At 43.2% G+C, this 72089-nt stretch overlaps 3 protein-coding genes and 1 long non-coding RNA gene across 12 annotated transcripts in view; 3 read left to right on the top strand and 1 right to left on the bottom strand.

Moving 5' to 3' along the window:
- Positions 1–13987: 13987 nt before the first annotated feature.
- On the bottom strand, positions 13988–15828 carry LOC110496948. Its single transcript, XR_002469633.2, has 3 exons — positions 15150–15828; positions 14726–14939; positions 13988–14525 (listed from the first exon to the last, which is right to left on the bottom strand). It is a non-coding gene; the product is annotated as an uncharacterized LOC110496948 (long non-coding RNA).
- Positions 15829–25263: 9435 nt separating this feature from the next.
- Positions 25264–27807, top strand: LOC110496947 (fer3-like protein). Its single transcript, XM_021572948.2, has one exon. The coding sequence runs from the start codon at positions 26131–26133 to the stop codon at positions 26668–26670; it is 540 nt and encodes a 179-aa protein (XP_021428623.2). The 5' UTR covers positions 25264–26130; the 3' UTR covers positions 26671–27807.
- A 7144-nt stretch (positions 27808–34951) lies between these two features.
- snx13 (sorting nexin 13) lies at positions 34952–62764 on the top strand. Of its 8 annotated transcripts, none has more exons than XM_036953245.1 (26): positions 34952–35128; positions 49953–50065; positions 50257–50359; positions 50469–50558; positions 51091–51212; positions 51295–51416; positions 51559–51663; positions 52341–52429; positions 52713–52796; positions 52953–53091; positions 54694–54782; positions 54912–55011; positions 56496–56686; positions 56830–56937; positions 57081–57213; positions 57525–57562; positions 57838–57907; positions 58725–58936; positions 59426–59533; positions 59884–59994; positions 60443–60604; positions 61248–61319; positions 61431–61591; positions 61674–61742; positions 61835–61947; positions 62028–62764. In XM_036953245.1, exons 1-26 carry the CDS (start codon positions 35117–35119, stop codon positions 62261–62263), a joined length of 2952 nt encoding a protein of 983 aa, XP_036809140.1. In that variant the 5' UTR covers positions 34952–35116; the 3' UTR covers positions 62264–62764. The 8 variants fall into 8 exon arrangements, with proteins under 8 accessions (XP_036809140.1, XP_021428148.2, XP_036809139.1 ...); XM_036953244.1 differs by lacking the exon at positions 34952–35128 and adding an exon at positions 35328–35476 and having other exon boundaries at positions 58725–58930; XM_021572467.2 differs by lacking the exon at positions 34952–35128 and adding an exon at positions 35328–35476.
- A 7281-nt stretch (positions 62765–70045) lies between these two features.
- The window catches only part of LOC110496518 (serine/threonine-protein phosphatase 6 regulatory ankyrin repeat subunit A), a 58035-nt gene continuing 55991 nt past the window's right edge, over positions 70046–72089 (top strand). The window contains exon 1 of one of the 2 annotated variants that reach the window (XM_036953241.1): positions 70046–70315. In XM_036953241.1, coding sequence (XP_036809136.1) covers positions 70292–70315 — 24 coding nt within the window. In that variant the 5' untranslated portion in view covers positions 70046–70291. The remainder of the gene's footprint in view (positions 70316–72089) is intronic. The other variant, XM_036953240.1, reaches the window with a different exon arrangement.

Genomic DNA, 72089 nt, shown 5'->3' with positions numbered 1-72089 from the left:
TACTACAGACTGGGGTAACACAGTAACCAGAGTACTTAGTTAACCCGGTTGATCTGTCACTATCTGCTACTCAGACAGGGGTAACACAGTAACCAGAGTACTGAGTTAACCCTGTTGATCTGTCACTATCTGCTACTCAGACTGGGGTAACACAGTAACCAGATTACTTAGTTAACCCTGTTGATCTGTCATTATCTGCTACTCAGACAGGGGTAACACAGTAACCAGGGGCAACACCTACCTTGGTTAGTTACAGTAACTAAACAAGGTAAGAGACATTAGGCTTCTTGACAGACTGCATGTCCATGGGTCCTTAACCTACAGGCACAGACACACACCCACCTGAGACCTGTGACCTCTCAGATAGATCTACAGCTACTCTGACTACATCAATGATGTTCAATAGCTCATTACGCTGTTTGCTTACATCAGACTACACCGTATCCATCGTGTGAGTGTGTTGACAGGGACTACGGCATCAAACTCAGCCAGGGGCTCTCTCGCTGACTAAGGAGCAGTGTCACTATTTATCACTGTGACAACGTCAGACATGCGACGCCAAGGAGAGTAGCAGGATCTGCTGTGTTGTGTGTGTGTGTGTGTGTCGTTGTTCTGAAGACAAGCGTCCAGAGCTGAATCAGACCCGGCCGACCTTACCTATCTAGTGCTGCCCTATCACAAAGTGGTAACACTAGAAGAGAGCTCTCCAGTAGTGTGTGTGTGTGTGTGTGTGTGTGTGTGTGTGTGTGTGTGTGTGTGTGTGTGTGTGTGTGTGTGTGTGTGTGTGTGTGTGTGTGTGTGTGTGTGTGTGTGTGTGTGTGTGTGTGTGTGTGTGTGTGTGTGTGTGTGTGTGTGTGTGTGTGTGTGTACTGTAATATCCTGTGTTTCACCGAGTAGTGGCTGAACAAGGAAATGGATAATATGCAGTTAGCTGGGTTTTCCGTGCATCGGGAAGGCCGAACAGCAGCCTCCGGTAAGAACAGGGTGGAGTGTCTGTGTGACTTTATTAACAACGTTTGGTGCACGATCTCTAATACGAAGAAAGTCTCAAGGTTTTGCTCGCCTGAGTTGGAAAACCTCATGATAAGCGTTAGACCACACTATTTACCAAAATAGTTGTCATCTATATTCTTCGTAGCTGTCTATTTACCACCACAAACCGATACTGGCACTAAGACTGCAATCAACAAGCTGTATAAGGCCGTAAGCAAACAAGAAAATGCTCATCAAGAGCCGGCACTTCTAGTGGCTGAGGACTTTAATGCAGGAAGACTGAAATCACCTTTACTCCACACAGAGATGCGTACAAAGCTCTCCCTCTCCCTCCATTTGGCTAATCTGACCCTAACTCTATCCTCCTGATTCCTGCTTACACGCAAACTTTCAAACAGATAGTACCAGTGACGCGCTCAATACGGAAGTGGTCTGATTAAGTGGATGCTAAGCTACAGGAATGTTTTGCTAGTACAGACTAGAATACTTCTGGGATTCATCCGATGGCATTGAGGAGTATACCACATCAGTCACCGGCTTCATTAATAAATGCATCGACATACGTCCTCTCTCCACTCCTCTCCCCCTGTGTTGGGGCAGCAGCCAATCAAAGAACTGCAGGTCATATTGCCCAGTCAATCACTGCCTTGACAAGCCAACGAGCCTAAGGTGGGCTCCAATCCGGGTGCTGGAAGGGCGTGGCAAGATTGAGAACTTGGCCCCTGGCGGCACCACTATCTCCAACGCACAGCAACCCCAGTTATCTAACTTTGCCAGTAAGACTTTAACAGACAATACAAAATACTCCTCCTGAACACAATTATACAGTGCCTTGCGAAAGTATTCGGCCCCCTTGAACTTTGCGACCTTTTGCCACATTTCAGGCTTCAAACATAAAGATATAAAACTGTATTTTTTTGTGAAGAATCAACAACAAGTGGGACACAATCATGAAGTGGAACGACATTTATTGGATATTTCAAACTTTTTTAACAAATCAAAAACTGAAAAATTGGGCGTGCAAAATTATTCAGCCCCTTTACTTTCAGTGCAGCAAACTCTCTCCAGAAGTTCAGTGAGGATCTCTGAATGATCCAATGTTGACCTAAATGACTAATGATGATAAATACAATCCACCTGTGTGTAATCAAGTCTCCGTATAAATGCACCTGCACTGTGATAGTCTCAGAGGTCCATTAAAAGCGCAGAGAGCATCATGAAGAACAAGGAACACACCAGGCAGGTCCGAGATACTGTTGTTAAGAAGTTTAAAGCCGGATTTGGATACAAAAAGATTTCCCAAGCTTTAAACATCCCAAGGAGCACTGTGCAAGCGATAATATTGAAATGGAAGGAGTATCAGACCACTGCAAATCTACCAAGACCTGGCCGTCCCTCTAAACTTTCAGCTCATACAAGGAGAAGACTGATCAGAGATGCAGCCAAGAGGCCCATGATCACTCTGGATGAACTGCAGAGATCTACAGCTGAGGTGGGAGACTCTGTCCATAGGACAACAATCAGTCGTATATTGCACAAATCTGGCCTTTATGGAAGAGTGGCAAGAAAGACATTTCTTAAAGATATCCATAAAAAGTGTTGTTTAAAGTTTGCCACAAGCCACCTGGGAGACACACCAAACATGTGGAAGAAGGTGCTCTGGTCAGATGAAACCAAAATTGAACTTTTTGGCAACAATGCAAAACGTTATGTTTGGCGTAAAAGCAACATAGCTGAACACACCATCCCCACTGTCAAACATGGTGGTGGCAGCATCATGGTTTGGGCCTGCTTTTCTTCAGCAGGGACAGGGAAGATGGTTAAAATTGATGGGAAGATGGATGGAGCCAAATACAGGACCATTCTGGAAGAAAACCTGATGGAGTCTGCAAAAGACCTGAGACTGGGACGGAGATTTGTCTTCCAACAAGACAATGATCCAAAACATAAAGCAAAATCTACAATGGAATGGTTCAAAAATAAACATATCCAGGTGTTAGAATGGCCAAGTCAAAGTCCAGACCTGAATCCAATCAAGAATCTGTGGAAAGAACTGAAAACTGCTGTTCACAAATGCTCTCCATCCAACCTCACTGAGCTCGAGCTGTTTTGCAAGGAGGAATGGGAAAAAATGTCAGTCTCTCGATGTGCAAAACTGATAGACATACCCCAAGCGACTTACAGCTGTAATCGCAGCAAAAGCTGGCGCTACAAAGTATTAACTTAAGGGGGCTGAATAATTTTGCACTCCCAATTTTTCAGTTTTTGATTTGTTAAAAAAGTTTGAAATATCCAATAAATGTCGTTCCACTTCATGATTGTGTCCCACTTGTTGTTGATTCTTCACAAAAAAATACAGTTTTATATCTTTATGTTTGAAGCCTGAAATGTGGCAAAAGGTCGCAAAGTTCAAGGGGGCCGAATACTTTCGCAAGGCACTGTAAAAGCCAGTTTGGGACTGCCTGAGTAGGCCTATTATGTCAAGAAAGACATCAACACACGCTGTACAATAATCAATCATCTTTATTGTAAGTTAACAGGATACAGAGAGCGGGAAAAGACCGTGATCATTAGACCAATAAGGAGAATATCAGTGTTTACTTTTTAACATGTATATGCTGATCTCTAGTGGTTAGAGTGGGACTTACACAACATAGAGGAGAAGGAATATCTGTATATCCAACAGCGGTTGAAAAACAGGTTTTAATGACTCCAACCTAAGTGTATGTAGACTTCAACTGTGGTACACTTTATAAGTTCCTTATAACAACATCATAGTATTTCTCCCTTCAGTGTCTCTAGTTTACAGTGTGGACTCCCCATTCCTGAATCCTGCAGGTCATTGTCACTCATGTCCAGTTCTCTTAGGTGTCAGGAGTTTGAGTTAAGAGCTGAGGCCAAACCTTCTCCTTGTGAGTTTACATTGATTCAGCCTAAACAAAAAATAAGATTGCCAAACAGTTGAAAGTTACTTGTCACCAATCCATATTTGTATAAATCAAGCATAATATGATTGATTATGGGGATTTGTTGTTATTGTGATCGAATACTAAGTACTCACAGAGCTGTTCTGGAGCCTTTGACCACTGGCAGCAGCCTCAGAAATTCTTCCTCTGATCTGGAGTATTTCTTCAGGTCAAATACAACTTTTCTGAAGTCAGTAAAACAAAGACCAGAGCTGACCACTGTGCAGGGGAGAGTTTGAATTCTGAGAGACAGGAAGCTTTGAGATCTCCTCCACTAGAGAATGGTCATTCAGCTCCTTCAGACAGTGGGACAGATTGATGCACCTCTCGGGAGAGGGATTCTCTCTGATTTTTCCTTGATGAACTCAACTGTTTCCTCATTGGTCTGTGAGCTGTTTCCTTTCTGAGTCCATAAACCTCCTGATTGGACTCCAGTGAGAGGTCCAGAAGGAAGCGGAGGAACAGGTTCAGGTGTCCATTCTCGCTCTGTAAGGCGTTGTCCACAGCTCTCTTGTGTAAGTTAATAATTCATTTGTGGCTGGATGATGAGGAACATTTCTAGGATTTGTTTTTGATGAGTGGATTTTTTCCACAGTTGATGAATGTGAAAAACATATAAAGCAGCCAGAAACTCCTGAATGCTCAGATGAACAAAGCAGCACACCTTACCCTGGATCAGCCTACATTCTTTTCTGAAGGTCTGTGTACACACTCCTGAATACACTGAAGCTTCTCATCCTCATAGAAGATAAGATTGCCCTTTTCCAACTGTTTGAAGGCCAGTTTTCCGAGTTACATAATCACATCTTCATCATTGTGTAGAACTTTAGAGGTTCTAAGGTACTTCTGATTCCTCTGTTGGGTCTGAAATACCATAAAGTGAGCGAACATTTAAGACCGTCTTGGACATCTCTCCACTCTGCTTCACTCAACAGTCTCTCTAGAACAGTGGCTGAAATCCAACAGAACACTGGTATGTGGCACATGATGTGGAGACTCCTTGATGTACACTGCTCAAAAAAATAAAGGGAACACTAAAATAACACATCCTGGATCTGAATGAATGAAATATTCTTATTAAAAACGTTTTTCTTGACATAGTTGAATGTGCTGACAACAAAATCACACAAAAATGATCAATGGAAATCAAATGTACAGTGGGGCAAAAAGTATTTAGTCAGCCACCAATTGTGCAAGTTCTCCCACTTAAAAAGATGAGAGAGGCCTGTAATTTTCATCATAGGTACACTTCAACTATGACAGACAAAATTAGAAGAAAAAAATCCATGAAATCACATTGTAGGATTTGTAATTAATTAATTAGCAAATTATGGTGGAAAATAAGTCTTTGGTCAATAACAAAAGTTTATCTCAATACTTTGTTATATACCCTTTGTTGGCAAATATACCCTTTGTTGGCAAACGTTTTCACACACTGTTGCTGGTATTTTGGCCCATTCCTCCATGCAGATCTCCTCTAGAGCAGTGATGTTTTGGGGCTGTTGCTGGACAACACGGACTTTCAACTCCCTCTACAGATTTTCTATGGGGTTGAGATCTGGAGACTGGCTAGGCCACTCCAGGACCTTGAAATGCTTCTTACGAAGCCACTCCTTTGTTGCCCGGGCGGTGTGTTCGGGATCATTGTCATGCTGAAAGACCCAGCCACGTTTCATCTTCAATGCCCTTGCTGATAGAAGGAGGTTTTCACTCAAAATCTCACGATACATAGCCCCATTCATTCTTTCCTTTATACGGATCAGTCGTCCTGGTCCCTTTGCAGAAAAACTGCCCCAAAGCATGATGTTTCCACCCCCATGCTTCACAGTAGGTATGGTGTTCTTTGGATGCAACTCCAAACACGACAAATTGAGTTTTTACCAAAACGTTATATTTTGGTTTCATCTGACCATGTGACATTCTCCCAATCTTCTTCTGGATCATCCAAATGCTCTCTAGCAAACTTCAGACGGGCCTGGACATGTACTGGCTTAAGCAGGGGGACACGTCTGGCACTGCAGGATTTGAGTCCCTGGCGGCGTAGTGTGTTACTGATGGTAGGCTTTGTTACTTTGGTCCCAGCTCTCTGCAGGTCATTCACTAGCTCCCCCCGTGTGGTTCTGGGATTTTTGCTCACCGTTCTTGTGATAATTTTGACCCCACAGGGTGAGATCTTGCGTGGAGCCCCAGATCGAGGGAGATTATCAGTGGTCTTGTATGTCTTCCATTTCCTAATAATTGCTCCCACAGTTGATTTCTTCAAACCAAGCTGCTTACCTATTGCAGATTCAGTCATCCCAGCCTGGTGCAGGTCTACAATTTGGTTTCTGGTGTCCTTTGACAGCTCTTTGGTCTTGGCCATAGTGGAGTTTGGAGTGTGACTGTTTGAGGTTGTGGACAGGTGTCTTTTATAATGATAACAAGTTCAAACAGGTGCCATTAATACAGGTAACGAGTGGAGGACAGAGGAGCCTCTTAAAGAAGAAGTTACAGGTCTGTGAGAGCCAGATATCTTGCTTGTTTGTAGGTGACCAAATACTTATTTTCCACCATAATTTGCAAATAAATTCATTAAAAATCCTACAATGTGATTTTCTGGAGAAAAAAATCTAATTTTGTCTGTCAAGTGTACCTATGATGAAAATTACAGGACTCTCTCATCTTTTTAAGTGGGAGAACTTGCACAATTGGTGGCTGGCTAAATACTTTTTTGCCCCACTGTATGTGGATGACTCAACACTATACACTAGTGGTGCAATGGATCACAAAACTCACGGTTCGGATCTTATCACGGTTTTTAGTCACAGATCAGACCATTTTTAGGATCAGCAACAAAAAAAGAGAGACTAATATAACTTTGCTTTCCATTTCTTACTTAAAGAACACGCACAAGCGTGAACACACACAAGCAAGGAACTTTTCAATGTTTAAATAAAATATTATCCTCTTTGATGGTGTTGGCAAACGTCTTGCCTGCAGACTTGACATCTCTAGTGATGGTGCTGTCTTCCTCACTTGGGGCCATAGATGGTAGAATCCTTGTTTTCAGGAGGTAGGATCATGGACACAGACAGTGCAGTTTCAGTGCTCAATAGGGTTGTAACCGTTTTGAGGGGTTTGAGCACCTGGAGGACCTCCTCTGCCACTTCCACGCCATCATCAGACAAGATGACAATGTCTTTATGTTTTTTCAGGGTCTTGTCTGTTAGTGCAGAGTATACAGCTGCCTGCTGCTCAAGATAGCTCTCCAACATGTCATAAGTGGAGTTCCATCTTGTTGTGACATGGTGTATGAGCTTGTGGGTCGACAGCTGTAGCAGGTCTTGCTTGGTCTTAAGCACATGAGTGGCTTTTGGGCTTTGGTGGAAAAAGGAAACCACCTTCCTGATCCTCCCAAGGAGGCGGTCCATCTGGTTCACTGAGATTCCCCTTTAGGATGCTAAATTGATCACATGTGCAAAGCAAGCTATCTGTGGCCCCAATCCAGCTTCTATCACTGCATTTACTTGGTTCTTGGCATTATCTGTGGTGATTGGGATATTGTTATTGTGCTTCTCTTGCTTCCACTCTGCTACTGCTCCTAGCAGTACCTGCGCCAGATTTGTGCCTTTGTGACTCTCATAGAGGGGGTGTGTCTGTAACACTGGACTTCACATCTCCCACTCCTCTGTGCTGTAGTGAGCAGTCACAGTCAAGTAGCTTTCCATTGCCCTGGAGGTACACCCATCTGTGGTGAGGGCAACAGAGGATCCCTTGGAGAATTTGTGGATTTTGTAGCGTGGCTCAAGCACTTTCACCGTATTTTAAAAGTTTTGTTTTCCACAACATAATATGGACTCATGTCTGCAGCGATAAACATCCCAATAGATTTGGTGATGGCTTTAGTTCGGTCTGATTCTGCAGCAAAGGACTGCTTAAATGTGGCAGTGAGAAGTTGTGTCTCTTGGCTGAGTTGGCTCCCGTCACTGACACACCAGGCTGATGACGCTTTAAATGTGTGGCCATGCTCGATGGATTTCCATGATCATATGGCTTTCTTGTGGCACAATGCCTAAACACCGTAATGGTGTTGTCCACCACCCTTCTTCCGTCATCGTATTTGACAGGGAAGCCAAAATGCTCCCATACAAGAGACTTGAATGAAGCGAGAGGCTTTTCCAGTTCTTCAGCTTCTCCGCTAGCCGTGGCTGTCACTGCTCTTTTTTCTTTGCAACGCGAGCATCCAGGATTGATTCGTTGGGATTCAACATGCCCCGTTCACGTGAACAGTACACGCAACTGCTTTAAAAAAATGATCAAATCAACCTTCAGGCGTCAGAGTAGAACACAGCACGCATCTATCTGTCTTGTCTTTATCTTTTCACTGCAACCCTGCATCGAGATTTAGGGAATTATTACTTTGAAAAGTAACAGCGGCAGTAAAACTGTATTTCACACTATGATGGTTAAACACCTCAAAAAGTTGAGATGACTAAACTGCTTGGAGTAACCCTAGATTGTAAACTGTCATGGTCAAAACATATTGATACAACAGTAGCTAAGATGGGGAGAAGTCTGTCCATAATAAAGCACTACTCTGATTTTTTAACAGCACTATCAACAAGGCAGGTCCTACAGGCCCTGGTTTAGTCACATCTGAACTACTGTTCAGTCGTGTGGTCAGGTGCCACAAAGAGGGAAAAACTTAGAAAAACTGCAATTGGCTCAGAACAGGGCAGCACGGCTGGTACTTAAATGTACACGGAGAGCTAACATTAATAATATGCATGTCAATCTCTCATGGCTCATATTGGAGGAGAGATTGACTTCGTCACTACTTGTCTTTGTAAGAAGTGTTGACAGGCTGTAACGTTCAAAGAGTGACTGGGTGTGGAGTCAGGCGCAGAGAGCCAGGATACGGAAAAAACACGCTTTAATGTCCAACCAAAAGTACAAATAGGTGTCGCCGAACACAGGCGTAAATACACTCCACCTAAAATACACACTGGTATCTAACCGGACAGCGGAAACCCCACAATCACAACAACACCTCTACATAACAGAAACAAGCCCGCACAAACACAAGCGGGCTAATCAAACTTAAATAACACCAACCCCAAAACCCCAACAAGGAACAGATGAAAACATGTAGACAAAACCAAACGAAAAGGGAAAAAGGGATCGGTGGCAGCTAGTAGACCAGCGATGACAACCGCCGAGCGCTACCCGAATGGGAAGGGGAGCCAACTTCGGTGATATTCGTGACACATGCTGAATGCACTGAGGTGTCTGTTTAAATTACTAGCACACAGCTCGGACACCCATGCATACCCCACAAGACATGCTGAGTCACTTTAATAACTCTACCTACATGTACTACGTACATACTACCTCAACTAACCGGCACATTGACTCTGTATCGGTACCCCCTGTATATAGTCTTGCTATTGTTCTTTTACTGCTGCTCTTTAATTACTTGTTACTTTTGTCTTATTCTTATCTGTATTTTTTTTTTAACTGCATTGTTGGTTAGGGGCTCGTAAATAAGCATTTCACTGTAAGGTCTACACCTGTATTTGGTGCATGTGACTAATAGCATTTGATTTGATTTTATGCCACCAAAGGTCTCTTCACAATCCTCAAGTCCAGAACAGACTATGGGAGGGGCACAGTACTACATGGAGCCATGGCTACATGTAAATCTATTCCACATCAGGTAACTGATGCAAGCAGCAGTAGAATCAGATGCAAAAAAAAACAGATTAAAATACACCTTATGGAACAGCGGGGACTGTGAAGACACACACACACAGGCACAGACACACACACACACAGGCACAGACACACACACACACATGATAAGACACGCACTCCACACACACATGCAGATGGATTTTGTGTTGCAGATATGTGGTAGTAGAGTAGTGGCCTGAGGGAACACACTTAATGTGTTGTGAAAAGTGTTATGAAATGTGATGAGATGTAATATTTTAACTTGTATATAACTGCCTTAATGTTGCTGGACCCCAGGAGGAGTCATTCTTTGTTTTAGCCTAACTCTTTCTTTCATAAAGTATAACACTTCCTCTTTCTCTCTGCCTCCACTTCTTTTTCTTGAAAACACACAGCATCATAAGACATCTGTTTGTCTACATTCCATTCTTATGACTGCAGTGAAAACACCCGTTCAATGAATGAGGAAACTACTTGAGTGGAGAGTAGGTAAGGACTACAGACCATGTGCTTCACTCATCTCGCAAGAGATTTCACTTAAGAACCAATGGAATGGTCTCAAATGTGCAAACTCCACCCACCCGATGCCTCAGACATTACACTTTGGTCATTTGACAGACACTTATCCTGAGAAATGTTTCGGTCGTTGCAAGAAAGGGAAGTATTGTTAAGTTTTGCTGCACCGAAATAAACTGACAAACCCTACTGCAGGTCCTAAGTCTTATTCTATCTTAACAAAAAAGCACATCATCAATCATATTAGATAGACACACACCTAACAGTAGGCCTAGCTATCTATTTGTCACCTGTGTATTCAGCTCTGTTTTCCATTCTGTTCCTCACATGAAGTGAGGGGAGGGTTGTGGCTCAACATATTTGAAATGACTCTGCACTCCCCCTCCCTGTGTAAACCGTCCAGATTGTATAATAATAACTTCCTGGTAAACAATGTAACAGCACACCCACTCAGGTGACTTGGGGAGGTGTCTTTGAGGACATACAGTACATCACACAATGACCACCCACATCTACAATTACAACTGCTATCCTCTACCACACAAACTTATGAAAGGCACACAACACAGTCACTTCCAAATCTATAATTATTTAACTAATATGAACACTTTTCTCTGCTTTACTAAAGCCTTCAATGTAGCACCTATACAAACGTAGAAGGGCTGGATACCAGCAACATGTTTCCCTCTCTCTGAGACCGTGAAGAAAATGGCATAACGCAACAAACAACATGTCCAAAATGGCATTCTACATAATGCACTACTTTTGGCAAGGGCCAGGCCCTATAGAATAGCCCGATGTGGCCCTGGTCAAAATTAGTGCACTCCATAGGGAATTGGCTTCCATTTCAGATTGAACTGACAAGTTTAAGACACTGGTTAAGACCTGTTGAACAACCCTACAGCATGTTGATGTGCTCTAGTGATAGCTAGAAGGGTAAAGCTGTAGTTCTAAAATACAGTGCCTTGCGAAAGTATTTGGCCCCCTTGAACTTTGCAACCTTTTGCCACATTTCAGGCTTCAAACATAAAGATATAAAACTGTATTTTTTTGTGAAGAATCAACAACAAGTGGGACACAATCATGAAGTGGAACGACATTTATTGGATATTTCAAACTTCTTTAACAAATCAAAAACTGAAAAATTGGGCGTGCAAAATTATTCAGCCCCTTTACTTTCAGTGCAGCAAACTCTCTCCAGAAGTTCAGTGAGGATCTCTGAATGATCCAATGTTGACCTAAATGACTAATGATGATAAAAACAATCCACCTGTGTGTAATCAAGTCTCCGTATAAATGCACCTGCACTGTGATAGTCTCAGAGGTCCATTAAAAGCGCAGAGAGCATCATGAAGAACAAGGAACACACCAGGCAGGTCCGAGATACTGTTGTTAAGAAGTTTAAAGCCGGATTTGGATACAAAAAGATTTCCCAAGCTTTAAACATCCCAAGGAGCACTGTGCAAGCGATAATATTGAAATGGAAGGAGTATCAGACCACTGCAAATCTACCAAGACCTGGCCGTCCCTCTAAACTTTCAGCTCATACAAGGAGAAGACTGATCAGAGATGCAGCCGAATACTTTCGCAAGACACTGTACCTCAGCATGACTACCTGTCAAAATAAAAGGTTGAATAAAAAAATGTAGTCCGTTTCGTTTTAACCATTCGTTTGAACTATTAGATGGCAGCGTCCTGTATGGAATATGACTTCAGCTTGGCTCTAATTTTAAAACATTAGTCCTGTTACTGTGTATGCCCTCGCTCTGGATTAGAGCATCAGGTAAATGACTTAAATATAAATTCAAACATGCAATCATTTCTATTTCAGAAAATAATTATAAAAATAAAATAATTACACTCGACCTGACCTTAGAGAGCCTTTTTTATACTCCATTTGGTTAGGTCAGGGTGTGACTTGGGTGGGAAAATCTATGTTTCTATTTCTTTGTTGGCCTAGTATGGTTCCCAATCAGAGGCAGCTGTTTATTGTTGTCTCTGATTGGGGATCATACTTAGGCAGCCTTTTTTCCACCTTTAGTTTGTGGGATCTTGTTTGTGTGTAGTTGCTTTCTGCACTGCATGTAGCTTTACGTTCTTTTTTGTATTTTGTTGTGTTTTCGGTGTCATTTAAATAAAAGGTCAAATGTACGCTGCACCTTGGTCCACACTGCACCTTGGTCCACACTGCACCTTGGTCCACACTGCACCTTGGTCCACACTGCACCTTGGTCCAATCCCTCTCTAAATGATCGTGACACTACCAAACTAGAAATGCATTTAGAAATGGACCCATTCTTCACTGTTGTACATCAATAAATACATTGTTATTTCAGATTCCAGGAGAAAAAAAGGAGTGTGACTTAGTATAAACTTGTAGATACAAAAACTGATACTTCATCTTTTTCTAATCCCCATGGGGGGAAATAGTGTAGAGGTCACTTGGTGCAGTCTGCCAGTCTGTGTAAACACTTGGTGCAGTATGCCAGTCTGTGTAAACACTTGGTGCAGTATGCCAGTCTGTGTAAAAACTGAAGGTTTTTGACCTATTGTTGGTCCTATGTGTCCCCTCTAAGGCATATGGCTTGTTGGAGCCATGCACACAGAAGCCTGCCGTCATATCTCCAACCATAGATATGTACAGAAAGTGTTTTTGTTTATGTCTCTAACATTCGTCGTTATGAGGTGTTCCAGCACTGTTTTGAATGTAGCACTCAAAATTGTTTAGTCCTGGTATTGTTCCTGGTGTCGTGTCTTTATTATCATTAACTGAAGACTTTTAGTTTTTATCAAAGATTCTCTGTAATTAGCATTTCGTGATTAACTAATCAGGCAAGTGTAATTAACTAGGAAGTCGGGACACCTTGGAAAATATTCAGATTAAAAGTTATAATTTTCCTAATACAACTTTTCAGATATTTAAATATCTGATCAATTAGTCTTCTTAATGAATTATTTATTTATTTTACCTCACGTCAGTCTCATTCCAAACGTCGTAAATTGTTGGTTATCTGCACAAACCCAGTCTTCATTATGAGTCATCCATACATCAATTGTCTTAAAATCATTTATTTACTAACTAAGTAATTCACAGAAATGCATAAACAAACAGTAGATGGTTACAAGGAAATGATAACGGAGTTTCCCTAGTGGTATAAACCGGCATCGCGGCTTGGTGTACAAAAGGGAAGTGGGGGTTGACTTAGATAAGACAACACACAGTTGATAATTATAACAATTTAAATGCTAATCCTTTGCACATGAACGTTCACTCATTCGGGAACAATTGCAATCAATATATATATTTACGCTCAGTGTGACGGGATCTCTGTTGAGAAGCCAGTTTCTGTTGGAGAGTTTGTCCGCCCTCTCTGTCTCTCTCCCCTGGTTAGAATGGATAGTTCAGAGTGACATTCATTCATGTCGTTATAGAATAGATGTTTCGGAGTTTGTCGGTCTTCCCGTTCAATGATACCGAATTCCTAGCTGCAGACTAGTAATTAATATCAAAGACTTGTTCTTATTCTGTCGGTATCGATAGTCTAAGAGTTTAACCACGTGGGATGGTTAAAAGATTCAGCAGTCTGGTCTCAAACCTTGGCCCTCTCGTTATCGAGGTAAGCTGGTCTGCAACCTTTGTCGTCTCATATTTGAGAGAAACATGGTCTGTTGAGAAATTCTCAAGGTGGGGGTTTTATTCGGAATTGCAGAAAAGGGCCTGTCCCAGGATGCCTAACAATAACTGTGCTCATGGGCGGTCCTCTGATTTAGTTAAACAAAGGGAATTGGAGTTTCCTTCATTAAACAGTCCAAAATCACATTACACAATTTCACAAACAGTATCATCCTTACTCATTCATCTTATTCAACAATTAGATGTAAGCCTCATATCTGAGGCTATTATATAAACAGCGTTATTGTAATGTGGCCGTATTGCCTCCCACGAGTTTCACAAAATTGTACCAAACGGACCAGTTCGTAGCTGGATTCTTCACCGATCTTTTATACCTTCTCCAGAACATAAATGTTGTTCGGTTCTTCAGTTCTGTGAGGTGGAAGAAATTCCTTTGTTCTCTTTAGGAAACTTTACTCTCTCTCTCTATACTGTGGCCATGAGGAGAAAATCTCCTCCAGGAATTTACAACCTCTCTGACCACAGCAGCCTAGGTGTAGGAGACAGGGGGGTAGGGGGATGGTGCATAGAAAAGGGCTGGTGCAGGGGGAGGGGTGCTCGCTGTACCCAAAGAGGGCAAAGTCGTGACACTGGTATTGTTGTAATACCACAGTCCAGTTTCAGCATGTGAAACCCCCTGACCAGTATGGATCCTCTTGGATCATCTGTGGATAATAAGAAATTAGATTCGTTACCATTATTTAATTATCATGTCTGATATTTGGGGGAATTTAAATCATGTTAATAAATATATTGTTCAATAAACATTGATTAGTGTAATTCGGTAATTGAACTTTATTTGTGTGTTGTACATTAATCACAGAACAAATGTAAGAAAGTTGTGAGAAATAAAACCCCAGCCTACTCTGTTTGTGCCTCTACAGCGGAGTGAGGAGTGAGAGCTAGTGTGATGTAGCAGACCTGGACCATGCTCCCTCCTCCATCCTCCCTCCTCCACGCTGAGAAGGCATAGCTCAGATGCTCGTGGGCCACATAACCACAGATGGATGCTGCAGACGCAGGCCCCTCATTCAAATCCAGATCCATCCTCTTGCCCTTCAGTACGGGGTGGAGGAAGTCTAAAATAATAATCATCAACATCGCCTTCATCATCATCATCATTATTTCTTTGGCACCTTTTATAATGACGTTGCCGCCCAAAATGCTATCCAAGATTCGCACCTCAAATTATGACATAAAAACACTTTAAAATATAACCACTCAAATAAGCCATTAATTGATTGGTTAATTGGTTAATTAAATAATCATCATAACAGTAGGTAGCCTACCTTGTTACCGCATGGCCAGTTTGAGCGTCTGCATCTTGCTGAGTTTGTCTGAGGGCAGCGCAGGGATGATCTGTCGTGGTGAGGCGAAGGCCTGGTTGAGTGACTGGGTCCTCTGTCGCTCCCATACGTTGGCCATGACACACTGACTCTGCACATCCTCCAGAGACCTGGGTGGGCTGCTCACGCTGCTGACATCCCTCCTGTCGCTTCTGTCGCTTCTGTCACTTCCTCTCCTCCTCTTCCACCTCTTCTTCACAGGGTTGCGGCTTTGTTTTCTGGTGCCTCTACTCCGGTGTTGATCTGTCTCCTACTCACAGTTCCCAATGGTGTAAACCGGAGACTGACAACCCAATGGGGAAAGCATCAAGTCCCCAAACATCACCTGATCACTGACCCTTAATCCCTGACCAATGTACTTAGACCCTGACCCGGGTCACAACATTGGTACACAGCCCCTGGTAACCTAGTGGATTCTGTCCCTTTAACAGAGGAGTAAAGATCTGTATTTCTCTCCCTCTCTCACTCCCTACTTATTTTCTCTCTCTTTCCCTTCCCCTCTCTCTTTTTCTGTCTTTCACTCTCCCATAAAGCTTTGTCCCTTTCAGCGAGGAGTGTAGATAGTTAACGCTGATCCAGTCTGGCGCCAGCTCCGTGCATCAAGGAGGGGATTCTCTGCCAGTTTGAGGTCTTTATAACAGTGAAGCGCGCCGTGGTGTCATTGGGTGAGATCATAATGTGACAGCAGGAGGGGTGGGTGGGTGGGAGGAGCAGGAGGAACGTTTCCGTTATAAGAAACTAATCTCGCTCATGGTCCATTATGCCTTCTGAGCCAAAAACACCAGAGTGCCCAGAAATTATTTCAGAATGTTTTATGTTTTACCAATGCATAGTTGCACATGGGAAGTTTGGGAAAGACTGATTTTAAAAAGTAAAATGTGCATATTTTGATGTATTCAAAGCTGGCAAGGTTAATAGGAGAGATGTAGCGGTGCTCGTCTAATCTTCCTCCGTGAGTTCTACCCTAGGGCACGAATGCGCAATTTGGTGTTTCCAAAAGACCATTCAAATTAGTTGGATTTCTTTAAGCAAATCAATCAGGTTAAATTTGTACAATTTACCTTAATTATTCTAAAGGTCATGAACTCAGTCATAGCCAAATGATAAGTGTTCAGATGTGTTGGCCGCACCCACTAATTGGCCACACCTGGGCCATGAAGCGTCTCAAAGTAGAAAATTGGTCGTAAGTGCTGAGAATAGAGACATTTTACACCTACTCTTATGCGTAAAAATAAAAGTTTAACCTCTTTAGTCATAAGCGTCTCACCTAGTCAACAGATATTTAGGACACCTCAGGAGATGTCCTAACCAGTAACGAGTTACCAGCAAGTGTCTTAAAAATAGAAAAATGCAGCAAGTCAGTGGTTGCTGCACCACATGAAATTGCTTTGCGGTTGTTAAAATAACTGTTTGATATTTGTATATGATCAATCCATAATCTAGATTAGAACCACGTTACAGTATATCATGCTATCCAAGATGGTGCTGCAGTAGGACGAATGTATCTGTCTTTGTCTTATCCCGTGTCTTATCCTGTGTAAAAAATTATTTGTATATATCTTAATCTCACTTTCTATCTACGAACTAAATATACTTTCCTGCAACCCGCCTCACCCAATTTGCTATTTTTAGTCCTTATAACTAGGACTTCCATCAAGAGCTAGCCAGCTAACTAGCTACTAGTCTTTGTTAGCCACGGCTAGCGGTCCTCGCCTTTTTTCCCCATCATCAGCCAGCCTTAGCTCGGACAACACTTGCCAGTCTGCACAGCGTGATATCAACCCAGAGCATATCGCACTACTTCTCTTTACCATATCACCGGATTCCTGTCGCTCTGGATCATTACACCCGATCATCACTCCGGATCATCGCAGATAGCTAGCTGAAACGAGTGGCTACTGTTAGCTAACGCCTCTGTCCCGAAGCAAGCACCAGCTAGCCTTGAGCTAGCCTCAATCTAGGCCCATATACCAGCTAATTCTAGGGCTACAATACCTTCTTTGCCAATAGGCCTGAACCCCTTATTGTCGACACGGAGCCCCGCCGATGATGACTGGACTGCCGACATGATCGCCCAATGTAGTCTCAACAGGCTATTCAGTTACGATGTCCCCGAAGATCCATCTACTAGCCTCGGCCCGCTAGCTTTTCTGAACACTGTGTCCCCTGCTCACCTAGTGCAGTAGTGACTACCGAACTGCACCCTGACTCACCTATTGCTGCTCTTTTGACCCTATGATCACTCGGTTACACATGCCCCCTGGACTGTTTCAATAACACCTCATTTTGTTTACCTGTCGGCCCCAGCCTCGAACTCCTGTATGTACCTAACTGACCCGCTTTTCCCATTCTTCACCCTTTATCCGTTGTTGTCTTAGCTCTCCTGACCAATTCATGTGATTGCTTTATGCCTCTCTCTAATGTCAATATGCCTTGTCTACTGCTGTCTAGTTTTTACTGTTTTATTTCACTGTAGAGCCTTCAATCCCGCTCAGAATGCCTTAGATAGCTCTTTTGTCCCACCCCACACACATGCGGAGACCTCACCTGGCTTAACTGGTGCCTCCAGAGACTAAATCACTCTCAACATCACTCAACGCCTAGGTTTACCTACACTGTACTCACATCCTACCATACCCTTGTCTGTACATTTTGCCTTGAATATATTCTACCACGCCCAGAAATCTGCTCCTTTTATTCTCTGTCCCCAACACACTAGATGACCAGTTCTTATAGCCTTTAGCCGTACCCTTATCCTATTCCTCCTCTGTTCCTTTGGTGATGAAGAGGTTAACCCAGGCCCTGTAGCCCCCAGTTCCAATCCTATTCCCAGGCGCTATCATTTGTTGACTTCTGTAACCATAAAAGCCTTGGTTTCATGCATGTTAACATTAGAAGCCTTCTCCATAAGTTTGTTTTATTCACTGCTTTAGCACACTCTGACAACCCGGATGTCCTAGCCGTGTCTGAATTTTGGCTTAGGAAGGCCACCAAAAATTATGAAGTTTCGATCCCCAAATACAACATTTTCCGCCAAGATAGAACTGCCAAAGGGGGTGGAGTTGCAATCTACTGCAGAGATAGCCTGTAGAGTTCTGTCTTACTATCCAGGTCTGTGCCCAAACTGTTTGAGCTTCTTCTTTTAAAGACCCACCTTTCCAGAAACAAGTCTCTCACCGTTTTCGCTTGTTTTAGACCCCTCTCAGCCCCCAGCTGTGCCCTGGACACCCTATGTGTAATTGGCCCCCATTTATCTACAGAGTTTGTACTGTTAGGTGACCTAAACTGGGATATGCTTAACTGCCCTTGACCAGCACAAAAACATCCTGTGACGTACTGCATTAGCATCGAATAGCCTCCGCGATATGCAACTTTTCAGGGTAGTTAGGAACCAATATGCACAGGCAGTTTGGAAAGCATAGGCTAGCTTTTTTAAACAGAAATGTGCATCCTGTAGCACAAACTCCAAAAGGTTCTGGGACACTGTAAAGTCCATGGAGAATTAGAGCACCTCCTCCCAGCTGCCCACTGCACTGAGGCTAGGAAATACTGTCACCACCAATACATCTACGATAATTGAGAATTTCAATAAGCATTTTTCTACGGAAAACCATGCTTTCCACCTGGCTACCCTTACCCCTGTAAACAGCTCTGCACCCCCCACAGAAACTTGCCCAAGCCTCCCCCATTTCTCCTTCACCCAAATCCAGATAGCTGATGTTCTGAAAGAGCTGCAAAATCTGGACCCCTACAAATCAGCTGGGCTAGACAATCTGGACCCTCTCTTTCTAAAATTATCAGCCGCAATTGTTGCAACCCCCATTACCAGCCTGTTCAACCTCTCTTTCATATCGTCTGAGATCCCTAAAGATTGGAAACCTGCTGCGGTCATCCCCCTCTTCAAAGGGGGAGACACTCTAGACTCAAACTGTTACAGACCTATATCTATATCTATCCTACCCTGCCTTTCTAAAGTCTTCGACAGCCAAGTTAACTAACAGATCACAGACCATTTCAAATCTCCCATTTCAAATCTCTCATTTCAAATCTAACCGTACCTTTTCCGCTCTGCAATCTGGTTTCTGAGCTGGTCATGGATGCACCTCAGCCACTCTCAAGGTCCTAAACTATATCATAACCGCCATCGATAACAGACAATACTGTGCAGCCGTATTCATCAACCTGGCCAAGGCTTTCGACTCTGTCAATCACCACATTCTTATTGGCAGACTCAACAGCCTTGGTTTCTCAAATGACTGCCACGCCTGGTTCACCAACTACTTCTCAGATAGAGTTCAGTGTGTCAAATCGGAGGGCCTGTTGTCTGGACCTCTGGCAGTCTCTATGGGGGTGCAACAGGGTTCAATTCTCAGGCAGACTCCTTTCTCTGTATCAAATCAAATCAAATTTGATTTGTCACATACACATGTTTAGCAGATGTTAATGCGAGTGTAGCGAAATGCTTGTGCTTCTAGTTCTGACAATGCAGTAATAACCAATGAGTAATCTAACCTAACAATTCCACAACTACTACCTTATACACACAAGTGTAAAGGGATAAAGAATATGTACATAAAGATATATGAATGAGTGATGGTACAGAACGGCATAGGCAAGATGCAGTAGATGGTTTCGAGTACAGTATATACATATGAGATGAGTAATGTAGGGTATGTAAACAAAGTGGCATATTTTAAAGTGTCTAGTGATACATGTATTACATAAAGATGCAGTAGATGATATAGAGTACAGTATATACATATACATATGAGATGAGTAATGTAGGGTATGTAAACATTATATTAAGTGGCATTGTTTAAAGTGGCTAGTGATAAATTTTTTCCATCAATTTCCATCAATTTCTATTATTAAAGTGGCTGGAGTTGAGTCAGTATGTTGGCAGCAGCCACTCAATGTTAGTGGTGGCTGTTTAACAGTCTGATGGCCTTGAGTTAGAAGCTGTTTTTCACAGTCTCTCGGTCCCAGCTTTGATGCACCTGTACTGACCTCGCCTTCTGGATGATAGCGGGGTGAACAGTCAGTGGCTTGGGTGGTTGTTGTCCTTGATGATCTTTATGGCCTTCCTGTGACATCGGGTGGTGTAGGTGTCCTGGAGGGCAGGTAGCTTGCCCCCGGTGATGCATTGTGCAGACCTCACTACCCTCTGGAGAGCCTTACGGTTGTGGGCGGAGCAGGCGGTGATACAGCTCGACAGGATGCTCTCGATTGTGCATCTGTAGAAGTTTGTGAGTGCTTTTGGTGACAAGCCAAATTTCTTCAGTCTCCTGAGGTTGAAGAGGCGCTGCTGCGCCTTCTTCACAACGCTGACTGTGTGGGTGGACCAATTCAGTTTGTCCGTGATGTGTATGCCGAGGAACTTAAAACTTACTACCCTCTCCACTACTGTCCCGTCGATGTGGATAGGGGTGTGCTCCCTCTGCTGTTTCCTGAAGTCCACAATCATCTCCTTTGTTTTGTTGACTTTGAGTGTGAGGTTATTTTCCTGACACCACACTCTGAGGGCCCTCACCTCCTCCCTGTAGGCCTTCTCGTCGTTGTTGGTAATCAAGCCTACCACTGTGGTGTAGTCCGCAAACTTGATGATTGAGTTGGAGGCATGCATGGCCACGCAGTCGTGGGTGAACAGGGAGTACAGGAGAGGGCTCAGAACGCACACTTGTGGGGCCCCAGTGTTGAGGATCAGCGGGGTGGAGATGTTGTTACCTACCCTCACCACCTGGGGGCGGCCCGTCAGGAAGTCCAGTACCTAGTTGCACAGAGCGGGGTCGAGACCCAGGGTCTCGAGCTTGATGACGAGTTTGGAGGGTTCTATGGTGTTAAATGCTGAGCTGTAGTCAATGAACAGCATTTACACATAGGTATTCCTCTTGTCCAGATGGGTTAGGGCAGTGTGCAGTGTGGTTGCGATTGCGTCGTCTGTGGACCTATTGGGGCGGTAAGCAAATTGGAGTGGGTCTAGGGTGTCAGGTAGGGTGGAGGTGATATGGTCCTTGACTAGTCTCTCAAAGCACTTCATGATGACGGAAGTGAGTGCTACGGGGCTGTAGTCGTTAAGCTCAGTTACCTTAGCTTTCTTGGGAACAGGAACAATGGTGGCCCTCTTGAAGCATGTGGGAACAGCAGACTGGGCCCTGGTTAAAAGCAGTGGTTTGCGCTTTCAGTTTCGCGCAAATGCTGCCATCAATCCACGGTTTCTGGTTTGGGAATGTTTTAATCGTTGCTGTGGGTATAACATCAATGATGTCGCTCTTGCTGCTGGTGATTCTCTGATCCATCTCTACGCAGATGACACCATTCTGTATACTTCTGGCCCATCTTTGGACACTGTGTTAACTAACCTCCAGACAAGCTTCAATGCCATACAACTCTCCTTCCGTGGCCTCCAACTGCTCTTAAATGCAAGATAAACTAAATGCATGCTCTTCAACCGATCACTGCCCACACCCGCCCGCCTGTCCAGCATCACTACTCTGGACAGTTCTGACTTAGAATATGTGGACAAATGCCTTGGTGTCTGGTTAGACTGTAAACTCTCCTTCCAGACTCATATTAAGCATCTCCAATCCAAAATTAAATCTGGAATCGGCTTCACATTCACTGTGGTTGTCTGATGCGTGCTATAGAGTTCACAGCTGGCAATGCCTTACCCATCATCCAATGTTATACCTAAAATTGTCATGATTACCAGCTGAGATAAACTTTAATGACTTGATTTTTTGCTTCTAGCTCAAACTTTGTCTGGGCAGTGTCTTAACATCATCTTAGGACAACCTCAGGACAATGTTAGGATAACCTCAGGACAATGTTAGGATAACCTCAGGACAACATTAGGACAACCTCAGCTGAGTCTGAATGGAGCACATTGGATAACCCTGCAAGGCTTTACTTTGCTAAAATGAGGCTTCTCTTTTTGTTTGAAGACTTTTATTGAAGACAGGGGGGTGGCCGTAGCAGGATATAAAGCAATGTGAAGGAGAGGAAAACGGAAGAGAAAGAGAGGAAGAGAATACTGTATATAGGTGGAGAAAAACACAGGAGAAAAAATATGCATACATTTTTTGTCTGTGTTGACATGATGCTTCACAGGCCAGCTTTTTGTGTCTCCAGTTTCAGGCTGTGTGTGTTGTGGTGGGGACAACAGCAGCAGAGAGAGACATAGCTCTGTATCTCCTGATGAAGGAGGAGATCATTTCTCCTCTCCCCCTTATCCACCCAGTCTCCTTCACCATCCTTCCCTTCCCCCGTCTCCTTTTTCCTCCCGCCACTTTCTCCATCTTTCTGTCTCTCTCTATTTGCTCCCTCTCTCTATCTTTGTCTCAGTTCTACAGACACACACTGGTAGGAAAGACCCGTCTGTAGTCATTAGTTAGAGATCACCACTGTCTAAACAGCTCAGCAGTCTGTGGGTCAGTAAATCAAATCAAGTCTAATTTTATTTGTCACATGCGCCGAAAACAACAACAGGTTCACCTTACAGTGAAATGCTTACTTACAAGCCCTTAACCAACAAGGCAGTTTTAAGAAAAATAAGTGTTAAGTAAGAAATAGATTCATGAAAAATAACAAATAATTAAAGAGCAGCAGTAAAATAACAGTAGCGAGGCTATATACAGGAGGTACCGATACAGAGTGTGCAGGGGCACCGGTGTCGAGGTAATTGAGGTAATATGTACATGTAGGTAGAGTTAAAGTGACTATGCATAGATAATAAACAGAGAGCGACTGATACAGACTGATGGTCAGGTTAAAATGTGCTTTGCAAGTGGATTAATATAAATCTGTGTGTGTGTGTGTGTGTGTGTCCTTGGGTTTTTATTTCTTATTTAAGACCAATATTTACCCAGCAGCCCCAGGGTGAGATTACCTCATATCTTAGTACAGCTGTGCTTTCACAGCATTTCCACGACTACCAAAGGAATGTCACCGTTTACCCTCCTACCAGGACAACAGAGAGAGAGACAGAGTGTGTGTGTGTGAGAGAGAGGTGTGGGGCAGGTCTTGGGGAAGGGGTTAGAGATTAAGGAGAACCACTAAACTTTGAGTGCTGACATACATGCACCTGACCACACACACACACAGTGGTGGAAAAAGTGTACTGTAGTAAAAGTAAAGATACCTTCATAGAAAATGACTCAAGTAAAAGTCACCCAGTAAAATACTACTTGAGTAGAAGTCTACTCTTGAGTAGAAGTATTTGGTTTTTGCTAAAATATACTTAAATATTAAAAGTAAAAGTTTAAATAATTTCAAATTCCTTATATTAAGCAAACCAGACGGCATCATTTTGTAGTTACATTTTTTTTGATGGATAGCCAGGGATGGCAGTAGGGATGACCAGGGATGTTATCTTGATAAGTGTGTGAATTGGACCATTTTACTAGCCTGACAAGCATTCAAAATGTAATGGTACTTTTGGGTGTCAGGGAAAATGTATGGAGTAAAAAGTACATTATTTTCTTAGGAATGTAGTGAAGTAAAAGTAAAAGTAGTCAAAAATATAAATAGTAAAGTACAGATACCCCCAATTTTTTTCAATTTTCGCCTAAAATGACATACCCAAATCTAACTGCCTGTAGCTCAGGACCTGAAGCAATGATACCATTTGAAAGGAAAGACTTTGAAGATTGTGGAAATGGGAAATGAATGTAGGAGAATTTGAAATGCAAGAGAAATGCCATACTTTCAGATAGGAGTCTAGGTGTAATTTAGATTTTGGCCACCAGATGGCAGCAGTGTATGTGTGCAAAGTTTCAGACTGAGCCAGCGAAGAATTACATTACTGCACAATATTTTGTATCAAGTCTGCCAGGAGTTTGCCCAAATGTGCCGAATTGGTCAATTGATAATTTTTTTAAGTACATAACTATAGAGAACAAACAAAAATGCTATGGTAATAAAAAATGTAAGTTTACACACTCCCAGGAATGTCATACATGATGGATCATTAGCTTATACACTAACTTCCACACATCTAGATGGCCGGGCGGGGTGGGTGTGGAGCCAGAGACATTCCTACATTTGAACTACATTTGATTTTATCAAACAAAACTGTGCTATGTTTTATTTCTGGGACCCTCAGGATGACAAATCAGAGCAAGATTCCTGAATATAAGTACATGAATTACCTTCAGAGGTGAATGTATCAAACCAGTTGCCGTGATAAAAGTGTGTTGTTGTTGTGCACTCTCCTCAAACAATAGCATGGTATTATTTCACTGTAATAACTACTGTTAATTGGACACTGCAGTTAGATTAACAATAATTTAAGCTTTCTGCCCATATGTCCTGGAAAGTTGGCTGATGTACACAATGTCAGTCTATTCACATTAGTGCACATTAGCAACAACCGTACCGGTTTGGGGACACCCATCCCGAAGAGGCTTTAGTGCTTTCAAGTATTTTTACTTAAGTACTTTACACCACTGCACACACACACACTGTTGTAATGTTGCTCCCCCAGACCCAGACTGTATGGCTTTTCTGGGACTGTGGTATGGATGATGTTGCTTCTTTAGAATGAAGTGTTGTGAGTTTTGTGAAGAGGGTTGTGAGTTTGTACCCCAGGTCATGATGAAATTTCCCACAGTGTTCCAGTGTGAGTAAGGTCCATTCCCGAGGACCCCTAGGTAAACCCTGGCCTTCTCTCTTTCTCTCCTCTCCTTCTCTACTTCTCTCCTCCTCTCCTGTCTTACTCTGGCCTCTCCTCTCCACATCTGGTCTCCTCTCCTCCTTTGGTCTATTCTCCCTATTTCCTCCTCTCCCTCTTTCCTCCACTCCTCTCTTCCTTTCATTCTCTCCTTCTCTCCACCTCTTATCCTCTCCTCCTCCTCTCCTCTTCTCTGGCTTCCCATCCTGGCCCATACTGGTGTGTGGACACTGTCCTCCTACCATGGGAACGAGCAGCTATTTACACTAATTTGCAACAGAAAGCGTTGTGGAGGATAGCGACAGTTGGGAATGTACTATTTGGTGACTTTCCCTCTCTGGCCTGTGTAAGTGGTAGAAGTGTCATTATTTAGCCTATGAAGCGAAGGAGAGAGAGGAGAGCAAACAGGACTGAATGACCCTCAGGTTGGACTGGCTCTCCTCTTCACTACCTCATTAATGCTTGAAGCGTTCAGACGAACAACACATCAAATGGTGGGCCCGACCTGAGGCTACTACTCTCCTATCCAGCTCAGTTCACTTCCATGGAGATCAGCTCACAGTTCACTTCTGAAATGGACTCCGTTTAGAAGTATAAGGACATGAAAGGCGTGGCGCTGGGGGAGAGGAGAGAAGGGATTTATTAAAACAGCAGGACAGATGACGGTTTGGCGGTTGGACTCGAGCCAAAGAGGAACTCGGAACGCACCCATTCGCAGCCTGACAGGATTTAGAAACATCAGGTGGGGACTGGACAGCTATTCAAAAATCATAACAAGAACATTAAACAAGATTGGTGTGTCTTTCATCCAATATTTTGGCAAAAAGATTTTACTACACTTTTTAAATTAAACTCATGATCCTTTGACCCCAACTGCCTACATAGGATTTGAAAATCTGGAATAACGGTAGGAGGATTGATGTTTACCACCACAATCAAAGCAGGCAACTGTGTCGGTTATCATCAGGCTTAAAGTGAATGGTGTTGGAGCGTTTACCTTCATGGAGCCAGACCCTAATCTAGTCACGGCTCAGATTATAGATTATTGTGCTTGACTGAGTTCCTAAAGTAACAGGACTATATATTCATTAAATGAACTCTCCCTCCAGACAGAGAGGCTGCTGAAGTCGTGAGTCGTGAGTAGGTGTGTGTGTGTGTGTGTGTGTGTGTGTGTGTGTGTGTGTGTGTGTGTGTGTGTGTGTGTGTGTGTGTGTGTGTGTGTGTGTGTGTGTGTGTGTGTGTGTGTGTGTGTTATAAATGGAGAGGCAGGGCCGTCTTGGGGACTCGGCACTGTATGACTTTGTCAGTGATATAAACCTCATGGAGATTCACCCAAAGTCCACTTCGGGTTCAAAACAGCTCATGGACAGCTTTCTCCCAGTCACTGGCTACCGGGGCCGGTACTACAACCTCTCCTATGTTAACGGGAGCCACCGGGAAACAGGTACAAGCGAGGGGGAACAAACCGGACACGGACATCCCCTGCATGAGATGGCCACAGGGAGCACATCTGCCTACACCTATTACAGCCCAGGCTCTTTCTCACACACATCTCACACACACACCTCAGACACACACACCGGGCGGTCGAAGCGGAGGCGTGTGATCAATGTGGGCCAGCGTCAGGCGGCGAACGTCCGGGAGAGGAAGAGGATGTTCAGTCTCAACGAGGCATTTGATGAGCTGCGGAGAAAAGTTCCGACCTTTGCTTACGAGAAAAGGCTGTCACGCATCGAGACGCTCCGCCTCGCCATCGTTTACATCTCCTTCATGACGGACCTGTTAGAGAACACCTGACCTGATCAGGATCACATAGATCCATCAGGGTTATCAGAGCCAGGTTGATTAATCAGACTGGTTAGTTTGATTGATGCTTCACCTCGGCATCGTTTACAACTCCTTCATGACAGACCTTTCAGAGAACACCTGACCTGATCTATCAGGGTGATCAGAACCAGATTGATTGATTAATTGGTTAATTGATCAGATATTCCGTTTGATTACATTGATTATATCATATCTATTTATGGAATATAAAGTTTTAGAATGGGGCTATGGTTGTCAATTAACATATATACATTTAATATCAAGTAGCTATTTATGCTGTTTTTATAGTGTTGTAGAAATGTGTTATTAACATTATCCCAAGTTAAATGATGTGTACCAGAGCAACAACAAAAAACACTTGGTTTGTTTTAATAGGTAAAACTGGGTTGAATTTCATGGATTTAATTATAATGGGAAATCAAAGAGATTAGAAAACTTGTTATAAAAAAATATGTGGGTTAGGGGAGGGAACAACAGGATCCAACCCAACGGGGTTAGTCTGTGCATAATAAGGGGATTCAGATAGGGACAGATTTACTTCTCACGTTTATGTATCTATCGAGGTGCTAATTGTATGAGAGGGTTTCAGGGTAGAGATAAAAATGTTGGGTAGGAGGGTGATTAGAGAGATTTACCCAGAGGAGGCTGGTGGGAGGAGCTATAGGAGGACGGGCTCATTAGAATGTCTGGCATGGAATCAATGGAACGGTATCAAACACATCAAACATATGGAAAACACATGTTTGACTCCGTTCCATATATACCACTCCAGCCATTACAATAAGCACATTCTCCTATAATCCTCCCACCAGCCTCCTCTGGATTTACCACTTAGGGAAAAGTTACCTCGTCAGAACCCACTGTGTGTGTTTGTGTTTGTGTTTGTGTTTGTGTTTGTGTTTGTGTTTGTGGGTGGGTGGGTGTGTGTGTGTGTGGAATGCCTGGGTCAGCAACTTTTATAGGAGAGAGTCCGCCACCTAATGGCCAATACAGTCCCTTTAGAAAGTATCCCTTGTCTTTTTCCATATTTTGTTGTGTTTCAGCGTGAATTTAAAATTGATTACATTTAGATTTTTTGGTCCCTGGTCTACACACAATACCCCATAATGTCACAATGGAATTATGTTTTTTCAAAATGTTTACAAATTAATAAAAAATGAAAAGCTGAAATGTCTTGAGTCAATAAATATTCAACCCCATTTTATGGCAAGGCTAAATAAGTTCAGGAGTAACACTTTGCTTAAGAAGTCCCATAATAAGTTGCATTGACTAAAAGAGTGTTTAACATGATTTTTAAATGACTACCTCATCTCTTTACCAAACACATACAATTATCTGTAAGGTCCCTCAGTCGAGCAGTGAATTTCAAACACAGATTCTCCCACAAAGACCAGAGAGGTTATGGGTATGCTTGTAATCATTAAGGACTGGGGAGTTTTCCAGGATAAAAAAGAAACGGGACGGAGCTAATCACAGGCAAATTCCTGGAGGCAAACTTCAGTCTGCTTATCAACAAACACTGGGAGATGAATTCACCTTTCAGCAGGACAATAACCTAAAACACAAGGTCAAATCTACACTGGAGTTACTTACCAAGAAGACAGTGAATGTTTCTGAGTGGCCGAGTTGCAGTTTTGACTTAAATCTACTTGAAAATCTATGGCAACACCTGAAAATGGTTGAATAGCAATAATCAATAACACATTTTACAGAGCTTGAAGAATTTTGCAAAGAATAATGGGCAAATGTTGCACATCTTAGAGACTTTCCCAGAGAGACTCCTGTAATCGCTGCCTATGGTGATTTTACAAAGTATTGACTCAGGGATGTGAACATTTATGTAAATGAGACATTTATGTATTTCATTTTCAATAAAATATCTAAAAACGTGTTTTCACTTTGTCATTATGGGTAAACTTAAAAGGTTTGTGTGTCTATACAGGATACCAACCTCAACTTAAAAGGTTTCTGTGTCTATACAGGATACCAACCTCAACTTAAAAGGTTTCTGTGTCTATACAGGATACCAACCTCAACCTAAAAGGTTTCTGTGATTGTCACAAATGGCAATTTGCATAATTATTAAAGGACATGAATGTTTAGTCTTTCTCATTTTTCATTAGAAAACAAAACTATACCATTCATTCATGATCCATTTGTGGGTTATATTGCGACATTTATTGATGTGGGTGGTCTTATGACAAACTCATATGACAAAGTATAGTTTGGGCCCTGTGTGTGTGTGTGTGTGTGTGTGTGTGTGTGTGTGTGTGTGTGCACTCACGTGGGGTTCACTCTCTGCGCCTTTCTCCTCCACGCACATCCAATGTTTGCATTGCGCTCCTGCCGTCCACCGCATCAGTGACCTGCTGTGAGCTTGGAACCGCCCTGTGAGCTCCCTTGGCCGGCTTGCTTTTTAACCTGATCCACTCTCACGGGGTCCCAGAAGGGGGGTCAGAATCACTTAGCCGCATACCTTAGAACAAAGCAAAATAAACAGCCAAACTTAGGCTATGGAAAAATTGCTGTTTACCCTCCTCTGTTCCTATAGAAATGGCTGATATTCTCCCTGGCTTGTCTTTTAGTACAATGGTGCAGAATAGGTCATATCCCAGCTAGCACATTTGGTTCCTTGGAAGTTGTGGGAACGTAAGTGTTTGGTTTCTCATTTGTTCTGCGAACAAAGCTACACGTTTCCTGACCAGTGAACTCGAACCTTTTGAGAACGAAAGTGAATTTTTAGGTTACAGGGAGGTTCTGATTCCCTGAAAGTTCTCCTGGAAGGTTTTATTAACTTTCTGAGAATGGAAATAATAGGTTATTTGAAAGTAATTAAATAACGTTCTGAGAACATGCTTAAATAAGACTTTTAATAACACTGCTAGCTTAGTTTGGGCTAACTTTTTTGAACTCCAATCACAGATAGAACACATGGAAAGGAATTTTCTTAGGCATTAATCATGCAAACATTTATTGTGGCACGGCATCAGTGAGAATCAAATCAATGATCTCCTGTTCTCTATCCATGGAATTAGTCCACTGTGCCACCATAATGGAGCTAGCATTGCATGTTTGTTTTTTTACTCGTATAAAGCTGTTTATTTTTGTCTATTCAAACAGACCCCATTTTAAAGGAAACAAGTGCTCATTAAGATCAGGGCCCGTATCAGGGCCCAAAGTATCTCAGAAAAGGTCCTAAGAATCCTGTTAAAACCTGTTTTATGGGCCTCCCGGGTGGCGCAGTGGTTTAAAGCTTGGGAAATCTTTTTGTATCCAAATCCGGCTTTAAACTTCTTCACAACAGTATCTCGGACCTGCCTGGTGTGTTCCTTGTTCTTCATGATGCTCTCTGCGCTTTTAACGGACCTCTGAGACTATCACAGTGCAGGTGCATTTATACGAAGACTTGATTACACACAGGTGGATTGTATTTATCATCAATAGTCATTTAGGTCAACATTGGATCATTCAGAGATCCTCACTGAACTTCTGGAGAGAGTTTGCTGCACTGAAAGTAAAGGGGCTGAATAATTTTGCACGCCCAATTTTTCAGTTTTTGATTTGTTAAAAAAGTTTGAAATATCCAATAAATGTCGTTCCACTTCATGATTGTGTCCCACTTGTTGTTGATTCTTCACAAAAAATACAGTTTTATATCTTTATGTTTGAAGCCTGAAATGTGGCAAAGGGTCGCAAAGTTCAAGGGGGCCGAATACTTTCGCAAGGCACTGTATGAGATGAGTAATGTAGGGTATGAGAACATTGTATAAAGTGCCAATGTTTAAAGTGGCTAGTGATACATTTAATTACATCAAGATGGTAAGATGCATTAGATGGTATAGCGTACAGTATATACATATGAGATGAGTAATGTAGGGTATGTAAACATTATATAAAGTGCCATTGTTTAAAGTGGCTAGTGATAAATTGATTACATCAATTTGTCCATTATTAAAGTGTTTAGAGTTGAGTCAGTATGTTGGCAGCAGCCACTCATTGTTAGTGACGGCTGTTTAACAATCTGATGGCCTTGAGATAGAAGCTAGTGCCCAAAAGCATGGACAGCGCCACTGAGGACTTTCACCAATTTTAAGTAGTCAACTACATCTCAGAAAAGGTCCTAGGAATCCTGTTAAAACCTCTTTTAAGACAACAAGAAATCCCAGCTCAGAGTAGGTTTTAGGATTATGTGGCCAGACAAACTTTGAGCCAGGAATACATTTAAACAGGAAAGTCAGTTAAGAACAAATTCTTATCTACAATGACAGCCTACCAGTGAACAATGGGTTAACTGCCTTGTTCAGGGGCAGAATTACAGATGTTTGCCTTGTCAGCTCAGGGATTATGAACCAGCAACCATTCAGTTACTGGCTCAATGCTCTAACCACTGGGCTACCTGCCGCCCCAGGACAGCTTGAGGTAAAACAAAGATCAGGATGACGCTCATTGACATTGTTGCAAATGATGGGAAATAACCAATCACGGTAAGGCATCGCCAATTGTGAACTTTGTAGCACACTTCAGACAACCACAGTGAATGTGACTGTGCATCAAATTTTGCAACGGAAAAACGTTTGATGTCATTTTTGCCTGACACGATCACTTTGCCTACTCTATTATCTAATATGTAGGAATACATAACCTTTTTTTTTTTAACCAATTCTGATGGTTGTTACAAGTGGAATTTGGACAATATTACAGTTATATCAACACACTCGTCACTCCCGTTTTAACAACTCTAAATTGCTTTGACACAGTAGGCATCAAGTCACTTGCCAATAATGCTGCATAAAACTTTTGAAAGGTCTATAATTTTCATTCAACTCAATCAAAGTTAACAGAACCCCTAGATGCCTTCATTTGCCAAATGTATAGGCATGAAGTGTCCTAAATATCTGTCGACTAGGTGGGAGTCTTATGACTAAAGAGGCTTCATACATAGTTTTTTTGTTTTAACCAATAAGAGTATGAATAAAACGTCTCTATTCTCAGCACTTAAGACAAATGTTCTACTCTGAGACGCTTTGTGGATACGGACCCAGGTCACCAGGAGGGATCAGCCAATGAATTATCCTCATGAGGAAACATTCCATAACTCCAGGTAGCAGGTAATCACCAACCTTGGCTTTATACCTGTGCAAACCACACACTCTAGGTGGCAGTGTGCACACTTTCAGTTTGTTTGACAACTCATAGAAATAGTAGAAGATGAAAATTGGAGACGGACTCATCACAGTACCACAGTATGAGTCGTAATACCCATAAAACCTAATGGTCAAACAGGGAAATGTTTTTTTTTTAAATTCACCATTCATTTTTCCCATAGGGGATTTTAGAAGGGCTGTATTCTGTTTAGACTGACCCTGGTGTAATGTTTTGATTACCGTGCAAATCTCTCTAGGATATAGTGACTTTTGTCAATGCCTGTATTTATTCCACCAAAATTAAATGCAAATTAGTTGCTAATGTGGGTGTCATAAAGAACCACAAATGCCATGATGATCTGGACGAGACTGCTGAAGGTAAGAATCTCTGGATTAACTATCTAATGTTAGCTAAATGTAGTAATGAATAAATTGGCTAGATTTCTTTAAATTGACAATTCTGTGAACTGTCTTGTGCAAGTTTTTATTTTATTTCATTTATTTCACCTTTATTTAACCAGGTAAGCTAGTTGAGAACAAGTTCTCATTTGCAACTGCGACATGGCCAAGATGAAGCATAGCAGTTTGACACATTCAACAACACAGAGTTACACATGGAATGAACAAAACATACAGTCAATAATAAAATAGAAAAAAAAGTCTATATACAGTGAGTGCAAATAAGGTCAGAATAAATTGACAGAATACCTGTTAGCAAAGGTGTTAGCTAGAGATGACGTGCAGGAGCTTGTAGGGATTTGTAGTTTTGCATGACATCTACTTTGACCCTAATTAGTGTGTGGCTTACCTCGCTGGTGCTGGCAGCAGAGCCTGGGACTATATTCAACTCCACCTCTGCTTACTGTGTGACCCTGCTGGGGCCCTGCCCACCTGGAAAGAGGTACGCATCCTTACTCTATTAATTAAATTAAAATGGCTTTATTGACATGGGAAAAATATGTTTACATTGCCAAAGCAGGTGAAATAGATAATAAACAAAAGTGAAATAAACAATAAAAAATGAACAGTAAACATTACACTCACAAAAGTTCCAAAGGAATAGAGGCAATTAACATGTAATATTATGTCTATATACGGTGTTGTAACAATGTGCAAATAGTTCAAGTACAAAAGTGAAAATAAATAAACATAAATATGGGTTGTATTGACAATGGTGTTTGTTCACTGGTATATCACCCATAGATATGGGAGTTTATCAAAATTGGATTGGTTTAAAAAAAATGTGCGTCTGTGTAATCTGAGGGAAATATGTGTCTCTGATATGGTCATACATTTGGCATGAGGTTAGGAAGTGCAGCTCAGTTTCCACCTCATTTTGTGGGAAGTGTGCACATAGCCTGTATTCTCTTGAGAGCCAGGTCGGCCAACGGCAGCCTCTCTCAATAGCAAGGCTATGCTCACTGACTGTGTACATAGTGAAAGCTTTCCTTAATTTTGGATCAGTCACAGTGGTCAGGTACTCTGCCACTGTGTACTCTCTGTTTAGGGCCAAATAGCATTCTAGTTTGCTTTGGTTTTTTGGTAATACTTTCCAATATGTCAAGAAACTATATTTTTGTTTTCTCATAATTTGGTTGGCTCTAATTGTGTTGCGCATCTCTCTGTCTCTGTGATCTCTCTCTCTCTGACTCTCTCTCTCTCTCTGACTCTCTCAGACTCTCTCTCTCAATTCAATTCAATTATATTCAAGGGCTTTATTGGCATGGGAAACATGTTAACTTTGCCAAAGCAAGTGAAGTAGATAATAAACAAAAGTGAAATAAACAATACAAATTAACAGTAAACATTACACTCACAGAAGTTCCAAAATAATAAAAGTATTTCAAATGTCATATTATGTCTATAGTATACAGTGTTGTAACAATGTGCAAATAGTTGAAGTACAAAATGGAAAATAAATCAACATAAATATGGGTTGTATTTACAATGGTGTTTGTTCTTCACTGGTTACCCTTTTCTTGAGGCAACAGGCCACAAATCTTGCTGCTGTGGATATGGGAGATAGATATGGGAGTTTATCAAAATTGGGTTTGTTTTTAAATTCTTAGTGGATTTGTGTAATCCGAGGGAAATATGTGTCTCTAATATGGTCATACATTTGGCAGGAGGTCAGGAGGTGCAGCTCAGATTTTCCTTAAATTTGGGTCAATGGTCAGGTATTCTGCCACTGTGTACTCTCTGTTTAGGGCCACATAGCGTTCTAATTTGCTTAGTTTTTTTGTAAATTCTTTCCAATGTGTCAAGTAAACAAATATTTTTGTTTTCTCATTATTTGGTTGGCTCTAATTATGTTGCTGTCCTAGGGCTCTGTTTGTGTTTTGTGAACAGAGCCCCAGGACCAGCTTGCTTAGGGGACTCTTCTCCAGGTTCATCTCTCTGTATGTGATGGCTTTGTTATGGAAGGTTTGGGAATCACTTCCTTTTAGGTGGTGCTAGAATTTAACAGCTCTTTTCTGGGCTCTCTCTATCCTCTCTCTCTCTCTAGTGCCAGCATACAAAGGTGTAAGGTATAGCCAATGTTACCAGTGGGACCCTGAATAATGCATCTATGTGGTAACTGGTCAGTCACTGATCAATCATGTGATTCTCTCGCTCTGCAGGTTAGATGGCTAGTTGTCATCAGAGGCTGGTATGGAAACCACATGTGGTGTCCATGTGTTTGATACAGTTCCATTTATTCAATTTCTGCCATTACAATGAGCCCGTCCTCCTATAGCTCCCACCTGCCTCCTCTGGCGTTCAACCACTTGTCAATCATGCACTTGATAGTTATTTGTAACTTTAATTGATTTTATGTTGAGAGAGAGAGATAGGCTTTACTAAATTTTCATAGGCAGCTGTTGTGTATGCAGTCCATCAAACAATGTTGTGGGCCTGCCTATCTGCAAAACAGTAGCAGACATTCTATTTCCCCACCGAACATAACATACAATCATAAATGTTGATTATGTGTTTCAGAGAAAGTATTTGGCTCAGTCGCAATTGTTAAAGTAGTAGATGAGAATATTTGTAGATTCAACAACACCCAGTCACGGGTGTGTTGCTTGCATCATAACCCTTTTTAGCCAATGAGAGAGCGACGTCGAGAAAAGGGGTGCCGGAGACGTAAAGCTTGTGCAACATGGCGACTCTCCGAAGAGACTACGGAGAGTGGAGATACAACCGCTTTTAAACCAGAAAATCCATATATTTGTGCCTTGTACAATGTGGCGGGTTTAGCCCAAGCTACGACATCTACAACATTGTAAACGATGTTTGCAGAGGTAAGTTCATACTCGCTTCAAGGCGAGTCTATAGTTTGTTTTCCGCGCTGGGCAGTGACAGCGTTGAGTGACAGCAGCCAAACAGCTAGCTAACCGTTTAGCATCCGACCACAGGTAAACATTGGACGATGAGCACCGACAGGCTTGTTTTGAAAAAAAAAAACCCTCCTTGCTCTGTCAGTTAGTCCAGGATTAGATAGCTAATACGATGAGCTGAAGTTATCCTTGGTGACAATACCGTGCTGGAATAAGCTCTCTGGCTAGGTGGAATAACCAACGTTATGCGTTTACATTATTATGAGTAACGACGTTGCTAACAGGAGAATCTCTTCAGCTCAACTGATTCAGGTGAGAATGGAATGGGCGCGTCCCAAAGTAGTTATTAACTAGCTGGCTAGTTAGCTGGTGGCTAGCCCATTCAAAAGTACATTCTTGGGCTAGGTGGCTAGCAACATCGATGTCAATTGCCCCATTTGCTTCCTAGCAATATAACTTAGCCTGCTAAATACTAGTAACGTTAGCTAACTTTAGTAATGTTAATTATTAACGTTAGATAATGTTATAGCACAACCTTATCAGAGTTAGTTAACTAGCTATGTGTCTTTCTGATTTGACATATTTAACCAACTCACTAGCTATCTAAGTAGTTAAGTTACTTGTTACTGTTTTGCCCTGTTCTGTGTGTAACATTAGCCATTTTGATGTTGGCCAGCTACATTTTGGTAAATACGTGACGTTTAGTCTGCCTGCCCCATCATTACATTATCTGGCTTACACCTGGAACTGTCACCAGTCAAGTTTCTGGTACCTTCTGTCATAAAATCTGTTATGTAGGCTAGCTATGTGTTCCAATTATGCCTATGCGGCTGCAACTACATTTCCTATGGTATTTAATTTAGCTAGCTAGCTACATGCAAAGTAGCTACAGTTCTCATCAAATGGGTAATAAGTAAGAGTTTCTATCCAGCCCCACTTCCTGTTCCTTTAAATGGGGCTAGTCAAGTTTCTATCCAGATCAGACCGGTGTCTGAAATGGATGTGTAAAGAACATATGACTGACTGCCTGTCATGTGGAATTGGGAGTTGTGTTCGTTCAGCAGTACTTCTCATTACTCTAATCTGTATTGTCTAAACTGACAGTGTTTTCCATTCCAAGGGTTTTATCTAAAGATAATGCTCTACGCCCATTGAGCCTGGTCTGTTTGACTAGACTACTTACCGGTAATGTAGTTATAACTGCTTATAAAGCAACTCTCTATATAGGCCCTTACAGTTCTCTGGTAACTAGGCCTACCTACCAGGTAAATATCCAACAGTTTTACCTTAGTATCAAGGCCCTTCCTATGTTGGAGACCTACGGTGTGTGTGTCTCTGCCCGGTGTGGTAGGCCTAATCTAGGTTAGACTATATCTCCTAGGTCTCTGCAGGGTGAGGTATTTTTATAGCGCTACTGCTTATAGTAAGTCACTCTCCTAATATATGTGTATGTATGTATATTTGTATAACTAGGCAAGTCAGTACAAAACAAATTTTTATTTACAATGACGGCCTACCGGGGAACAGTGGGTTAACTGCCTTGTTCAGGGGCAGTTCAACGACAGATTTTTACCTTGTCATCTCGGGGATTCGATCCAGCAACCTTTAAATTAATGGCCCAACGTTCTAAATAGTAGTCTACCTGCTGCCCCCTAACTCTGATTACTATCAGGTCTATATGACCTCACTGGGGTAAGTTTAAGTTGTGGCTGACATGGCACATTGTCTCCAGTTAATCTGGGATGTTATGGAAGAAAGAGGGCATTGTGTTGTGCTAGATATCACACCCAAGTATAAAACAGCATTCTTGTCTCTAACCTTTAGAGTTAACCAGTCACAACCTGAACACAACCTGGAGCACAGTAGCCAGCCTGACTGAAGGGAGTTGGCTGTTGTGGTGTAACTGGTCTTACAGTGTAATATGCACCCTCAAGGATATGTGTTTCTCTCACAGCTAAATCTCATTAGTATGTCTTAATCAAGGCTTAGTGACAGCGAGGCGTCAGTCCATCAGAACTGCTCCGCCACGCACGCACGCGCAGCCTGCATCAGTCTAAGGTCACCCTAATAGGGAACTTTAACTGGCCCAGGTCACAGTGCAGTTCTATGGGAGCAGGAGGAGCACGGAGCCCAGTATCCATCATACTGAGGCCTCCCAGCCCTGCTCAGCCCAGCTCCCTCACTCCCCTCTGGGAGCTCCACTCACTTTCTCAGAGGAGAGCTTTTTAATGTTCTGAGCTAATCCCTCAATTACTAACCCCTCACTCATTAAACCCTAACCCCTCACCCAATGTCAGTAACTCCTGACTGTCTTGGAGGCCAAGGGGGCTGTGCTGCTGACAAAGTTGAAACATACATTCGCTAACCCCTGACCTCTTAGCCAGAAAAGGACTGGCCACCCCTCAGAGCCTGATTCCTCTCTAGGTTTCTTACTACATTCCTGGCTTTCCAGGGAGTCTTTCATAGCCACTGAGCTTCTGTATCGGCATTGCTTGCTGTTTGGGGTTTTAGGCTGGGTATCTGTATTAGAGGTCGACGATTAATCGAAATGGCCTATTAATTAGGGCCGATTTCAAGTTTTCATAACGATCGGTATATTTGGACACAGATTTGGCCGATTGATTTTAATTTTATTTTTTTACATCTTTATTTAACTAGGCAAGTCAGTTAAGAAGACATTCTTATTTTCAATGACAACCTAGGAACGGTGGGTTAACTGCCTTGTTCAGGGGCAGAACGACAGATTTTTACCTTGTCAGCTCAGGGATTCAATCTTGCAACCTTACAGTTAACTAGTCCAACGCTCTAACCACCTGCCTCTCATTGCACTCCACGAGGAGCCTGCCTGTTACGCGAATGCAGTAAGCCAAGGTACGTTGCTAGCTAGCATTAAACTTCTCTTATAAAAATCAATCAATCAATCATAATCACTAGTTAACTACACATGGTTGATGATATTACTAGTTTATCTAGCTTGTCCTGCGTTGCATGTAATCGATGCGGTACGTATCGTTGCTCCAATGTGTACCTAACCATAAACATCAAGGCCTTTCTTAAAATCAATACACAGAAGTATATATTTTTAAACCTGCATATTTAGCTAAAAGAAATCCAGGTTAGCAGGCAATATTAACCAGGTGAAATTGTGTCACTTCTCTTGCGTTCATTGCACGCAGTCAGTGTATATGCAACAGTTTGGGCCGCCTAATTTGCCAGAATTTTACGTAATTATGACATAACATTGAAGGTTGTGCAATGTAACAGCAATATTTAGACTTATGGATGCCACCCGTTAGATAAAATACGGAACGGTTCCGTATTTCACTGAAAGAATAAACGTCTTGTTTTCGAGATGATAATTTCCGGATTCGACCATATTAATGACCTAAGGCTCGTATTTCTGTGTGTTATCATGTTATAACTAAGTCTATGATTTGATAGAGCAGTCTGACTGAGCGATGGTAGGCACCAGCAGGTTCGTAAGCATTCATTCAAACAGCACTTTCGTGCGTTTGCCAGCAGCTGTTTATGACTTCAAGCCTATCAACTCCCAAGATTAGGCTGGTGTAACCGATGTGACATGGCCAGCTAGTTAGCGGGGTGGGTAGTTGTTCCCCTTGCTCTGTATGGATAACGCTGCTTCGAGGGTGGCTGTTGTCGATGTGTTCCTAGTTCGAGCCCAGGTAGGAGCGAGGAGAGGGACGGAAGCTATACTGTTACACTGGCAATACTAAAGTGCCTGTAAGAACATCCAATAGTCAAAGGTATATGAAATACAAATCGTATAGAGAGAAATAGTCCTATAATTCCTATAATAACTACAACCTAAAACTTCTTACCTGGGAATATTGAAGACTCATGTTAAAAGGAACCACCAGCTTTCATATGTTCTCATGTTCTGAGCAAGGAACTTAAACGTTAGCTTTCTTACATGGCACATATTGCACTTTTACTTTCTTCTCCAACACTTTGTTTTTGCATTATTTAAACCAAATTGAACATGTTTCATTATTTATTTGAGGCTAAATTTATTTTATTGACCTGTTATATTAAGTTAAAATAAGTGTTCATTCAGTATTGTTGTAATTGTCATTATTACAAATACACATTTTTTTTTTAAATCGTCCGATTAATCGGTATCGGCTTTTTTTGGTCCTCCAATAATCGGTATCGGCGTTGAAAAATCGTAATCGGTCGACCTCTAATCTGTATAGCAGTTTGTGACAACTGCTGATGTAAAAAGGACTTCATAAAATACATTTGATTGATTACCCCCTAACCCCTCAGTCACTGCCATTGGTCACAGGGGCTGTGGCAAGGAAGGGAAGTGAAACCTGTATGCCTGCCTCACTGACATACTGGGCATGAGGTGACTTCATGTGGCAGGGAGTTGTGCAATGTCCTACAACTGATTTTGTTTTTTAGGGAGTTTACAAGGAATGCTTTGTGCTGCTTCAGTCTGGAACCCTCAGCTCTTGTATGGAACCCTCAGCTCTTGTATGGAACCCTCAGCTCTTGTATGGAACCCTCAGCTCTTGTATGGAACCCTCAGCTCTTGTCCTGTGATAGTTTGTGAACACCTGTGTCATCCTCTCCAGTCTCCACTAGTCTGTAGTCTGGTACAGTAGTGTACTGGGGAGTGGAGGCTCTCTAAGTCAGTGGAGGAGTGGGTCAGCTAGCGCAGTCTGTAAGTAGTAGAAGTTAACCCTGTAGTGGTTTAATAAGCCCTGTCATCCTCTAGCTCAGGGTTTGTTAAACTATGGATCGGGAGCCAAAGTGGGCCCTGGGCACTTGAGGTGGGTTGCGAGTTATGAGAATACATCTAGATTTGCACACTATTTCTTCTTAATTTGGGTCATTGAAGGACGATTAGGGTCCCGGGAGGACTGTCGGGTTGAATGATGGACATTATACAGTGGAGTGTATGAGAGACAGGACAGCCAGGCATGACTACAGGCAGCTGTAGGGCAGACTCTTCGCAGCTGTCTGAGGCTATGGTGGGCAGAGAGGAGTTTTATTAAAACGTCTGAGCCCTTTCTGTTGGAATGGTTTTCCTGAACCTTCTTGCTACCGTACATTATCACAGAAGACAAGCATCATTTGTGACGAGTTGTTTTGTTGTGGCTGGTGAGCTGTCGTTTTGTATTCTCTCCCACTAGTCCCTCTGTCTGTCTTTAGCCCTGATAAGGTTAGCCTCTATCAAAGTAGAGGGGGCTAGCCAGTAGCCATATCATAACTTGGCCTACCTGTCTGTCCCTATATTCAGACAGTGATTGTTCCGTGGCGGCTCCACTGTGACGCTGGTGCTCTGATAACCCTAGCCCAGGCCCGCTCATATGGGCCCTCTAACACCATTACGGGTGTGTGTGTGTGTCGAGTCAAGGACGTCTGCTAGCAGCCAGGCACCTCGTGAATGAGAAGAGGCCTCCTTATCCCTGCTGTTGTTAGTAGTATAAAGACCCTGATTGACTGAATACCAGGCGGGTCTAACAATCAAGAGTGTTTGCGGTATGTTCATTTCTCTGTTAGGGTGTCTGAGTAACATTCTGTAGGTTGTGTCTCTGATGATACCTGGCTAGTATGCTGCTTCTCACCAGAGCTAGTCTAGGGAAGAATTTGCGATTTAGCCTGAAATATAGGCCTAGCTGTGACAGCCCATCCTCTTAGCTACTGTAGTATACGTATGGTACAGTGCAAGCTAATGTTTCTAAATTCCCCTGTTTGTAATAATGTAATGTAATAGGCTGTGTAACACAGAGGTCAATAACCTGCAGTAGTCAGTCAGTGCCATGTGTTGTTATTTGGCCATGATGACTTTGTTGTTTACTCTCAGGTGAATGTGTTAGCAGCAAGGGACTGACAAGCCTGTTTCATTATGTGAGCGAGGGGAAACGCTATGTGTGTGTATTGTGCACTTGTACAATGTGCGACTTTGCGCGCGCACGTGTGTGTGTTTGTGAATAAAGTTGTGTAAGGGATAGCCCGGCTCTATCCAGCGTGGTTGATTGGAACAGATGGTGTATGTTAAATCTGTGTAAGCTGGAATGATTCAGAGTATGCTGCTACTAGCTCCTGCCTAGTGTGACGCTTATAGCTGTAATACTGCTGTACTACTCAACACCATCACCCTGACCCCTGGAAAGGTCAAGACATATCCAGTGTGTGTGTCCTTATAGCTGTAATACTGCTGCAGTACTCAACACCACCATCAGCTTTTACACAGAAGCGTGAGTGTCCTGACCTCTGGAAATGTGTTCTCCCCTCAATCTTAGCTAGCTAATTAGTTATACTGTATCTAAATGAAATCTGGAGACATAACAATGATGACAAAAGCTTTTCCTACTAATTATTTGCCTCCTTTTGAAATGTCATTGTGTTTCCAAGCCACAGTAATGCACTTTTCCCTAAATCTTCATCGGCACTAGTGATGCACCGATATGACATTTTTGGCAAATACCGATATCCAAAATTTTCCTTGCCAAAAAAAACTATACCGATATTTAAAATGTTACTGTCCTTTTACGTACAGTTAAATAGTTGAAACACACACACTGACCAAAAAGTTATTTTGTTGCCATTTATATGTATGTCTCCATTACCAGAAAAACATAATTAAAACCTATTTCTTTCACTTACTTGCTGTGTTGTTTCATTGTTCATTTGTTCAGTCTCAACCAGGATTTCATCATACATGTCAAGCAGTTAAGTTTCAGCTCTGTCTGTCCGTGGCCTCTCTTCCTCGGTGCGCACTGTCACTGTATCCGTTTCCATCTTGTCCAGCTGTCTAACATTTCACGTAAACCCTGTTCCTTGTCTAAGTAGCGGTCCTTGTACCTAGCATCAAGCATGGTGGTGACAGTAGATGCTCAGACATAATGCCACCGAATCGCTTGTTCACAGCCTCTAGTAAAGTACTTTTCCAAGTTAACCCCAAGGTCTGTGTTGACAGACCCAATCCATTGTAAAGGGTTTAAACATGGTTTCCTATGCTTGTTCAATGAACCATAAACAATTAATGAACATGCACTTGTGGAACGGTTGTTAAGACACTAACAGCTTACAGACAGTAGGAAATTAAGGTCACAGTTATGAAAACTTAGGACACTAAAGAGGCCTTTCTACTGACTCTGAAAAACACCAAAAGAAAGATGCCCAGGGTCCCAGCTCATCTGCGTGAATGTGCCTTAGGCATGCTACAAGGAGGCATGAGGACTGCAGATGTGGCCAGGGCAATAAATTGCAATGTCCGTACTGTGAGACACCTAAGACCATGCTACAGGGAGACAGAACGGACAGTTGATCATCCTCGCAGTGGCAGACCACGTGTAACAACACCTGCACAGGATCGGTACATCCGATCAACACACCTGCAGGACAGGTACAGGATGGCAACAACAACTGCCCGAGTTACACCAGGAACGCACAATCCCTCCATCAGTGCTCAGACTGTCCTCAACAGGCTGAGAGAGGCTGGACTGAGGGCTTGTAAGCCTGTTGTAAGACAGGTCCTCACCGGCAACAACGTCGCCTATGGGCACAAACCCACCATTGCTGGACCAGACAGGACTGGCAAAAAGTGCTCTTCACTGACACGTCGCGGATTGGTCTCACCAGGGGTGATGGTCGGATTCGCGTTTATCGTTGAAAGAATGAGCGTTACACCGAGGCCTGTACTCTGGAGCGGGATCGATTTGGAGGTGGAGGGTCCGTCATGGTCTGGGGCAGTGTGTCACAGCATCATCGGACTGAGCTGTTGTCATTGCAGGCCATCTCAACGCTGTGCGTTACAGGGAAGACATCCTCCTCCCTCATGTGGTACCCTTCCTGCAGGCTCATCCTGACATGACCCTCCAGCATGACAATGCCACCAGCCATACTGCTCGTTCTGTGCATGATTTCCTGCAAGACAGAAATGTCAGTGTTCTGCCATGGCCAGCGACGAGCCCGGATCTCAATCCCATTGAGCACGTCTGGGACCTGTTGGATCAGAGGGTGAGGGCTAGGGTCATTCGCCCCAGAAATGTCCGTGAACTTGCAGGTGCCTTGGTGGAAGAGTGAGGTAACATCTCACAGCATGAACTGGCAAATCTGGTGCAGTCCATGATGAGGAGATGCACTGCAGTACTTAATGCAACATCAGATATTGACGGTTACTTTTGACCCCCCCCCACCCTTTGTTCAGGGACACATTATTCAATTTCTGTTAGTCACATGTCTGTGGAACTTGTTCAGTTTACGTCTGTTGTTGAATCTTGTCATGTTCATACAAATATTTACACATTTTAAGTTTGCTGAAAATAAACGCAGTTGACAGTGAGAGGACGTTTCTTTTTTTGCTGAGTTTCTTTATAAACCTTCCTCCTGTATTGATGGTTCTCTTCCCTCAGCCACTTTATCTATCTAATGTAAATGACCTGAGCTGATAGATAGACCGCTCACAATGTTATCCTGATCACTATCAGGCTCTTCAGTAAGAGGGATCAGCAGCAGGGTGGCTCTACAGTGGGAGGGATCAGCAGCAGGGTGGCTCTACAGTGGGAGGGATCAGCAGCAGGGTGGCTCTACAGTGAGAGGGATCAGCAGCAGGGTGGCTCTACAGTGAGAGGGATCAGCAGCAGGGTGGCTCTACAGTGGGAGGGATCAGCAGCAGGGTGGCTCTACAGTGGGAGGGATCAGCAGCAGGGTGGCTCTACAGTGGGAGGGATCAGCAGCAGGGTGGCTCTACAGTGGGAGGGATCAGCAGCAGGGTGGCTCTACAGTGGGAGGGATCAGCAGCAGGGTGGCTCTACAGTGGGAGGGATCAGCAGCAGGGTGGCTCTACAGTGAGAGGGATCAGCAGCAGGGTGGCTCTACAGTGGGAGGGATCAGCAGCAGGGTGGCTCTACAGTGGGAGTGATCAGCAGCAGGGTGGCTCTACAGTGGGAGTGATCAGCAGCAGGGTGGCTCTACAGTGGGAGGGATCAGCAGCAGGGTGGCTCTGACTCAGATCATGGACAGATCACTTTCAATTTGTTTATTCCCCTGGGGTCCTCCTTTCACACAATACTTTATAGCAGAGCTCTCTGAACCTGTTCCTGGAGACCTACCGTCCCAGGGCTCAACGCTGAACTTTTTTACAAGGAGCATGTGTGCCCCAAAGTTGAAAAAAATACATGTAGGACCACAGTGAAAAGTATTTTTAGATATTAAAGCTAGAATCCTTAATTTTTCTAGGCACTCTGATGCTCCTAAATAAAATTGTCAGGTCGCTGGGCCTCCCGAGTGGCGCAGAGGTCTAAGGCACTGCAGTGCTTGAGCCGTCACTACAGATGCAGGTTCGATCTCGGGCTGTGTCGCAGCTGTCCGCGACCAGGAGACCCATGAGGCGACACACAATTGACCCAGCGTCGTCCGGTTTAGGGGAAGTTTTGTTCAGCCGGGATGTCCTTGTCCCATCGCGCTCTAGCGACTCCTGTGGTGGGCCGGGCACACTGCACGGTCGCCAGGTGTACAGTGTTTCCTCTGACACATTGGTGTGGCTTGGCTTCCGGGTTAGGTGGGCGTTGTTAAGAAGCTGTGAGGCTTGGCAGGGTTGTGTTTCTGAGGACTCATTGCTCTCAACCTTCGCCTCTCCCGAGTCCGTACAGGAGTGGCAGCGATGGGACAGGACTCTACCAATTGGATATCACAAAATTGGGGAGAAAAGGGTGGTCAAAGAGAGAAATTCCAGGTCGCACAACAAAATATTTTATATATGCGAGTGAAATGGTCACACTATAGAGCCCTGCGTCCTGTAGGTTTTCATTCCAACCCTAATCTAGCACACCTAGATTGGAGAGCCTGGCCTATGTGTGAACAGTACACTTCCCTTCAGTAGCTTGTCTGTGATAACTATGGGAAAATCTCAATTGCATACCCCTAGCATCCTAGGAGTATGCAATTGAGATTCTCCCCATGGCCTAATTCTCCCTCCCTTCCTGCATCTGGAGTGCCTGCTTCCTCTAGTGACACACACACACAGTAGCATTCTCACCTCACCTATTGCGATTTTCCTTCCTGCACCTGGAGTGCCACATTCCACCTGAGTGCCCCCTCTGTGACTGTCACACTCCTGTGGGTGGACACACACCTGCCTCACCCATATCACTTCACCTAGCACTCCTGGAACCTTTAGCTCTCACAGCAAACATCTGAAGAATGTAAACAAAACAAATGAACTGTGATCTAGACCCTGGTAGACAATCCTCATGCAAAATAGATTCCGGACCAGCTTTAGCTGTTAGCCTGGCTGTCTTTCAAGTAGCCTGAAGAATCCCTCAGATGTAGGCTAATGACCTGAGGTAATGAATAAACCCGTTGTATCTTGTTCGCTTGTGGGATGTGTTCCAGTGTTGGCTGGAGACTGGGTTACGTACAGAGTCTGCTAGCATAAGCTTGCTTGTGTTAGCCTGCATTTAGGCTGTGTGAGACTAAAGGATGCAGTGAGAAAGCTAGCATAGCATTAGCAGTTAGCTTGTAAGCATGAAACTGGGTCACCGGTAGATAAGCGACTTAACTCCAACATATGTCTTCTACAGAGGTCCAATGCAGCCGTTTTTTAAAATCTCAATATCAAATCATTTCTGGGTAACAATTAAGTACTATACAGTGATTGTTTTAAATTAAAATTGTCAAAAAGTAACAAAATAGCTTCTTAGCAAAGAGCAATTTCTCAAGCAAGAATTTTGCTAGGTCTGTCTGGGAGTGGTCTGATTGGGGAGGGGGAACTAGCAGTTATTGGCAGAGAGATTTGGAACTCTTTCTTATTGGTCTATTAACTAGTCACAAGTCAGGCCAAAACTCCATCCCACCAAAACAGGCTCAAATTTCAGGCAGACTTTCCAAACAGCTCTTACACTAAAAGGGCATTATCATAATTGTCACAATTTCACAGTATTCTTCCAACCTATGTGGAAATATACATATAAAAAAAACGCTGGCAAATCATGTTTTTTGACTGCATTGGTCCTTTAAGTTGTGATGCGCCTAGAAGAGTGTGCTGCCAGTACTGGTAAAAATGTCCATTGTTTTTATGCTTACCTTGTATCTGTTTGTCTGTAATTGCAAGCTTTTCTTTGGGTGCTGAAATCTGTAGTAGTCTGTCAAATTGCGCCCCGTAATCCACTGTTTTCCAATGAAGTAGGAAGTTAGCGACTTCAAACATGCAGTAACTCAATACTTATAAAATATGTCATTATTTAATGCTTACTGTGCACCTGTGCTTGTCCTGATTGCTATAGAGTTGTCAGTTTTGAATCCATAGTTTTTGATAAATAGCCTTCTCTGTTTCCCCTGCCAAATCAAAAACATCTGATTTTTGATGGGGTCCTCCTCCTCTGCTAACAAACAGAGGTTGCTTAAAATGTTACTTTTGTCAAAAACTACAGATTTCAGCACCCAAAGTAAAGCTTGCAGTTACACAGGACAAACCTAGAGAAGGAAAACATTAAATAATGGACAGCTTTACAATTATTGACTGATAGTGACTCGATGTAGTTGGCGGTACATTCTTCTGGGCGAATCACAACTTCTCTCCGTAGAAGACATTATACACCAAGTGTACAAAACATTAGCAACACCTGCTCTTTTCATGACATAGACTGCCCAGGTGAATCCAGGTGAAAGATATGATCCCTTATTGATGTCACATGTTGAATCCACTTCACTCAGTGTAGATAAAGGGGAGGAGACCGGTTAAAAAAGTATTTTTAAGCCTTGACACAATTGAGACACGGATTGTGTGTGTGCCTGTGTGTGTGCCTGTGTCTGTGCCTGTCCCTGTGTGTGTGTGCCTGTGTGTGCGTGCCATTTCAGTGGGTGAATAGGCAAGACAAAATATTTAAGTGCCTTTGAACAGGGTGTGGTAGTAGGTGTCAGGCGCACCGGTTTGATTGTGTCAAGAACTGCAACACTGCTGGGTTTTTCACACTAAACAGTTTCCTGGGCCAGCTACCCTGTGGAAGGCTTTCGATGCCTTGTAGAGCAGTGGTTCTTAACCTGGGTTCGATCGAACCCCAGGGGTTCGGTGAGTCATTCTCAGGGGTTCGGCGGAGGTCAAGACACACATTCGATTAATATGATTCGTGATGACACGCTCCGCTTGGCCATCATTGGCTGCAGGTGATCACGCTACATCGCTTGGTCTATCTGTGCTGCAGGGAATTTGGTGCGCTTAGTAGTCAACTTGTGATTTCTTTCTTAATATTTTAATCCCTTCATACTTACTATGTCGAGCAAAAAAAGAAAGTGGTCGGACGAATATGTACAATATGGATTTACATGTATAACCGAACGTGATGGGAGTCAGTGTCCTAACTGCATGATTTGCAATGCCAAGTTGAGCAATTCTAGTCTAGCACCGGCAAAACTAAGAGAACACTTCCTTAAGCTGCATGGAGATGGAAAATACAAGAACACAACGCTCGCTGAATTCAAGGTGAAGAGAGCCAGATTCGATGAAAAGGCTACTCTGCCTGTTCTCGGCTTTGTACCCATCAACAAACCGATCCTCACAGCATCGTACGAAGTTGCTTACCTGATCGCAAAGCAGGGCAAACCACACACCATTGGTGAAACACTCATAAAACCAGCTACGTTGAAGATGGCGAATATCATGCTGGGAAAAGAGGCCGAAGTTAAGTTATCCCAAATTCCTCTTTCAAATGACACCATCAGCGACAGAATAGAGGACATGAGCAAAGACATCTTGGCTCAAGTAGTTGCAGATCTGATTTCAAGCCCGGCAAAATTCAGCCTTCAACTCGACGAGACCACAGACGTTTCCAATCTAAGCCAGCTTGCTGTATTCGTGCGCTATGTGAAAGACGACGTGATAAAGGAATAATTTTTATTTTGTAAGCCTCTTACAACAACAACTAAGGCAGCCGATGTGAAGAAACTTGTGGATGACTTCTTCAAAGACAACAATCTTTTGTGGGATATGGTTTCTGCAGTTTGTTCGGACGGAGCTCCAGTCATGCTGGGAAGAAAGTCTGGTTTTGGTGCGCTAGTGAAAGCCGATGCACCACACATCATTGTTACGCATTGTATTCTGCACAGGCATGCGTTGGCAACAAAAACCTTTCCTCCAAAACTGGCAGAAGTATTAAAAATTGTAGTGGAATGCGTGAACTATGTGCGAACTAGTGCTCTGCGGCATCGCATCTTCAGTGAGCTGTGTAAAGAAATGGGCTCTGAATTCGAGGTACTTCTGTACCATTCTAACGTTAGGTGGTTATCCCGGGGACAGGTGCTGAATCGTGTTTTTGCCGTGCGTGTGGAATTAGCCCTGTTTTTGCAAGAGCACCAACATTGTCATGCAGATTGCTTAAAAAATTCTGAGTTCATTCTCATTTTAGCGTACATGGCCGATATCTTCGCAGCTCTCAATCATCTCAATCAAAAGATGCAGGGCGGTGGAGTCGACATCATCGAAGCGGAGGAAAACCTGAAGGCTTTTCAAAAAAAGCTACCGTTATGGAAACGACGAACAGAGAACAATAACTTCGCAAACTTTCCCCTGCTGGACGACTGTGTAAGTAAGATCGAAGATGTATCTGGAATCGGAGACATTTCTGTACCCGCTGAACTGAAGCAAGCAATTGCCACGCACTTAGATGAGCTTGCAAATTCTCTCGACGGATACTTCCCTACAAGAGAGTCATATCCAGCATGGGTGAGACAGCCGTTCACGTTTAGTGTTGAGACAACAGATGTCAATGATGAATACCTCGATGAAATCATTGAAATTCAGCAGAGCCAGGTTCAACAGCAACTCTTCAGAACAACAACGCTTTCAACGTTTTGGTGTCAACAAATGGTAACGTACCCTGTTATTGCTAAGAAAGCTCTGGAGATTTTCATACCGTTTGTTACAACATATCTTTGCGAGCAATCCTTTTCGAGGATGCTGGACATAAAAACGAAGAAAAGGAACAGACTTTGTTGCGAAAATGACATGAGAGTGGCACTTGCCAAGGTGAAGCCGCACATTTCTGAACTGGTCTCTGAAAGGCAACAGCAGAAGTCACACTGATTTGCAGTAAATATTCATTATTATGTTTTTGTTTTTGTGTGAAAATGATCATCTGTGTGAAAATGTTTTGATGATTTTGTTCTTTGAACACAGTGATGTTGATGCACGGTTCATTTTGTGCACCAGTCAAATATATACCTATGTTTTGAATTAGATTTTTTCTTTCAATTAAGAAGGGTTCGGTGAATGCGCATATGAAACTGGTGGGGTTCAGTACCTCCAACAAGGTTAAGAACCACTGTTGTAGAGTCTATGCCCTGACAAATTACAAGTGCTAGCATTAGCAGTTAGCTTGCTAGTGTTAGGCTGTAGGCTGTGTGAGATCGGGTTAGGATGCAGTGAGAGAGCTAGCAATGTTAGCAGTGAGGTCAGCAGTTAGTTGATCTTTTTCCTGCTCTGACAATAACAGGTAACCTGAGGATGAGAAACTCTCCCTCTCACTTTCTCTCGATCTGACTTTCTGTAGTGTTTTATATTTTATTTAACTAGGCAAGTCAGTTAAGAACAAATTATTTACAATGACGGCCTTCCCCGGCCAAACCTGGACGACGCTGGGCTAATTGTGTGCCGCCCTATGGGACTCCCAATCACGGCCGGATGTAATATAGCCTGGATTTGAACCAGGGACTGTAGTGACGCCTCTTGCACTGAGATGAAGTGCATTAGGCTGCCACAGTTAATATGTGAAATTAGGTGGGTGATTGCTATACGTTAACCCCCTCCCTCCCCCTCCAGGCCAGTCTGTCTGTGTGGGGATGGGGGGGTCTAGGAGTGGTGCTGTTCCTCATCACTTTTGGACCCTTCGCTATCTTCTACCTGGCCTTCTATATCTGCTGCGTTGTAGGCGGGTAAGTGTGTAAAACCTGTTTGAAGTTAAATCCTTTATAGATGTGTTTATGTGAAATTATCTGTCTTGGTTGTATCCCAGCTTTCAATAGGTTTTTACTGAGATTACTAATGAATCTGGTTTACATGTCTTCTTCCTCTTCTCCTCCTCCTCCTCCCCCTTCCACTCTTCTCCCTCTCTCCTCTCCTCCAGTGGTTTTGCGGTCACTCTGTTGTTTGGGAAGACCAACTCAGAGAGACATCTTGAGAAGTGTGAGCACTCCTACCTGCCAGCCACGCAAACGGGTATACTGAAGGTAGGATGCACACACTCACCAACACACACTCACACAAATGACTCTCTCTCCCCTCCCCCTCCATATCTTTCTTTATCTCTCTCTCCCCCCCTCTCTTTCTCCCCCCCAGACGTTGGATGAGATGAGGTTGGAGCAGAAGCCTATAAAGATAGACAGGAGACTGACTGGCTCCAACTACATAGACGAGCCTCTGCAACAGGTAAGTAACAGATGGATGGGCAAGTGAAAACAAACGGAGAGGGAGCACAGTGCTGACACAGATACTTTCTGCTTACTGGGCTCTGTCTATACAACTGTGATTGAAGCCAAGTCACCAGTTTTAGTCTGCAACTATCTCAATGCAGACATTTATGTCTCTGTAGCAAAGGGGTGTGTTTGAATTTCTGCCTGTCTTAGTGGATGTTTATGTACGTGTCTCAGTGTTGAACATAACAGAGATATTCCCTCTGTTAGTCCTAGAGAACGATAGCTGTGACTGAAATGTGTCCACTAAAGGGCTAGTTAGTTGCTATAGCAGCCAGATAAAGTGAGGACATGTCTTTAAGTAGCCTAATTAGATCATGACCTGCCTGGATCAGCAGCCCCACTGTCTCTCTGCAGATGTGTGTGTGTGTGTGTATATGTGGTTTATCTCCCTCTTGTGTTCTGTATGGCCACTGTGGGTTTAATGAAAATGGACTTCTCACCTACAATAATGACTGGCCAGTTTCTCACACTCTCTCCCTCTCCAGGTCATCCAGTTTGCATTGAGAGATTATATTCAGTATTGGTATTACACTCTGAGTGAGGATGAGTCTTTCCTGCTGGAAATCAGACAGACTGTCCAGAACGCTTTGGTCCAGTTCTCTACACGGTAACATTCTATTACTGCTATATTACTGGTGATTTCCTGCTCTTCCTTACTTCTCTATAACTACTGTGTTTTTATTATACAGGTCTAAAGAGGTGGACTGGCAGCCTTATTTCACCACCAGACTGGTGGATGACTTCGCTACTCACCTCCGAGTCTTCAGAAAGGCCCAGGACAGACTGGAGCGCAGGGATGACAATAAACAGAGTAGGAATACACATCCACCGACAGACAGGCGCTCTCTCTCTCTGACATGATGATGATGATGATTGTGGTGATGTTGATGGTGTTAATTGTGGTAATGACAATTGTGTTGATGAAGGTGACGCTTGTGGTGATGTGTTTCTAGGGGACTTGTCGGAGGAGATGGTGGAGTCATTCTTTGAGGCGGAGGTAGAGATGGAGAGGAGCGTCTGCAGAGACGTGGTCTGCACCTCCCTGAAGGATGAAGAAGGTAGACACACACACACACTTTCCATTAGAGCGAAGAAGATTCACACGCTGCACCTCAACAAGGAAGTTGAAGCAACTTTGAGCCTGTGTGTGTGTGTGTGTGTGTATATATACACTGAGTGTACAAAACATTAAGAACACCTGCTCTTTCCATGACATAGACTGACCAGGTGAATCCAGGTGGAAGCTGTTATCACTTATTGATGTTACCTGTTAATTCCTTCAGTCAGTGTAGATGAGGAGACAGGTTAAATAAGGATTTTAAAGCCTTGAGACAATTGAGACATGGATTGTGTATGTGGGCCATTCAGAGGGTGAATGAGCAAGACAAAATATGTAAGTGCCTTTGAATGGGGTATGGTAGTAGGTGCCAGGCACACTGGTTTGTTTTTCATGCTCAACCATTTCCCGTGTCTATCAAGAATGGTCCACCACCCAAAGGACATCCAGCCAACTTGACACAACTGTGGGAAGCATTGGAGTCAATATGGGCCAGCATCCCTGTGGAATATTTTCAACACCTTGTAGAATCCATACCTGACAAATTGAGTCTGTTCTGAGGGCAAGGGGGGGGGGCAACTCAATATTAGGAAGGTGTTCCTAATGTTCGGTATACTCGGTGTACATCATAATGTTGACATTCAGGTACTGATGTCTCTGTGTGTGTCTCTGTGTCAGGGTTCCTGAGGGACTTGTGTGAGGTGCTGCTCTACCTTTTACTACCTCCTGGAGACTTCCACAACAAGAACATGAGATACTTCCTCAGGGTGAGACACACAGACACGCACACACACAAAAGCAGACATGCACAAGACAAGCTCACACTGTGACACAAACACCAACATGAAATTGAGTGTGATGTGTGGTCCTGAGTGGCTCAGTCAGTAGAGCATGACGCTTGCAACACCAAGGGTTGTGCGTTCGATACCCGCTGGGGCCACCCATACATCAATATCTATGCACACATGAATGTAAGTGGATAAAAGCCGTCTACTAAATGGCATGAAGTAATATTTTATGTGATGTAATTTGATTGTGTCCATGTCCCAGGAGATTCTGGCGCGAGGCGTTCTCCTTCCTCTGGTCAACCAGCTGAGTGATCCTGATTACATCAACCAGTTTGTTATCTGGATGGTCAGTATCAGTAATCACGTTGATAATCAATATCGTTATTGGAATCTTTTATCAATATTACCACTTGATCAACCAGTTGTAGAAGGTTAGTAGAGATCAATAACTTTTATCAATACAACTGATATAAATGTTATATAAACGTATGTATGTATGTAGATCCGGGACTCTAGCTGTAACTACGAGGCGTTTATGAACATCTTGAAGCTGACAGACAAAGTGTCTGAGCTGGAGGCTGTTAAAGACAAGGCCCTGGAGGAACTACAGTACCTACGATCACTGGACACCGCAGGAGATGGTACACACACACACACACAGACATGCATGACGCCACACTTTTACCATAAAGTAAACTCAGCAAAAAAAGAAATGTCCCTTTTTCAGGACCCTGTCTTTCAAAGATAATTCATAAAAATCGAAATAACTTCACAGATCTTCATTTGTAAAGGGTTTAAACACCGTTTCCCATGCTTGTTCAATGGACCATAAACAATTAATGAACATGCACCTGTGGAACGGTTGTTAAGACACTAACAGCTTTCAGACGGTAGGTAATTAAGGACAGTTATGAAAACTTAGGACACGGAAGAGGCCTTTGTACTGACTCTGAAAAACACCAAAAGAAAGATGCCAAGGGTCTCTGCTCATCTGCGTGAACGTGCCTTAGGCATGCTGCAAGGAGGCATGAGGATTGCAGATGTGGCCAGGGCAATAAATTGCAATGTCTGTACTGTGAGATGCCTAAGACAGCGCTACAGGGAGACAGGATGGACAGCTGATCGTCCTCGCAGTGGTAGACCACGTGTAACAACACCTGCACAGGATTGGTAAATTCGAGCATCACACCTGCGGGACAGGTACAGGATGGTAACAACAACTGCCCGAGTTACACCAGGAACGCACAATCCCTCCATCAGTGCTCAGACTACGCAATAGGCTGAGAGAGGCTGGACTGAGGGCTTGTAGGCCTGTTGTAAGACAGGTCCTCACCAGACATCATTGGCAACAACGTTGCCTTTGGGCACAAACCCACCAAACCCACCCACAAACCCACAAACCCATCACCAGGGGTGATGGTCGGATTCGCGTTTATCGTTGAAGGAATGAGCGTTACACAGAGGCCTGTACTCTGGAGTGGGATCGATTTGGAGGTGGAGGGTCCATCATGGTCTGAGGCAGTGTGTCACAGCATCATCGGACTGAGCTTGTCGTCATTGCAGGCAATCTCAACGCTGTGCGTTACAGGGAAGACATCCTCCTCCTTCATGTGGTACCCTTCCTGCAGACTCATCCTGACATGACCCTCCATCTTGACAATGCCACCAGCCATACTGCTCATTCTGTGCGTGATTTCCTGCAAGACAGGAATGTCAGTGTTCTGCCATGGCCAGCGACGAGCCTGGATCTCAATCCCATTGAGCACGTCTGGGACCTGTTGGAACGGATGGTGAGGGCTAGGGCCAGTCCCCCACAAATGTCTGGGAACTTGCAGGTGCCTTGGTGGAAGAGTGGTGTAACATCTCACAGCAGACATGGGCAAATCTGTTGCAGTCCGTGAGGAGGATATGCACTGCAGTACTTAATGCAGCTGGTGGCCACACCAGATACTGACTGTTACTTTTGATTTTGACCCCTCCTTTGTTCAAGGACACATTATTCCATTTCTGTTAGTCTGTGGAGCTTCTTCAGTTTATGTCTCAGTTGTTGAATCTTGTTATGTTAATACAAATATCTACACATGTTAAGTTTACTGAAATAAACGCAGTTGACAGTAAGAGGATGTTTTTTTTGCTGAGTTTATACATACAATCCCCAAAAAAATATATTTATTAATCTCTCATTCCACTCTCCTCTCATCTCCCTCCATCCCATTCCTTCCCTCTTTCTCTCCCTCTCTCAGATATCAATGTTATAAAGAATCAGATCAACAGTCTGTTGTTTGTGAAGAAGGTCTGTGAGACCAGGATACAGAGGCTACAGTCAGGGAAGGTCAGACATGGGGTATTATGGAGAGTTTGATGAACAGTGAAAATTAGTTTAACACACTTACTAAACCTCTTTCTCTCGTTCTCACGCTTTCTATCTCTCCTTATCTCCACCTCTCTATCACTGCTGTAGGAAGTGGATACTCTAAAACTAGCAGCTAATTTCGACAAGCTGTGCATCATACCACTGGAACACATCCTTGTTCACAACATCGCCTTGCAATTCTTTATGGGTTTGTACTGTACCGCACACACACAACATGCAAGCCAAGTTGTTTTTATATTTTATTTAACCTTTCATTTTTTTATTTCACCTTTATTTAACAAGGTAGGCCTGTTGAGAACAAGTTCTCATTTACAACTGTGACCTGGCCAAGATGAAGCAAAGCAGTGGGACACAAACAACAACACAGAGTTACACATGGAATAAACAAACATACAGTCAATAATACAATAGAAAATCTGTATACAGTGTGTGTAAATGAAGGAGGAAAGGCAATAAATAGGCCATAGTGGAAAAGTAATTACAATTTAGCAAATTAACACTGTAGTGACAGATGTGCAGATGAGGATGTGCAAGTAGGGATACTGGTGTGCAAAAGAGCAGAATTTATTATTATTTATTTTTTTAAGTATGGGGATGAGGTAGGTAGTTGGTTGGATGGGCTATTTACAGATGGGCTTTGTGCAGCTGCAGTGCTCGGCTGCTCTGACAGCCGACGCTTGAAGTTAGTGAGGGAGATATAAGACTCCAGCTTCAGTGATTTTTGCAATTCGTTCCAGTCATTGGCAGCAGAGAACTGGAAGGAAAGGCAGCCAAATGGGTGTTGGATTTGGGATGACCAGTGAGATATACCTGCTGGAGCGCCTGCTACGGGTGGGTGTTGTTATGGTGATCAGTGAGCTGAGATAAGGCAGGGCTTCACCTAGCAAAGACTTATAGATGACCTGGATCCAGTTGGTTTGGCGACGAATATGTAGCGAGGGACAGCCAACGAGAGCATACAGGTCGCAATGGTGGGTAGTATATGGGGCTTTGGTGACAAAACAGATGGCACTGTGATAGACTGCGTCCAATTTGCTGAATAGTGTTGGAGGCTATTTTGTAAATGACATCGCCGAAGTCAAGGATCGGTAGGATTGTCAGTTTTACGAGGGTATGTTTGGCAGCATGAGTGAAGGAGGCTTTGTTGCGAAATATGATTCTAGATTTAATTTAGGATTGGAGATGCTTAATTAATATGATTCTTGAAGGAGAGTTTACAGTCTAACCAGACACCTAGGTATTTGTAGTTGTCCACATTTTCTAAGTCAGAACTGTCCAGAGTAGTGATGCTAGGCAGGCAGGTGCGGGCAGCTATCGGTTGAAGAGCATGCACTTAGTTTTACTTGTGTTTTAAGAGCAGTTGGAGGCCAGGGAAGGAGTGTTGTATGGCATTGAAGCTCGTTTGGAGGTTTGTTAACACAGTGTCCAACCAGGAAAGTCAATTAAGAACAAATTCTTATTTACAATAAGTGCCTCCAAGAGTCAAATGGTCTCCGGTGGGGACGTGGGTTGGGGAAAAAACACAGACACAGACAGAAGACACCGGAAAAAACACATACAACAGCAAACAAACTATGTGTGTGAAGGCATGTGTGGGCCTGACAGTGGAGGGCTACATAGGAACATCCTCACCCCTTACCTCTAACCCTTGACCTCTACCCTCTTCTGTAGACTACATGCAGGCGGCTGGGGCCCAGGCAGAGCTGTTCTTCTGGCTGACAGTGGAGGGCTACAGAGTAACAGCCCAGCAACAACTAGAGGTGATGGAGGGATGGCAGAAGGATGGAAAGAAGGGAGGTTCCACTCAAGGACTGCTGAAGGCTGCAGCATTAGGGGTCTATGAACAGTACCTGTCTGATAAGGTAACACACACGCTTTCACGACATACACATACACTTTCGCAACACGCGCACAAACCCACACATTTTCTTCAACTTTTGTCCACCTTTTTCTCTCTTTCTTTCTCCCTCTTCCCCTCTCTCTCTCTCTCTCTCTCTCTCTCCAGGCGTCCCCCAGGGTGCAAGTAGATGAGGTGTCTGTAGTCAAACTAAGAGAGAAGCTACAGAAGGAAGGAGACCCCACGCCAGAGATATTCGACGAGATCCAGAGAAAAGTGTGTTTTTGTTAGTCTGATGAAAAGGTTATCAACTGTCTGAGACTGTAACAGCTAGCAAGCATATTTGAGACCTTTGTGCTCAATGTTTTGTTGTGGATCCAAATAAACTATTCCCATGTGTTCTGGTGTGTGTGTTGCAGGTGTATGACATGATGCTTCGTGATGAGAGGTACTACCCGTCGTTCAGACAGAGTCCCCTCTACATCAGGATGTTAGCTGAACTGGACATGCTCAAAGAACCGTCTTATAGAGGATCAGATGACGGAGATGGAGGTTAGTACGGTCTGTCTATGTCTGTGCGTTGTAAGCATAGCTTAACCCTAACCCAGGTGTGAGAGGAGGGCCGAGTGTCTGCGGGTTTTTGCTTCTCCCTTTTATCAATGAAGGCAATTAGTTAGGAACTCCCCTCACCTGGTTGTCTAGGTCTTAGTTGGACACCTATTGAAAATAAATAACAAAACTAACAGGACACACGGCCCTCCATGGAATGAGTTTGAAACCTCTGGCCTAACCCATTCCCCATAACTTTGAAGAGAAACTGTTGTCCTATATCTTGAACTATTTCTCTCTCTCTTCCTCTACAGAATCGTTCAACGGTTCTCCAACAGGAAGCATTAATCTAGTAAGTCCTCATCAGTCCCTGAGACACACCAGCACTCAGTGCAGTCATTAAATACAGCCAGCCCTAGTCACGGTACTGTCTTTTAGAACAGGTGTTATTGGACCTCTAGTGGTGTTCGCTACCCTGCTATAGAGTTGATAACATTTAACAACTGTTAGGAAATGGTTGACTTTTGCTGCTGTCGAAGTAGCAGTATTGCTGCTGTTGATTGGCTGTTAGTACAGGGATTACAGTATATCTGGTTCTTATTGGTTGTTTCTCTCCACTGTTTACAGTCCCTGGATGACCTTTCGAATTCCTGCCATGACGACAATATACAGCTACACGCCTTCATCTCTGACACAGGTACTCACACACTTGAATTCAGACTTGTGATATCCAGTCAGATGAGTGTGTTGTCTGGTGGGAGCATGCATTTAGTTTTACTAGTGTTTTAAGAGCAGTTGGAGGACTTAAGCTAGTGTGCTACTGAAAGTTAACCAACTACCATTGTTCTCTCACTTTCATGTGTGTCTACTGACTACTAATGTGGTTTCATTCAGATATGTGTGGGTACAACAGTAGTGGCCTTAAAAACGTTACCCTGTCAAAATGCCTTGATGCTGTAAGAAACCTAGATGCAGTGTTGTCTCCTAACACTACAAGACGGCAGTCCAGTGAGTTCCATTATTTATGGCATGGATTATGTATCTTGGATGATACAATAGCAAGCATGTTTTGACATTTGATGAATGTTTTGGATTGATTTTGGTTGGGCAGGGTGGGCAAGATTTTACAGCGGTGCGACGAGTAACTTTTGTTTTAGGGCCAGAACTGTGTGTGTGCCTTTTTGAACTACTGACCACTCCCCCCGACTAGCCCCCTCCTCCCCTCTCCATCACCCTTTGACCTGTAACCTCATCTCCTCACGTTAACCATCAACTTGTATCACTCATGTTACCATCTCATGTTGCTGCTACTTTTCTTTTTACACTTTCATTATTTCATCACCTTTACCATTTCTTCTCTTTTTCCTTCACTCATTCCTTTGCTACTTTTTGTCATCTGTCCTCATTCCCCTTCTCTGTCTCTGTCTGTGCGCTTCCTCTTTATCCTTTCTCCCTTCCCTCTCCTCCTCCTCGCCCTCTCCTGCCTCCTCTTCCCCCTGGTCTCTGTGTATCAGTAGCTGATGCTTGTCTCCCCGGGGCTGGGTTGGGTATGGGGTTGGGGCTGCTGGGTGCTACAGGGGTGTGTAATGACCACGGCAAGACCTACGCCCTCTACGCCATCACCGTGTGCCGCCGTAACCACGACGGCAGCGAGGACTCCTGGAAAACCTACCGCCGCTACTCCGACTTCCACGACTTCCACATGAGGATCACGGAGCAGGTAAAGGTAAATATATGTGTGTTCCTATAACAAAGTCCTTCTGACTTCTAAGGTGTGTACATACATATGGAAAGATGCCATACCTTCCATCCTTGCAATCGCATTGTCTGTGACAGCATCTCCATTTTAAAGTTGTATTAAAGTTATACTTCTAAGAGTCCGTTGGCAGTTTGTAAATAAACTGAAAAGGTGCATAACACCACCTAATGTGCTGGAGTGCGTATAGTCTGAACAGGTATAAAGCCAAGGTTGGTGATTTACTGCCTCCTGCACTTAAGGAATTTTGCTTACCTGGATGAAATGAAATGTGATCCTGCCTTAACCCATAGCAAGTCCCACCCAATTGACTACTTCAAAATGGTGGAAGCCCCAATGGTGCTGCCCATGCTAAAAACAGACTTTGGTCCAAGTGCACCCTCCACCCATCTCTATGGATGTGTGTTGTACCTCCATTTTGGGAACCTGGCATGTATGTGTGTGTTTGATATATTCCAGTTTGAGAACTTGATGTCGATCCTGAAGCTGCCAGGGAAGAAGACGTTCAACAACATGGACAGAGACTTCCTGGAGAAGAGGAAAAAAGATCTCAACGCATACCTACAGGTGGGAGTGTGTGTAGTTTACCTGTTTTACGTGGCTATGCCCACTCCTCTCTTCTCTCTGTGTGTGTAGTTGTTATATCTTTAGTATACCTGTTTTACGTGGCTATGCCCATTCCTCTCTTCTCTCTCTGTGTGTGTAGTTGTTATATCTTTAGTATACCTGTTTTACGTGGCTATGCCCATTCCTCTCTTCTCTCTCTGTGTGTGTAGTTGTTATATCTTTAGTATACCTGTTTTACGTGGCTATGCCCATTCCTCTCTTCTCTCTCTGTGTGTGTAGTTGTTATATCTTTAGTTCACCTGTTTTACGTGGCTATGCCCATTCCTCTCTTCTCTCTCTGTGTGTGTTAGCTGCTGCTGAATCCAGAGATGATGAAGGCCTATCCTACTCTGGTTCACTATGTCTATGACTTCCTGGAGAATAAGCAATACAGCAAGGGCAAGGGAGACTTCGCACGCAAGGTACACACACACACACACACACACATGGCAGATAGCCTAGCGGTTAAGAACTTTGGGCCAGAAACCGAAAGGTCGCTGGTTCGAGGCCCCGATCCGACTAGTTGAAAATTCTTTCGACGTGTCCTTGAGCAAGGGACTGAACCCTAATTGCTCCTGTAAGCAGACACTCTTGCTCTGGGTAAGAGTGTCTGCTAAATTATATATTTTTTTACATGTAAAAAACTCACGTTGCCCAGCTGTACATACTCAAGTGGCTTCGCTACGGAATCGCTCACTACACTCACCTGTCGCGTGTTTGTCTGTGTGTGTCTCATTTACATTATTTAGCAGATGCTTTTATACAGTAGTGGGTGAATACATTTTCATACTGGTCCCCCATGGGAATCGAACCCACAACCCTGGCGTTGCAAGCGTCATTCTTTACCAACTGAGCCACATGTCTCAACAGATGGATACGTTTGTGAACCCACTGCGTAGCTCGATGCGTAACGTGTCCAACGCAGTGAAGAGACTACCAGATAGTCTGGCTGAAGGGATGAACACTGCTGCTGATAACATGGGACGCATGTCAGAGAAACTGGGCCAGGACATCAAACAGTCCATGTTCAAGGTAAGGACTCAACCTATTAGGGATGTGACAAATGGAAAACATTACTTAACGTTTAAACTGAAAAAATCATATTGGTTTTCCGTTTAAAACAATAAGAAAATGCACATAATTCCACGCGATGCCAGCAACAATTTAGGTCTCGCGGTGTGTCCCTTTCAGATGGTTAAGCATTGCAGCTGTACTACAATTACTGTCCCTCAATTCCACCTTACAAAGTTTACATTTCCTTCTCATTTAACTTCTCACAGTATTGCCCTACAGGGCTTCGCTGCTGTCGCTCGTCTTTCTCTACCAAAACAGCGGAGAATTTGAGCCTCGCGCTTCAACGATCTTAGTTGTTACGGAAATTGACCCACTATGCTGTTTAGTTTCTGCGTCTATGTAAGGGTTTTTCTTTTCGTTAAGGATCCCAATAAAACATTTAAACGTTCACAGGCCTACTACCTATACTACAACCTTATATAACCAACATTGGACGCATGTCTGAGAAACTGGGGCAACATCAAACAGTCCATGTTCAACAGTCTTGCTACACTCTCTAACCTTAAGTCCAACCAGACTGACCATGTATTAATTATACTCAGACTATACATCAACCAGACGCTGACTATACTCTGACTATACTCTACTGTCTGATGTCCAGGTGCCTCCACTGCTCCCCAAGTCTAACGTTGACCCAGAGCACTGCCGAGTCTCAGCCCAGCTGGACGACAACGTGAGTACAACACCCCGACTAGCACACGGTCCCACCAGTTTATAGGCCCTCTCCTCTGGAACATGTTTAATTAGTGAAAGCAATACAGTGGTATAACGTTTACTTTGGGAGGTGTGTGTTTTCCAGGTGGATGATAACATCCCCCTGCGTGTGATGCTGCTGCTGATGGATGAGGTGTTTGACCTGAAGGAGAGGAACCAGTGGCTTCGCAGGAACATCAAGAACCTTCTGCAGCAACTCATCAGAGCCACATACGGAGACACTATCAACAGGTACTGTACACACACACACACACACTCACCAGTGCTACATACAGAGATCTGACTGTATTGTCTGCCCCTCTGGTCTCTGCAGGAAGATCGTTGATCATGTGGACTTCATGACAGCTCCAGAACAGGTGGCAGACTACGTCAAGAAGTTCAGGTGACAGACACAGACACACACACACACACACTATTAGATTGCTGTGTGTGATTGGTTAGAAGGTAACTCTCTGTGGTCCCGTCCCTGTGCAGGGATTCATACTGGCCCAACGGAATCCTAGCAGAGTCTCCACCCCGCCGGGACAAGAACATCCGCATGAGGACACGGGTCGCCGCCAAGACCAACCTATTGGGAATCATGCCAGGTAATGCACGCACACACACACACAGACTGAACACATTTGTTCACTATTAATACATCATTTCTCACTCTATCCTCCTCTAGATGAGTTGAAGCACATCATAGGGGCGGATACGACTCGTAAAGGCATCCTTCGTGTGTTTGACATGTTCCAACACGGACCAATGAATCGTCGGCTGGTCTACGTGCTCCTAGAAGGATTCCTGGAGACCATGTTCCCTCAGTACAAGTTCCCAGAGCTGTTTGTCAAACTGCATTCCCGTTCGCCGCGCACGGCCAGATATACACAGAAACTCAAGAGCACCTCCCTGAAGAGGTGACAGGAGACTGGGATTGGGCAGGGTACTTGGTGACACACACTCGCTCACACGCCGTGAGAGAACAGAGGGAGGAGGGGAGTAGTGGGGAGGGTGTGTATGTGTGCTGGTGAGAAGAGGTGTGCGTGTCCTTCTTTCTATGTCAAGAGGTGCTTTTTGGGCCATCCGAGCACTTAACTCTTCCCTCCTCTCCCCTACATGCCTCTCACACTCTCCTCTACTCACTCACACACACACCCTCCTGTGCACACTTTAGAGACCGCATTTGTGTTTTATTTTATTTTTGTACTTTTTACTTCCTACTAAACTATTTTATTGTAGATGTGTGGTCAGACTGACAGCTGCTCTGATATACACAGCAGCTGATCTCCGTTACTGATACCAGAGAGCAGAGCTATGTATAGAGAAATACATGGGTCGTTCCATGTAATGAGCCCCTTTTGGGTAGTGTTTCCCAAACTCGGTCCTGGGTTCACAATTAGTTTTTTTTGCCCTAGCACTACACAGCTGATTTCAAGTAATCAAAGCTTGATGATGAGTTTATTAATCATCTTTGTAGTGCTAGGGCAAAAACCAAAACATGCACCCCTTAAGGTCCCGAGAACCAAGTTCTGGAAACGCTGGGTTAGAGTAATTTGATGGGAAAGAAATGTAGATTTAATGAAGAGCATATTTTCAACCTAATAAAAAGCATAGTTTCCCATCTCAAGAGGTTAAAGAAAAGAATAACTGGGCGGCAGGTAGCCTAGCGGTTAAGAGCATTGGGCAAGTAACCGAAAGGTCACTGGTTGGAATCCCCGAGCCGACTAGGTGAAAAATCTGTCGGTGCCTTTTAAGGGCAATTAACCATCATTGTTCCTGTAAGTCGCTCTGGATAAGGGTGTCTGCTAAATGACTAAAATGAAGAAACAAAGATGCTAAATGTAAGTGCCAGATAAAGTAACAGGGTTGACCGTAACAGGGTTGACCGTAACAGGGTTGACCGTAACAGGGTTGACCGTAACAGGGTTGACGATTTAACCTTCAATCAGCCTTAAATCCCTTGTGACCGGGGGAATGGAAGGCTCTTGTGTGCAACAGGGAGGGGCAATTGAATGCCAGCTTCACAAAAAACAATTCATTCTTAAAACATTTTTAGCCTTTCTATCTATGGGTAACAGGGTTGACATGTTATGCTCAACCCACTCAGTTTTCCACCACAAAACGAGACAAAATGGCAAAAAAGAGTATAACCAGCTCATCTGCTTTTACATTATTTTACTGTTAAATGTTCAATTTTTCTCTTGAATTTAAAAAAAAGAATAGGCTAGTTCATTTGACAGGGTTTACCTGAATGAATCACATTAAATAAATACTCTTCACAAATTACATTGTCAAAGCAACAATATAACTTAGGCTTCACAGTGATGGTGAAAACATGGAGAAATGTTGGGGTTAACATCTTCCTGGAAGTCACAGAGAGTGCACGGAGGGACATGGCAAAATGCAGAATTGTGGCACTTTAGTAAGTCTATTCATATTCAAAATCAAATGTATTGAATTGTCCATGTGGTCACTTCATTTAATATAACAGGCTTTTAAAGATGCACTATGCAGAAATTGATCTGCCATTTCCTGGTTGCGCAAATTCTAATAGTTCGCCTAATTTCAGTTTGTGACGAAACAAGCAAGTACAGGGAAGAGAATCATTGTACTATGTAAACCGCCGTGAAATAGCTTTTCGATAACCCAAAATATTGTATTTTCAGCTGTTTGACGCTGGTGTACAAAAAAAAACGAATGTAAAAGTTGCTAAAAGAAACTTAAGACCGTGAAGCATAGAAATAACCCACATGGAACATATATACTGCTTCTAAGACTTGCTTTCAATGAGTGACAGATCTATAACTCATATTTCTGTGTGAATTTGGTCGGGTCGCCCAAAAAGTAAGATATTGCAGCTTTAAAAATCAATATTGCCGCACAATTTCTACTACAAATATCAAAGGGATGCAAAAGGGACTCATTGCGTAGAACGACCCACATAGGTTGAATGGCATATGTTGTGTATATACTGTACCTGTACATAGAAATAGAATGAATAGATTCTTTTTCTACGGGTGTGTGTGTGTATGTATATATATATATATATATATATATATATATATATATATATATATATATATATATATATATATATATGGGTCTGACTTGTACTGTAATCTTTTAAACAGCAGAAGACAGATGAGGAAATAGAGACAGAGAATGGGCCTGCAGTGTCAACCACATCCGGTTCTGCAAGGCGTTTTTTCACGTTTTTGTTATTTTGTGTTTTTTTTTTACACAATGTGACATCCATGCCTGCCATAATCCTTTCACACAGGGAGGCAGGGTTTGGCCTAAAGGCCATTTCCCATTTTTAATGCACCGGTCAGTAGCCATGACAACCAAAGCCCTAGCTGTTTGTGTGTCTGTGTCTCGACAGGCATGATAGAGACAGCTCTAGTCTACTCACTGTGCTTCCTATTGTTAATCATGTGAAAGAAGAAGAAACCAGAATGCACAGCTCACCTGCTTTCTCTAGAGCTGAGACCAGGGTAAATTTGAAATGGCACCCCATTCTAGTGCACTGCTTTTGGACAGACGGATCCTAATAGTAGTCCACTTTTATATTAGGAATATGGTGCCATTTTGGACGGAGCCAGAATGAAATGAAACAGGCCAGACCGTGTGAATGTTGCCGTCTGTGGAGGTGACTTGTCTGTCGGGTATCTACGCATACACAGGTATGCCTATTAGAATGTACTCTGTGGGTCCTGTCTGTCTGTGTTAGGTCTTTCAGAGGTTTTTGTGTGTTTCTGTGTGTTTGAGTGTGTAGCAGTAAGATGCAGCCCTCCCCAGTCAGACACTGTGCCAGTGTGAGCTTTAGTGAAGCAGCCTTAATACAGACTAAGAGACCATGCTATAGTAACGCTCTCTCACTCACACACACACACACACACTCGCAGCACTACGTTACAAAGAGAAAACCCACTGATATCCCTACTTAATCACACTTTTATTGTCATTCATTTTGTGCAATATTTTTCTTTAATGCATGTGTATTTGAATAACTGTATATTGTATAAAATGTAAACTAAAATGTTTTGAAAAATTGTAGAAAAGGTGAAAGAATTCTCCCCCTTCCCCAAAGAAAAAAAGTATTCTAACCCCAACAACCTACATTCCGATGTTTAAAAAAAAAAATTTTTATTTCGACTTGTTTTATAAGTCTGTTTTTGGGGGGGGGTTTCTCACTCCTGATGAATCTGTGGTTTCCGTGCTGATGTGTCAGTAGCAGGAAAGAGGAGTGATCGAGCTAAAGCGTCTGGATAGAAAGCTAGCTCATTGGTCTAGCAATATAGGAGAGGGGCTTATTATCCATTTGAGCCTGTTTGGAGCGTAAACAAAAATGACATCCTGTTAGATGAACCGATAACAGGAGAGACTTTGTCATCTGACCAATCGAATTGCAGGAATACTGTGTTCCTGTGAACCAATAGAATCACTGCTGAAGAGCACTTACTACCCGAGTTCTTCCATTGGCCGAACAGAGCTCCATTCCACTGCTGCCATTGGATGGAACTGTCCCTCGTCTGCTGTGATTGGCTGGCAATGAGCAGCTCTTGACTGTGATTGACAGCGTGAGGACATTAACTCTAAGCTGTGACACCTTTTTAAAGGGAGGTGGATATTTGTCCCTGGACTGGAGAGTTGACCAGGGGAACCCCATAGGACTTCACCTTAAAAGCCTCCACACTCCTCCTGTTCAAGATGGCTTGGCTGTTGATGTTTTTTAATCCCTTGGGGACAGGTTTTCATAGCGTTTACCTCACATCAACATGATCCTGTGTTGTATAAATCATGAAATGAATGGGAACAGAATCTAATGGGTGAACACAATGAGACAACACGGCCTCATGTAGATTTTGATGAAACGTTGCTGTGAAAAACTGGGATCTCCTAGTACATTATGAATCTATGATAATGAACCGTGTGCATATCTGTGTACAGTACGTGTCTATAGTGTGCCTAAATGTCTGTCAACTCTATTTTCATATTTTTCTTTAACAAAAGATAAAGATCAAACAGAATGTCATGGTCATTTTAGACTGAAAAGAACTCAAGACTCTAGAACCAGAGAAATCTAAAGATTTTAGAGCCAGGGGTGGGTTTTAGACTCTAGAACCAGGTGTGGCCAACCCTCTTCCTGGAGAACTACTGGCTTTTGCTTAAACCCTGCTCTGTTCTAATACACCCAATTTAGCCAATCAAGGTCTCGATGAGGAGCAGCTGAACCAGGTGTGTTAGAGCAGGGCTGGAGAAAAATCCTGCACAGGAGGGTAGCTCTCCAAGAGCAGAGTTGGAGACCCCTACTCTGTGGTGTTTCTTGCATCATGCTTATCAAACTATTCCTTTGGAGACGCTGAACTCCGATCAGTATAACACTAATAATAAAATGATAACTAACTGACCACTGTGTGGTGTGTGGCACGTGTTGCTCTTCAGTGATCTCTCACTCTCCTTCAGAGTCCCTTGCATCCTCCCACTTTGTCTCCCTTTTCTCCCTCACTATTTTCCTCTCTCTGCAACCACACACTCCAGCTAGAGTTAGCAGGAGCTGCTGTTAGCAGCTTAACACGGTTTAGGAGATGTAGATTTGTAAAAACATTCACACTCACCAGCTTAGCAGCAGTCTAGCCTAATATGGCTGCAGGGCTTAGCATAGCTGTAGGGCATCTCTCACTGACACACAACACGAATGATGCATTCAAAACAACTGGGATCTAAGGGGGAAAAATTGTTCCGACTAGGGAAAATAGTTTTGAACGGTCATCCAACTCGGAATTCTAAATCGAAAACTCAGGCATCTTTTTGGAGCTCCGACCTGAAGATCACTGATGTCATGATTTGACCTTGTTTTTTTCCAGAGTTCCCAGTTGTCTTGAAAGCACCAAAATACCCTCCCCTTGGCAGCTGATTTGTAGCCAGTGCTATGTCATGACTTCTGTCGATGCTGGGTGGCGTCCTTGCATCTATAGATTTTAATCCGATAGCTCCTGGGTATCTCATATCTGAGCCACATTCTTCACTGATATACATTTGATAAGGAATGTCCCCAGGTCGGGGAGACACTTTAGGCAAAAGGTCAGAGGTAGCCTATCCAGTGACAGCACAAGCTATTAATAACAGTCATTATAGGGACAGACTGCATGTCAATCAACCACCCTGAGCAGGCATAAGTGACATGAGGTCACTTAGGGCCCCCAGCCACTAGGGAACTCAGTCGGGCCTCAAACCTACTATTGAGAGTAAGGATAGTAGAATACACTTAAGAATACAATAAATGTGGTTGTGCATCAGCAGTTTTTCTCTGGTAATTACAGTCAATGGCAGTCACTCATTTAACCATGTCAGCTAATACTTTTTAGATTGGTAGTTAGTCTAGCCAGCTATCAAATATCGACCTGGCCTTCATGGGGCCCACATTGATTTTGTTAGTCATTCTCACTCAGATACTATATTGACATTGCATAAGTCCTTACATGTGTAGAATTGCAGGAAATTAGCTGTAAAGCTACAATGTGTAACTTTTTGGGTGAACCTGACCAAATTCACATAGAAATAAATGTGTTATAGATCTGTCATTCACATTGAAAGCAAGTCTAAGAAGTGGTAGATATGTTCAATGTGTGCTATTTTTGTTTATACATCTTTTGGTTTTGTACACCAGCTTCAAACAGTTGAAAATACTATATTTTTGGTTATGGAAAATATATTTCACAGCAGTTCAGATGGTACAATGATTCTCTACACTATACTTGCTTGTTATGTCACATAAACTGAAATTAGGCGAACGATTCGAATAGTGCATCTTTAAAACAAACATGCAAAATGGGTAGAACTGCAGGAAATGTGTTATAAAATTACGTTTTTTCTCCGCTCCATGACAAAATGTGTAGAATCGCAGAAAACGTGCTTTAAAAGGAAATGTACTTAAAAAATATATCTCCACTGTCAAGAGGGTGGCCACTAAAATGTTTAGCTGAGAGGTGGGGGGGCACCAAATTTTGCTTATGGCCCCCAGAAGGCTATAACTGGCCCTGACCAAGAGACTGTATCTACTTTACTGATGCATTACGCAGTACCAGTCCAAAGTTTGGACATACTTACTTATTCAAGGGTTTTTCTTTATTTTTACTATTTTCTACATTGTGGAATAATACTGTAAACATCAAAACTATGAAATAACAAATATGGAATCATGTGGTAACTAAAAAAGTGTTAAACAAATCAAAATGTATTTTATATGTGAGGTTCTTCAAAGCAGCCACCCTTTGACTTGATGACAGCTTTGCACACTCCTGGCATTCTCGCAACCAGCTTCATGAGGTAGTTTTGTTTTGCCACAGAGCACCAGTCTATGGCCCGTTACATGACCGGTCAAAAGCGGTGGGGGAGGAGTGCCCTTCTCAAAACAAGCAAAAATCTGTGCTGCTTGGAAGTGTTCAACAAGGCAGCATAGTGCGTGGTCTAGAAATATACATCTCTTCTCCATAAAATATGTTTGAATTTTCAAACTAGTTTTGAATGGGAAGTATAGTAATATTGTATTGTATCAAAAGCAATATCACTTTTACATGTGAAAACACATACTCACACATAATCATACTCATTACTCCACACGTACTTAGTTACGTCACTTTTGTTTTGAGCCGACTTTGTTTACCTGGGCACCCAGCTTAATCGAATCCCCTCAGTGTTTGACAGGTTCTAGGGATTTTATTTCACAAGATCTCCTCAAAAGTAGTTATTAGAATTGCTGTTTAGAGTTACTATCTACAGTTGGCGTTTACAGTTGAACTAATCTATTTCATAATGATTAATAGTGGGAGTTTTCAATCAATTGTCAAATCTGAGAGATGCACATACAGTATACCTATGACCACGGGTGCAACTTTGGTTTTAGAAGTGGGGGCAAATATGTATATTGTTTTTTTTCTCCAGTTGTGTTATACTCTAAACATCCGCCCGCTCGGAGAGGTCCGCATGGTCCTAAAGCACACCATTGCCTCGTTTTGTATCCCATTCCAATGATAAACCTGTGGGGGACAAAAATGCAATTTCATAATGTGGGGGACAAAAATGCAATGTCATAATGTGGGGGACAAAAATGCAATTTCATAATGTGTCGTCCCCGTTCCCATCCCCAGTGAAGGTTGCTCCCCTTTGCCTACCTATCCCACATTTTTATTCTAGGTCCGTTATGTCAAATATTTTCTAAATGGATTTCCCCAATGAAACACGGAAGGAGTTATTACGCTGGCTGGGGCTGGCCAGGGCTGAACCGGGAAATTGCTCGTCACCATCGGCGAAAGCAGAGAGGAATGCCCTTCTCAAAATCTGGCTTGGTCATGTTGTCAACAGGGCATCATTGTGCATTGTCCAGAAACATACAAGATCTCTTTTCCATAAAATACATTTTTGAATTTTCAAACTAGTTTTCCTTGGGAAGGCAGATAAAGCCGTTTTTGTCAAAAAACAATCACTTTTGCATGTGAAAACACAGAATCCTACGCATCACTCCACATGCTTTTTTGCGTCACTGTAGTTTTGAGTCGACATCGCAGTCGGCCAGAGCGGGGCACCCGGCTCACGCCCTGGAGGCAGGCAGGTAGGCAGCCTGGTTCCAAAACAAATGCAATCACTTCACCCGGTTTAAACTCCACACACTGGGTAACCCGGGACATATAAACGAATCCCTCATTCCCAACGCTCATCTGCAGCTGACTAACCAGCATCGTTATTGCTCCTGGGTGGAACTTGCCTCTAGCCAATCAATAATCTTTTTACTAGCGGCTGTTATGTTGTTGGGTTTGTTTGGTTTCTTGTGTGCCTGTCTTTGGAAGGAGAGAGCGTGATGCAAACGGGACTATAACGGACCATAACCCTCAGCAGCCGGTTAGCTAGACACGCCGGTAAAACTAAGACATCGGCGAACCAAGAAAAACGATGGTTCTAAAGATTCGAGACCAGGTAGGTTGTGGGCTAATTAGCAACTATCCTAGATAACGTTACTGAAAGAAACGGCTTGTCGTTTAGCTAAGTTAGCCTACATTTGGGTCGTTTGTATAAAGTAAAAACGACTCGAAACTCTTATAATTAGCTAGCTAGCTATATATTTAGCCGAAGTTAAAGCCTGGTAGATATGTAAGTTATATTGCTTTAGCCAACTTATTTTTGCCAGAAAATTAGTTTGTCAAAGCATAGCTACATGGAAAGTCACGACAGATAACTCTCAGCTGGTCAGCAACAGGTGTAAAGTCCAAAATGGGTGTTTGCACGTGAGTGTATCCAAAGGTCCTTGACACTCTATAAGTTGTTTAGTGTACTGCCCACTCACAAGAGCATGCACCCTCTGTCTGCCAATATCCTTCCAATATACACACACTTGCCTTAACACTCCACTTGCCTTAACTCCAGTTCCTAGGGTGTTTTGATTCTTCTGAAATGTGTTTTTAGGAATACACACACCCGTGTCAATTTTAGCATGTAAATCTTGGTGGGGCAAACTCAACAACAACAAAAAATATCGATGCATGCCAGCAAAGCCACAACACTAACGGTGACAAACGGCGCCCACAAACTGTTCGTTAAGGCTTATTTACTGCCTTGTAAAAAAAACAAAGCTGATTTAGCACACTTCAAATCACATTTTATTGGTCACATACACATGGTTAGCAGATGTTTTTGCGAGTGTAGCGAAATGCTTCTGCTTCTAGATCTGAGAGTGCAGCATTATCTAACAGGTAATACCTAACAAATTCCACAACAAAACCTAATACACACAATCTAGTAAAGGAATGGGATAAGAATATATAAAATATGTGGATGAGCAGTGACAGAGCGGCTAAGATGCAATAGATAGTATAGAATAGATAATGTAGGATATAGTATATACACTGCTCAAAAATAAAGGGAACACTAAAATAACACATCCTAGATCTGAATGAATGAAATATTCTTATTATATACTTTTTTCTTTACATAGTTGAATGTGCTGACAAAAAAATCACACAATCATCAATGGAAATCAAATTTATCAACCCATGGAGGTCTGGATTTGGAGTCACACTCAAAATTAAAGTTGAAAACCACACTACAGGCTGATCCAACTTTGATGTAATGTCCTTAAAACAAGTCAAAATGAGGCTCAGTAGTGTGTGTGGCCTCCACGTGCCTGTATGACCTCCCTACAACGCCTCCTTATGAGATGGCGGATGGTCTCCTGAGGGATCTCCTCCCAGAGCTGGACTAAAGCATCTGCCAACTCCTGGACAGTCTGTGGTGCAACGTGGAGTTGGTGGATGGAGCGAGACATGATGTCCCAGATGTGCTCAATTGGATTCCGGTCTGGGGAACGGCGGGCCAGTCCATAGCATCAATGCCTTCCTCTTGCAGGAACTGCTGACACACTCCAGCCACATGAGGTCTAGCATTGTCTTGCATTAGGAGGAACCCAGGGCCAACCGCACCAGCATATGGTCTCACAAGGGGTCTGAGGATCTCATCTCAGGAACCTAATGGCAGTCAGGCTACCTCTGGCGAGCACATGGAGGGCTGTGCGGCCCCCCAAAGAAATGCCACCCCACACCATGACTGACCCACCGCCAAACTGGTCATGCTGGAGGATGTTGCAGGCAGCAGAACGTTCTCCACGGCGTCTCCAGACTCTGTCACGTGTTCAGTGTGAACCTGCTTTCATCTGTGAAGAGCACAGTGCGCCAGTGGTGAATTTGCCAATCTTGGT

This window comes from Oncorhynchus mykiss, chromosome 18 (genome assembly GCF_013265735.2).
Source record: "Oncorhynchus mykiss isolate Arlee chromosome 18, USDA_OmykA_1.1, whole genome shotgun sequence".
NCBI lineage: Eukaryota > Metazoa > Chordata > Actinopteri > Salmoniformes > Salmonidae > Oncorhynchus > Oncorhynchus mykiss.
The sequence above is the reverse complement of the archived record's forward strand: the minus strand, read 5'-3'. Positions and strand labels throughout refer to the sequence as shown.

Coding starts and splice junctions, on each gene's coding strand:
- snx13 (XM_021572467.2), top strand. CDS start 35,426: ATGAGTAACGACGTTGCTAACAGGAGAATCTCTTCAGCTCAACTGATT. Junction 35,477..49,952: donor CTTCAGCTCAACTGATTCAG/GTGAGAATGGAA, acceptor CTCCCCCTCCAG/GCCAGTCTGTCTGTGTGGGG. Junction 61,743..61,834: donor GACTACGTCAAGAAGTTCAG/GTGACAGACACA, acceptor GTCCCTGTGCAG/GGATTCATACTGGCCCAACG.
- LOC110496947 (XM_021572948.2), top strand. CDS start 26,131: ATGGAGAGGCAGGGCCGTCTTGGGGACTCGGCACTGTATGACTTTGTC.